The 60948-nt window shown below is 39.0% G+C and overlaps 2 protein-coding genes and 1 pseudogene across 3 annotated transcripts; 1 reads left to right on the plus strand and 2 right to left on the minus strand.

Annotated features, from left to right (window-relative positions):
• Nucleotides 1-11754: 11754 nt before the first annotated feature.
• LOC309605409 (putative olfactory receptor 5AK3) lies at nt 11755-25460 on the minus strand. Its single transcript, XM_082341259.1, is given in 4 exon segments — nt 11755-13071; nt 13074-13798; nt 20142-20206; nt 25381-25460. Coding segments are annotated over 3 exon segments (933 nt in total). The 5' UTR covers nt 20147-20206; nt 25381-25460; the 3' UTR covers nt 11755-12868.
• Nucleotides 22265-25103, plus strand: LOC309605447 (mediator of RNA polymerase II transcription subunit 28 pseudogene; annotated as a pseudogene). The gene has a single exon. The product of its transcript is annotated as a mediator of RNA polymerase II transcription subunit 28 pseudogene (transcript).
• A 5009-nt stretch (nt 25461-30469) lies between the features above and the next one.
• On the minus strand, nt 30470-59818 carry LOC309605458 (fatty acid desaturase 2-like protein FADS2B). The gene is made up of 7 exons (XM_082341332.1): nt 45149-59818; nt 42304-42364; nt 39613-39689; nt 39354-39451; nt 36988-37084; nt 35103-35182; nt 30470-33862 (listed from the first exon to the last, which is right to left on the minus strand). Exons 1-7 carry the CDS (start codon nt 45290-45292, stop codon nt 33733-33735), a joined length of 687 nt encoding a protein of 228 aa, XP_082197458.1. The 5' UTR covers nt 45293-59818; the 3' UTR covers nt 30470-33732.
• Nucleotides 59819-60948: the final 1130 nt, after the last annotated feature.

Genomic DNA, 60948 nt, shown 5'->3' on the forward strand with positions numbered 1-60948 from the left:
GGTAATAATGCTCATTGTGACACTGTACAATAGCAAAAGTTTGGAAATAGAGTTAAATAAATCAGAATAGATTCATATTATGAATCAATACATAGTCCAAAAAGCATGTGATAAATATATACTCTTATGAAAAGGTGATCATATAATATTGTCAAATGAACAAAGAAAGTTGCAGAATAATATGTAGAGCTGGACCCTCTTAAAATAAAACTTGTTTTTTGTTTTTTTTTTTTTACTCCCTCTCTCTCTTTTTCTCATTTTTAGAATTTATCCATGAAAAAGCTCTGGAACGATTCACACCAAACTTTTAATGACTATCCCTGGGCATGTGAGTAGGGAGAGGAAGTCTTTAAACTTTTAAACTTCATCACCTTTTCATTTTAAAATAGCTTTAATTGTTTTAAGAAGGAAGGGGAAGGGAAAGAAGTCAAGTCTGCTTTGTAATGCTGTGACTTAAAGTGATGTGATTTATATAAACTACCCAGCACAGGGCCAGACATTGAACGGGCACTCAAAACTGATCATAACACATGCAGATAACACACTAAAGCCATAAACTACTCACTACTCATTCATTCATTCATTCGTTTAATCTTTCAATCATTTGTTCATTCATATCCTTCTCAGGCAACATTCAGCCCAGTTCACTTCCCTCACTCCATTTCCACTGTGTCACCAGGGATGAAGCCTTCGTTCCTGGGTCTTGGGGTGAAACTTCTAGAACTTTGGCTCTGACTCCTTTGCTCCACCATTTCCAGCACACACTGGGATGACACATGGCTGATTTTGAAAAATGGGCTGTGCTTTGTTTTACTTACATGAGAGTTGCATCCAGATTCTCTTTCTGCAACTGGTACAGGCAACTTGTCTACCAAGGTCTCTGTGTGCTTCCTTCTAACTGGGGAGTTTAAAGCTGGAGCCTAAGGGATCAATACTTTCTCCCTTGAGAACCTGAGCTTCCAGGGGCTGTAATGGAATCGGAATAAACAATGTTGAGTAGTTATTTTCAGCTGGAGAACACTTAAGCTTTCTCTAGAGAAGATATATTTAATCATGTTATGTCATTAGGGACTTCTTTGTCTGTGTGTTGTCTTGTCATAGAACAGCTCCATTAAAATTTTTTCTTGTGAATCAGGTTGAGCAAGTTTTACTACGTCTAAGAATTTGTGTTCAGTTCTAGAAAATTGACCTGGTCACCATAATCAGCTAAAAATAGGGCTATCTGGAAAAAAGAAATCCAAAGCTAATCTCAGTTTAAGTCCCTATGTCCCTAATCAGACAAATAGAGTTACTATTATGTGAATAATTTTTTTACATTACCACTTTGACCATTTTTTAATTTGAAGAAAAAAATTGACTCGATCCCTTCTTTCTTTTTTTCTAATAATGTTTATATTTTAAAAGTCAGTCCTGGATAAAGACACCCTTTCTTCCAGTTACAGTTTACACCATCAGAATACTTCAGATAACAGTTTGGAATAAGAGATTTTGAGTAGCGTTTGGCTATGATGCTGCTAGGGCTAAACCTTTAATCTATGAAAGGAGAAAGCGAGATTCAATGAGTCTGTAGCTTCTTGTCTGAAGGAAAGTTATTGCCAAAGGGTGGTGAGCTGACGTTCAACATTCCTTATTGGAATGACCAGTGTCTCAGTTAGCAGTGTGTTCCACTGCAAGTAGAAGAAAATCCAACTTACTTTTGGCTGTTACTTTGGCAAAGACAGAGACTTATATTTCCTTCCTAGCATTAGTTTGGAAGTCAAAACTCACATTTTGTGATTTGCGTAATCTTTCCCATATGCTGGTTGCTTCACAGTCTAACATGTCTATTATAGTGCTAGACGTCACATTCCCTTTCAAAGCAGGAAAAGGATCCTGGAGGGTAGAGTGATAACCACATACACACCCTTGATCAGGAAAACAAAAGCTTTCCCCAAATCCAGCAGACGTCTACTTAGATCTCACTGGCTAGAACTGTGTTACCTGGAGTAGCAGAAACCTCTGTGCCCTACACCACATCTCAGCTACTCGATTTCAGTGCATCTGCAGTGGAATGCAGGTTTCCTACAGTATCTCTCTGCATCTCTGTCTCAGGAATATCCCAGAAGCCATGCAAGATATTGTGTGGCCGTCAAGCAATGGGGGAGGGGAAGTGAATAATTGTCTTAAGCTCTTGTTCTTTACAAGGACAGCTGTGTAGGACATTCTACATAGTTTATCAAAGTTCCCTGTGGGATTGAGTTTCCGTTTCCTGGGTGTCAGTCAGTTATTCATCCTTTCCTTGCTTTTGTCCTTCTATCTCATTATTCCTGCTCCCTCCCTGTGCTGCTTAGGATAATTCTCTTCCAAAAGCTTAGTCAACTGCATAGTGTGAGGGAACAGTTCCCATAGGACTGATGTCAGTTAGACACTAGTCAAAAACTCAAGGGTCCTCGGAGCCACTCTCAATTGCACCTCTCATTAGGGGTCTCCACAATCATCCTCAGGTTTGATAATTCACTAAAATCACTCTATGTTATGGCTTGAATGTTTCTGTCCCTCTACAATTCATCTGTTGAAATCCTAACCCATTGTGTGACAGTATTAGGAGGTGGGGCCTTTGGGAAATAATTAAATCATGAGGGAGCAGACCAAATGAATGGGACTATTGCCCTTAAAAGAGACCCCAGACTGTTCGCCAGTTGTTTATCCATCCTGTGAAGACACAATGACAGGGCAGCAGTCTGCAGTGGAGAAGAACACTCTTACCAGACCCCAACTTTGCTGGCACCCTGATTTCAGACTTCTAACTTCCAGAACTGTGAGAATTAAATTTCTGTTGTTTAGAAGCCACTCAGTCTATGAAATTTTCTTAGAGCCTTTCCTGACTTACACATCAGGAAGGCACTATATGTACAGTTACAGTATTAGTATAGCAAAAGGATACAAATTATAACCAGTCAAAGGAAGATGCATAGAGGGCAATGTCTATGAGGAATCCAAACCTGAAGCTTCCATCATCCTCAGGTATGCATTACCCCCCCACATGTCAACATGTGGCAATATGCGTGGAGCCTGGCCAACCCGGAACCTCACCTGAGCCTTGGGTGTGAACAGTTCTTTTTTGGGCTCTATGTCATTGCTCATGTGGCTGGTCTTTAGTTCTCAATCCCTCCTAGAGGTTCAGTGTTATACCTTTGGCTCCCAGTTCCTCTGGAGGTTAGAACTGATAGGGCATATCCCAAAGCCCCCATCACATATCACATTGTTAGACTGTCTAGTGGCCAAAGCCTCCAGGCAAACAAAGATCCTCCTTTTAGGGTAGGTATTTCAGGGGCTTAGAGATCAACTCCAAGTAGGTGAAGGCAAAGGCCAGACCTTTCTTTAGGTAAGGTTACTTCTTCACTGCACACCGCCCCCCCCCCCCCATATATTACCTTTACCCAAGGCCATATCTCAGGAACCCAAACTAAGACACATAACACTGTAGCTACAGTGGAAGCTGAAAAGTAATATAGCTATTTATCAGGCTGCATCACCTTCCATATAATATTGGGTTCTTTTTAGGAAGGAATAAGAGGAGAATGGACAGTGGATAAAAAAACAAGTATATTTTGCCATATATAAATAGGGGGTGGTGAATAGATTCTTTGTCTTAAGCTTCTGTAGAGATTCTCTTCTCCATGTCATTCTTGTTCAAAACTTTTGTGTGATACCATATTTTCTTCCATCTTGGTCTAGACAAATATTTTCTATTAAGTTAGTCATTTTTGCTAATCTTTGACTTCCAATTTTGGTTGAAGAATTGAGCCTCCATCATAATGTCTTAGAGACAGTCATTGGATCCCCAAAGCCCTTATAATATGGGATACTACAAGAACAGTTAGCTGTACTGTGCTGTAGCTAGCATTCTTTCTCACTGCACTGACCACAGTTAGGTTTTTTGGTGCAATCTCTACTCATTCTTTTAGTAAGAATTTCATGAGCACCTAATAAATTCCTGAATTATTAGATACTGGGGTTACAATAATGAGCAAACTACACATTATCATTGTGTTTACAGAGATTAAATTTGCATGTTTCTCATATATACACCTATGGCAGTATGAATCATATCCTGACCAGGGTGTCAGCTAAAAAAATATATATTTTAAAAATTTTATTGAAGTATAGTTGATTTACAACGTTGTGTTAATTTCTGATGTAGAGCAAAGTGATTCAGTTATACATATATATTTTTTTCATATTCTTTTCCATTATGATTTATCACAGGATATTGAATATAGTTCCCTGTGCTGTACAGTAGGACCTTGTTGTTTATCCATCCTACATATAACAGTTTGCATCTTCTAACCCCAAATTTCCAATCTATCCCTCCCCCACCACACCTCCCACTTGGCAACCACAAGTCTGTTCTCTATGTGTATGAGTCTGTTTCTGTTTCATGGATAAGTTCATTTGTGTCATATTTTAGATTCCACATACAAGCAATAACATATGGTATAAAAAAATATTTACTACAGGCAAAAGCATGCTGGGTATGTTATAAAATGGTCACAAATTCTTTCCTTCAATGCAGCCTCAGCATTTCAAGGTGATATTGCAGAGCCTTCCATTAAGTGGTAGAGTCAATTACCCCAAATCTTTCAATCTGGGTTAGCCATGTGATTTGCTATGGCCAATGTGATATCAGCAAATGTAGTAGAACACTAACCACTTGGATATGTCTCGCATTCAGTGTTAGTAATTTATGTCCGAGCAAGAAGGACTTATTCCTTATTGATTGTACAGCTTCTTTTACTTCCTCATTTCATAGGCAGTAGATAAGGAGGTTTAACATGGAATCATAATGCCACAAGATGATGATGCTTTTCCCTACTCTTGGGAGTTGGTAGATTTAGGCTGTTAGTACCTGTAAGAGACAGCCCCAAAGAAAATGATGAGAGATGTCAGGAGCAAGACATCTGTGGTGCAGGACTTTTTCTTCCCCTGTAGCAGAGGGCAAGTTCAGGATGGTGGAATATATGTGTGTATGAGAAAATAACAATCAACACAATTCAAAATGAAGTTAATTACAGGATAGATTAAAAAACATTTTCACCAAATGTGTTTTTAATTGAATTTTTGTTGAGATGATTATAGATTTACGTGCAGTTGTAAGAAATAATACAGTGAGATCCTTTGTACAGTTTGCCCAGATTCCTCCTGTGATAGGCAGTTCCCAAAGATCTTTGTATCCTCCACCTGGAATCTCTAAATGTGTTAGGTTACATGGAAAAGAGGAAATAAGGTTGCAGATGGAATTAAGGTTGCTAATCAGCTGACCTAGAGATGGAAAGATTATTCTGGATTTTCCTTAAAATTGGAAGAGGGGGCATAAGATTGAGAGTCAGAGATTTGAAGATGTTGTGATGCTGGCTTTGAAGATGGAGAAAATAGGCTATAAGTCAAGGAATACTGGTGGCTTCTAGAAGCCGAAATAATTAAGAAAGTAGATTTTTCTAGAATCTCCCCAAAGGAACGCAGCCCTGGTGACACTTTTATTTAGAGACCCATTTTTACCTGCTAACTTCCAGAACTCTAAGATAATATATTTGTGTTGTTTTAGGTCACTAAATTTGTGGTAATCTGTTAGAGCAGGAACAGAAAATTAATACACCCCTAATGGCAGCATTCTGCAAAATTATAGTATAATATCACAACCAGGATATTGACATTGATGCAGTCCACTGATTTTACTCAGATTTCCCCAGTTTGTGTCTGTGTGTTTGTATTAAGTTCTGTAACATTTTATCACCTGTTGTAGTTTCCTTTGTACATCACCACAGTCAAGATACTGAACAGTTTCCAAATCACAAGGTTCCCTTGTATTCTTCTTTTCTAACCACCACTTCCTCGTTCCCTAGCCCTACCTCATTCTATCTCTAACCCTCGTAACCATTAATCTGTTTGTCCTTCATTTCTAAGATTTGGTCATTTCAAATATAATGAGCACCATACAGTGTATAACTTTTTGCTTTGGTTTTTCTCACTCAGCATAATTCCCTGGACATTCATCCAAGTTGTTGTGTGTATCAATAGTTCACTGATTTTATTCTTGAGTGATTTCATTTTTTAGGAGGGTATCCTCTTGATGGTTGAGCTTTGCACTTCTGCTTCATGGATATTTGTTTAGTCTTCATCCTGTCTTGGTCTCTAGCTACCCTTCCACTTGGCTCTCTCAGGCTCTGGGGCTGCTGTTCTAGGCTGGGAATGAGACCTACATCTCTATCCATCCCTTTCTTTGCAAAACAGCGTCTTTTTATTCCCTTTTGAATCATGTAGTTACTTCCTAAATCTCTTCCTAGAGACGGTATCTGGTTCAATTACAGGTGTCCAGTGATTCTACACTAGGCCATCAGTAAATGTTTGACATTGCAAATAAATACACTAATGGATGCACAAAATACTGATTCAGTCAAGACTGGGATCTTTATTTTCTGCCCCTCTCAGTCTAGTCTGGACCCAAACAGCCTAAAGTGTAGCTGATGATTTATGAAACATATGTGATCATGCAAATCAGACCATTACTACTCTATACAATGTTTGAAAGGAAGGATTTTCTCTTGGACAACTGCTAACAATTGCTAATCATTCCCTGGTCAGAACCCAGATCAACTATTTCCTCCTATTTGGGATGTCCAAATATTTCCTTTTGGGATTTCTTTCACCTCAGTACTGAAAGCAGAGTACTACGTGATTCTCTATTTTGTGCCCTATTTCCAATTTGGACACCTGGACTTCCTAACCTGTATTAAGTTTTATTTTGTTTTATCATTTCCTCCCTAGCTTTACTGAGGTATAATTGATAAAATTTGTGTATATTTAAGGCATATAACTTTGTATTTTGATACAGGTACACACTGTGAAATTATCACCACTATAACCTCATTCACATATCCATCATCTCACAATCTTCTTTTTCTTTTTTTGCCCAATGCTCCTTGTGTTGTTATTTAATAGTGCATTTTCTGACCAGTCCATTAGATTGGCTAGTACTATTTTAATGTGAAACTTGCTCTTTTATCTAGCTAGCATGGCATCTTTAGATTCATGTGGGGCTTTCCATCACCTATCCTGAATCTATCAACTAAAACGTTTTTGTAAACAGTTTATCTTCCTGATTCAAAAGGCTCTTGGACTCTCTTCAATTTCTCTGTGAATTTCTGTAGTTTAAAGTTATCTGTCTGCACAAAAATAACTGGTATATCTTTCCTAAGTGAATGACCACTTTTTGGGCTTTTAGATCCACCTACAGATTTTCTATCTCTAATGGAGAAGTATGTAGAAAATATTTCCAAGAATCTCCTTACCTTATTCAAGAAAGAGATGGATTCAGAATCAACAGGGTAACTAATGCCAAAATGAAGTCATACTATCATATAAGAAATAGGTGTTTTCAAGTGTTAGAGAAGGTAACTAGTAAAAGACTATTAGGTAGAAAGTGTAACAGCTTGAGTTGAGTCATAAGGCGCTTTTCAAAGCAGTACATTTATTTACATTTCAGGTTTATGCAATAATTGGAAGAGAGCATATGAGGAGACTCCTTTTTTTAAAAACATCTTTATTGGAATATAATTGCTTTACAATGCTGTTAGTTTCTGCTTTATAACAAAGTGAATCAGTTATACATATACATATATCCCCATACCTCTTCCCTCTTGCGTCTCCCTCCCTCTCACCCTCCCTATTCGGGGTCTTTTGTATTTCCATACGAATTGTGAGACTTTTGTTCTAGTTCTGTGAAAAATGCCAGTGGTAGTTTGATAGGGATTGCATTGAATCTGTAGATTGCTTTGGGTAGTAGAGTCATTTTCACAACGTTGATTCTTCTAATCCAAGAACATGGTATATCTCTCCATCTATTTGTATCATCTTTAATTTCTTTCATCAGTGTCTTATAATTTTCTGCATACAGGTCTTTTGTCTCTTTAGGTAGGTTTATTCCTAGATATTTTATTCTTTTTATTGCAATGGTAAATGGGAGTCTTTTCTTAATTTCACTTTCAGATTTTTCATCATTAGTATATAGGAATGCAAGAGATTTCTGAACATTTAATTTTGTATCCTGCTACTTTACCAAATTCATTCATTAGCTCTAGTAGTTTTCTGGTAGCATCTTTAGGATTCTCTATGTATAGTATCATGTCATCTGCAAACAGTGACAGCTTTACTTCTTTTCCAATTTGGATTCCTTTTATTTCTTTTTCTTCTCTGATTGCTGTGGCTAAAACTTCCAAAACTATGTTGAATAATAGTGGTGAGAGTGGGCAACCTTGTCTTCTTCCTGATCTTAGAGGAAATGGTTTCAGTTTTTCACCATTGAGAATGATGTTGGCTGTGGGTTTGTCATATATGGCCTTTATTATGTTGAGGTAAGTTCCCTCTATGCCTACTTTCTGGAGGGTTTATATCATAAATGGGTGTTGAATTTTGTGGAAAGCTTTCTCTGCATCTATTGAGATGATCATATGGGTTTTCTCCTCCAATTTGTTAATATGGTGTATCGCATTGATTGATTTGTGTATATTGAATAATCCTTGCATTCCTAGGATAAACCCCACTTGATCATGGTGTATGATCTTTTTAATGTGCTGTTGGATTCTGTTTGTTAGTATTTTGTTGAGGATTTTTGCATCTATGTTCATCAGTGATATTGGCCTGTAGTTTTCTTTCTTTGTGACATCTTTGTCTGGTTTTGGTATCAGGGTGATGGTGGCCTCATAGAATGAGTTTGGGCGTGTTCCTCCCTCTGCTATATTGTGGAAGAGTTTGAGAAGGATAGGTGTTAGCTCTTCTCTAAATGTTTGATAGAATTCACCTGTGAAGCCATCTGGTCCTGGGCTTTTGATTGTCGGAAGATTTTTAATCACCGTTTCAATTTCAGTGCTTGTGATTGCTCTCTTCATATTTTCTATTTCTTCCTGGTTCAGTCTCAGAAAGTTGTGCATTTCTAAGAATTTGTCCATTTCTTCCAGGTTGTCCATTTTATTGGCATATAGTTGCTTGTAGTAATCTCTCATGATCCTTTGTATTTCTGCAGTGTCTGTTGTTACTTCTTTTTCATTTCTAATTCTATTGATTTGAGTCTTCTCCCTCTTTTTCTTGATGAGTCTGGCTAATGGTTTATCAATTTTGTTTATCTTCTCAAAGACCAGCTTTTAGTTTTATTGATCTTTGGTATAGTTTCCTTCATTTTTTTTTTCATTTATTTCTGATCTGATCTTTATGATTTCTTTCCTACTTCTAACTTTGGGGTTTCTTTGTTCTTCTTTCTCTAATTGCTTTAGGTGTAAGGTTAGGTTGTTTATTTGAGATGTTTCTTGTTTCTTAAGGTAGGATTGTATTGCTATAAACTTCCCTCTTAGAACTGCTTTGGCTGCCTCTCATAGGCTTTGGGTTGTCGTGTTTTCATTGTCATTTGTTTCTAGTTATTTTTTGATTTCCTCTTTGATTTCTTCAGTGATCTCTGGGTTATTAAGTAGCATATTGTTTAGCCTCCATGTGTTTGTATTTTTTACTGATTTTTTCCTATAATTGATATCTAGTCTCATAGCATTGTGGTAGGAAAAGATACTTGATACGATTTCAATTTTCTTAAATTTACCAAGGCTTGATTTGAGACCCAAGATATGACCTATCCTGGAGAATGTTCCATGAGCACTTGAGAAGAAAGTGTATTCTGTTGTTTTTGGATGGAATGTCCTATAAATATCAATTAAGTCCATCTTGTTTAATGTATCATTTAAAGCTTATGTTTCCTTATTTATTTTCATTTTGGATGACCTGTCCATTGGTGAAAGTGGGGTGTTAAATTCCCCTAGTATGATTGTGTTACCCTTTTATGGCTGTTAGCATTTGCCTTATGTATTGAGGTGCTCCTATGTTGGGTGCATAAATATTTACAATTGTTATATCTTCTTCTTGGATTGATCCCTTGATCATTATGTAGTGTCCTTGTCTCTTTTAATAGTCTCTGCTTTAAAGTCTATTTTGTCTGATATGAGTATTGCTACTCCAGCTTTCTTTTGATTTCCATTTGCATGGAATATCTTTTTCCATCCCCTTACTTTCAGTCTGTATGTGTCCCTAGGTCTGAAGTGGATCTCTTGTAGACAGCATATATATGGGTCTTGTTTTTGTATCCATTCAGCCAGTCTATGTCTTTTGGTGAGAGCATTTAATCCATTTACATTTAAGGTAATTATCAATATATATGTTCCTATTACCATTTTCTTAATTGTTTTGGGTTTGTTATTGTAGGTCTTTTCCTTCTCTTGTGTTTCCTGCCTAGAGAAGTTCATTTAGCATTTGTTGTAAAGCTGGTTTGGTGGTGCTGAATTCTCTTAGCTTTTGCTTGCCTGTAAAGGTTTTTATTTCTCCGTCAAATGTGAATGAGATCCTTGCTGGGTAGAGTAATCTTGGTTGTAGGTTCTTCCCCTTTATCACTTCAAATATGTCCTGCCACTCCCTTCTGGCTTGGAGAGTTTCTGCTGAAAGGTCAACTGTTAACCTTATGGGGATTCCCTAGTATGTTATTTGTTGTTTTTCCCTTGCTGCTTTTAATATTTTTTCTTTGTATTTAATTTTTGATAGTTTGATTAATATGTGTCTTGGCGTGTTTCTCCTTGGATTTATCCTGTATGGGACTCTCTGTGCTTCCTGGACTTGATTAACTCTTTCCTTTCCTATATTAGGGAAGTTTTCAACTATAATCTCTTCAAATATTTTCTCAGTCCCTTTCTTTTTCTCTTCTTCTTCTGGGACCCCTATTATTCGAAAGTTGGTGTGTTTAATGTTGTCCCAGAGGTCTCTGAGACTGTCCTCAATTCCTTTCATTTATTTTTCTTTATTCTGCTCTGCAGTAGTTATTTCCACTATTTTATCTTCCAGGTCACTTATCCGTTCTTCTGCCTCAGTTATTCTGCTATTGATCTCTTCTAGAGCATTTTAAATTTCATTTATTGTGTTGTTTATCACTGTTTGTTTGCTCTTTAGTTCTTCTAGGTCCTTGTTAAATGTTCCTTGTATTTTCTCCATTCTATTTCCAAGATTTTGGATCATCTTTACTATCATTATTCTGAATTCTTTTTCAGGTAGACTGCCTATTTCCTCTTCATTTGTTGGGTCTGGTGGGTTTTTACCCTGCTCCTTCGTCTGCTGTATGTTTCTCTGTCTTCTCATTTTGCTTAACTTACTGTGTTTGGGGTCTCCTTTTCTCACGCTGCAGGTTCATAGTTCCTGTTGTTTTTGGTGTCTACCCCCACTGGCTAACGTTGGTTCAGTTGGTTGTGTAGGCTTCCTGGTGGAGGGGACTAGTGCCTGTGTTTTGGTGGATGAGGCTGGATCTTGTCATTCTGGTGGGCAGGTCTACGTCTGGTGGTGTGTTTTGGGGTGTCTGTGGCCTTATTATGTTTTTAGGCAGTCTCTCTAATGGGTGGGGTTGTGTTCCTGTCTTGCTAGTTTTTTGGCATAGGGTGTCCAGCACTGGAGCTTGCTGGTCATTGAGTGGAGCTGGGTCTTGGTGTTGAGATGGAGATCGCTGGGAGATTTTCACCGTTTGATATTGCATAGAGCTGGGAGGTCTCTTGTGGACCAGTGTCCCAAACTTGGCTCTCCCCCTCAGAGGCACAGCCCTGATGCCTGGCTGGAGCACCAACACCTTGTCATCCACACAGCTCAGTATAAAAGGGAGGAAAAAAAGAAAGAAAGAAAGAAAGAAGATATAATTAAATTAAATTGAATTAAATTAAATTAAAAAGTTATTAAAATAAAAAAATATTAAAAAAATTTTTTTAAAAAGTAATAAAAAAAAAGAAGACAGCAACCAAACCAAAAAACAAATCCACCAATGATAACAAGCGCTAAAAACTATACTAAAAAAACCAAACAAAAAACAAAACAAAAAAAAAACGGACAGAGAGAACCTTAGGACAAATGGTAAAAGCAAAGCTATACAGACAAAATCACACACAGAAGCATATACATACACACTCACAAAAAAAGAAAAAGGGAAAAAATATATATATTGTTGCTCCCAAAGTCCAACTCCTCAATTTGGGATGATTCGTTGTCTATTCAGGTATTCCACAGATGCAGGGTACATCAAGTTGATTGAAGAGATTTAATCCGCCACTCCTGAGGCTGCTGGGAGAGATTTCCCTTTCTCTTCCTTTGTTCGCACAGCTCCTGGGGTTCAGCTTTGGATTTGGCCCCGCCTCTGCATGTAGGTCGCCTGAGGGCATCTGTTCTTCACCCAGGCAGGACGGGGTTAAAGGAGCAGCTGATTCGGGGGCTCTGGCTCACTCAGGCCAGGGGGAGGGAGGGGTACGGATGCGGGGCGAGCCTGCGGCAGCAGAGGCCAGCGTGACATTGCACCAGCCTGAGGCGCGCCGTGTGTTCTCCCAGGGAAGTCGTCCCTGGATCACAGGACCCTGGAGGAGCCTCCTTCTTGACAATTTAGGGAACTTCTTTAAATGAACAGGAAATCATAAACTTCAATTTTCAAATTGATTACATACAAAATTGGGTTTTCTAGTCTTTAAAAATATATCTGAAATATATTTGAAATAACTATATACTTTGTCAAGTCTACACATACTTAATATTTTAAATAATCTCAATAAAGCCCCTTTTGATGGGTAGTATGGGATATGTTTCTCAAACTAAATCCATGAGAAAATTAGTCCTATGAGACATTACTATATTTCTTGCATTCGAAGAAATTATCTGTTGAAGGAGGTAACACTGGTTTAAGATGTGAATGTATTGCCTATTTCAGAAATATTAAATAGTGGTCAAACATCTCTACTGGATGCTTTGATGTGCTGAATTTTAACAATTTGGGTCTAATCTAGAAGAATTTTTTCCTTATCACCTTTAGAGCTTCTTTTACCTCCTTATTTCTCAAACTGTAGATCAGGGGGTTCAACATGGGAATCACAATGCCATAAAATACAGAGGCCACTTTCATATTCTCCTGGGAATTATTAGAATGAGACTGTAAGTACATGTAAGAGAGGGCTCCATAGAAAATGGTGACAGCTGTCAGGTGGAGAAGGCTTTTTTCCTTCCTGCAGTAGAAGACATCTTTAGGATGGCAGCTATGATGTTCTCCCAGGAAAAGATGATGACCAACACAGCAAAAATTAAGTTAAATCCGACAAAGACAACAAGTAGCATGATGTTGTTGTCAATTTTGGAGCATGAAAGGGCAAGAACTGGAGGAACATCGCAGAAAAAGTGATTGATGGTACTACCCTTGCAGAAGACCAGTGAAAATGTAAAACCTGTGTGCACAGAAGCATTTATTGAGCCCATTACATATGAACCAGCTACCAACTGGATGCATACTCTTTGCGCCATGACGATGGGATAGCGAAATAGGTTACAGATGGCCACATAACAGTCCACTGCCATAGCAGCCAGGAGGTAAGAGTCACTGGTTGCAAATGTTGCATAAACCAATAATTGCATGACACAACCCTTGAATGATATTGATTTGTTTTCTACTATGAAGTTTTGCAGCATCTTGGGAGTGACAGCAGAGGTATAACAGATGCCAACAAAAGCCAACTGTTGTAGGAAACTGTACATGGGGGTTTGGAGTCTGGAATCTGTCTTGATGAGTAGGATCATTCCAACAGTACCCACCACAGAGGTCCCATAGATGACTAGAAATACAGTGAACAGGACATACCGAGACTTGTGTCGGTCTCCGAATCCCAGGAGAAAGAATTCAGTCACTTCAGTGCTATTTCTTTGTGTCATGAGTACTGAAAGTCTAGAAAGGACCAAGAGGGGGACCAAGAAAAGGAAATCTTTATGACTTCTTGAATAGAAAAGTTTACGTTCCAGTCACCTTTTTTGAATTAGATTTTCATGGCAAGCACTCATGACAGGGTTTATTGCTTTCAAAGTATTTCTTCTATATTCTTGATAAGAAACCACCACATAAACAGTGACACGTTAGCCATTGACTCATTTCCAAAATAAGTAAGATTTCATAGAAGAAGACTGATTTCTAATATGTGTGATTCTAAGAAACATAGACTAACATACGTTTCCAATATATTATACAAGCATCTATATTTGCTTAAACCAATATTCAAATGTGATTTTGTACCTTTTCAACAACCTATAGTTTTTCTCAGTCATTTATCATTTTAATCTCGGTCAAGTTCCTGAAGTTAGTAGCATTAATTAGAGGAAGTTTCTGAGGTTTGTTTATGATCCATATGTGTATAAAGGTTTCAGAGTATCTCTAAACTATTATCCTTAGTATGCAACTCCCTTCCTCACAAGCCATATATATAATATATATATAAATGTGTGTATATTTATGCATTTATATATTTCTGAGAGATAGTCTTGCATTTCCCATTCCTTTGTTTTTCTTTTTAGTTATAGCCTAGCTGCAGGACAAATCATCTTGCAATAATTTTATTAACATATAATGAGAGCTTATTTTAAATTATAGATCTCTTTATTTTCCACTTTGAGTTATACTACCCCTGTACCTGGTACAGCTGAGTTGTTTTTGTCCATAATTTTTCATATTCTGCAAACCCTCAAACTCCCCTATTCTAGTGCCTTTACTCTTAAACACCATTCTATATTGCTGAGCACTGCTCATTGTGGAGTAATGTATCATGGACCTTTGCTATGGCAGAAATTGACTTGCTGCTCATCAATAGATCTTTCTTCTGGACACAGAGTTAGAGCACACTGCCAACCAAACTGTCTTAAGTGTGGCCATGGTACCATGTTCTGCCAATGGAACACGGGCAAATGGAATGAATGCTACTTCTAGGCCTGGACCAGCTCCTCCCCGCTCCCCTCAGACTGGAAGCATATGACTTTCTGCTCCCTTTCTACCTCATCTGTTGGCTGGACACTGACATTCATGGAAACTTCGGAAGCCATGTGTTAGGGCTGCCGGATAAAATAAAGGACATCCAGTTAAATTTGAATTGTGGGTAAACAACGGGGTAATTTTTTAGTATAAGTATAATCTAAACATTGCATGGGAAATACTTATATATTAAAAAATTACTGTCTATTTGAAACTCGCGTTTAACTGAGACTCCTGTATTTTTATTTGCTAAATCACGCAACCCTACCTGCGTTGCTTATTGCATTCTCCTTCACGCTGTGTTCCTGAATGACTGTGCAGAGCAGTCACTCTGCCAGCAGCCCCTCTTCTCCACTAGATTTTATGTGATTGAAAACTTCTGTTGTGATAAGTCACTGAGATTTGGGGATTTTTTTATCATGACAGCTAATGTTATTTTGATCAACTCTCATTGCAGTCATGCTTTTGATTATTCATGAGTGATTTTTAATCTTCTAATACATAGTAATTTGGAATACTGCTTAGGTAAGACTGAGTCTTGTGAGTTGTGAGTCTCTTTATGGTTTAGAAAGCGTTATTTTGCTAAAAAGAAAGCATAACTGATACATTTCAATGTCTTTTTTTTATTCTCTATGTTTTGTCTTCTGGGGCATTAAAAGAAATTAAGCATTTAAAGTAAAGTTCTCTAAACCTAACCATCATGAATGCAAATGACAACTAATTCTATGTGAGGATGTGGCTGCAAAATAACAGGATCAATTTTATAGGCAGTATCGCCCCCAAAATATTGATTAATATTTCACCAGAAATTTCACATTTTAATGAATATTGTCAAATTCAATATGCTTTGGATGCTGAATATTTAATACCAGTGACAACACCTTTAACAAAATAGTTTTTGAGAATTCTCCTTTGGTAATTGCTTTTAGAATCTGAAATCCATCTTCTTGAACATAAACCCACAGTGGAAATTTTTGTTCCTTGAGGGGTAATTCAAAACAAGTGAGAAGGTGGGAAGAATTACTTTTGAAAATTGCCTTCATCCTTCTGCTCCAGGCTGTATAATATAAAAGATAATGAGAAAACCAGACTGCACAAGACACCTGAAAATGCTTGGTAAAATATAACAAACACTATTGTAAAGTCATACTGAGCTCAGAAGCAAATAAGAAAAATGCCGGGCACTGAAGACTGAAAAGGAACCTGCAAACCAGAGCTGTGGTCGTGAGATGGTGCTGAGGCTGTCACAAGGACTTCTGTCATTACATTAAACATAGATCTTTGGTTTAAAGACCTCAGTGGGGGATGGGAAACTATGCCTTGGATATGCAGAGTGTAGAGTATAGATGGACCCAAATATAGAATTTTAGTAATGATGGCTTACAAAAAAATCACCTTGATGGAAAAAGAGCTTCTGTTTTGGCCAAAAAAGAGTCCTACATGAGTATTTGTAACTACCACACTGAATTCACATGGGTTTGGAGTTTATAAATTTATATTACTATGTAAGAAATTAACAGAACATTGTGCTGGGTTGTGAATATCTTTGCTATCTAGCAGAAACAAAGTAAGATCATGAGTAGGAATATAACAAGAATCCAAATTACCTTAAGATTCCTGCAGGTAAAATCAGTAAAAATAATATTATAATTCAAAAAATAAAAAAATACAAAGAAAAAAGTTATCCTGAACAAAACTTAGCAGAAACAACAAATAGCAGAACTGAATAACATAGGGTTTGGGATACTGGAATTATCAGGTACAGAATATAGAATAGATTTTTTATTATTTAAAGAAATTTAAAAATGAAAATAAGAGCAAGGGAAAAAGACTATCAAAGATTATCAAAAGAATTATAGAAGAGTATTATAGATTTCCTAAAAAAATAGTCATTGAAAGGAAAGACTCAGTAGGTGTGTTAAACAACAAATTAGAAATAGCAGAGAGAATTGGTGAGCTGGAAGACATATATGAAGAAAATCCCTAGAATATGGGACAAACTGACAAGGAGATGGAAACTATGTGAGAAAAGTTAAGAAGTGTGGAAGTTAGGGCTTCCCTGTTGGCACAGTGGTTAAGAATCCACCTGCCAATGCAGGGGACATGGGTTCGAGCCCTAGTCCGGGAAGATCCCACATGCCGCAGAGCAACTAAGCCCGTGCGCCACAACTACTGAGCCTGTGCTCTAGAGCCCACGAGCGACAACTACTGAGCCCGCATGCCTAGAGCCTGTGCTCCGCAACAAGAGAAGCCACTGCAATGAGAAGCACGCACACCGCAACGAAGAGTAGCCCCCGCTCGCCGCAACTATAGAAAGCCTGCACACAGCAACGAAGACCCAATGCAGCCAGAAATAAATAAATAAAATAAATAAATTTATATTAAAAAGAAGAAATGTGGAAGTTAGAATAGAATGCATAAAATTAGCATGTCAGAAAGAAAGAGAATGTTTTAGGAAATGATGGCTGAGAAGTTTTGAGAACTGACAAAAGATAAAAAAATTTGGAAAGTATGAAGACTCTCAAGCAGAATAAATAAAAATTGTCCACATCTAGAAATACCATTGTGAAAAAAAGTCATACAATAGAAGAAAACAGAAGATCATAAAAGCAGTCAGAGAGAAGGGAATAACAGTCTGAAAAAACAGACTTCCCAACAGTTACAATAAAGCCCAGAAGAGAGCAGGATAAGGTTCTTAAAGTGCTGACAGAAAACAACCACAGTCTAGAATTGTACACCTACATATCAATTATACAAAGTTGGGGGGGGCAAAAGCATCACTATGTTGTTTTAATGCCAGAAATATTTATCCTGAGTCTAATCATGATGAAGCAACCTGAAAAAATCCAGATGATGGGAAATTCTACAAATCAACTGGCTTGGACACCTAAAAAATTGTCAATTTCATAAAAGACAAACCAAAAACAAAACTGGGAACTGTTTTAGATTTTAAAGGACTAGAAAGATATTATAACTAAATTTAATACACAATCCTTGATTGATTCTTAATCTGATAAGAAAATATCTACAAAAGATATTGTTGGGACAAGTAGGGGAATTTAAATAATGAGTACATAATAGACAATGTTATTTTATCAATATTAAATTCCTTTGGTGTGAAAAAGATAAAGCTAAATGAAAAGAAAAAGAAAAAAAAAGAATTGGTTAATCTAGGTGAAGTGCTTACCAATGTTTCTTATACTATCATTTTAACTGTTATGAAGGTTTTATGTTAAAAAATACGAAGTTAGTGAAAAACATGAATAAAATAAAACATTTTCATGCAAGAACAAATGGAGTTTGCCATCTATAGTTGTGCACTTAAGGTGCTTCTAAAGACTGTTGTTCAGAAGAGAGGAATGTGATCTCTGAACGAAGTCTCAGAAGCAAGAAGAAATGGTGAGCTTAGAAGCTGGTAAACACATGGGAAATAACATATTGGGATAAACAGAGGCTGTATTAAATATTGATAATATTGTCTATGGGGAAGTGATAATTAAAAATATCAGCTAACACTAACACATTATACTGGAGTCTTCATTAAATTGACTGCTCTAAAATTCTTGTACTTTTACTTAGATGTATGTATTTTCAAAAATTAAAAAGATAACAATGAAATATTTTTAAGTTTAGGGGAATAAATGGACTTTTAAAATCAATCAATCTAAACATAATAAGGAAGATAAAGAGAATAGTAGGAAAAACCAAGACAAATAGAAATCACCTGAGAAGGCATAAATAAATCCAAATGAATTAATACGGTGAATAAATATAAATGAACTAAACTCATCATTAACATGCAAAGATTGTGAAATTGGATTTTATAAATATAAATCAAACCATGTGATATAATAGACAAAGACTAAAAAGACACTAAACAACTAATGATTAAATAAATAATGGCATAGAGAAGAATATCATGCGTTAGTGAAAATGAATTCACAAGAGCTACACTTCTCAACCCAAATCTTAAAAACATAATGTTGAGGGAAAGAGCTTATTGATTAATTATAGCACAGTATAATATCGGACCTTCACCGGTATTGGTGATATTTTATATTTGGTGGTTACATGTGTTCGTTGTATATTCTGTATGCCTTTTTATAATTATTAAATATTTTTGTACATACTTACACCCCCAAATTGCCTTTAAAGCACAGGTTACAGACATACCATCTCTCAGCAAGTCAAAATGCTGCCAGTTTTACTAAATCAAAGCCACACCTCCTTTACTAGACATTAGAGAAACAAGGGTATTACCATTTTAAGGGTTAAAAGAGGTCAATTCAATCCAAAGGAAAAATAGAGCATCCCAGTTATTAAAAACAATGTTCAGAGACTAAGAGACTTCTAAAATGGTGAATAAGTTGCATCCACGGTCCTCAAGTTCAATTGTTAATGGTGATTCTCTGTGATAAAAGTCAGAGTTAATCATATCCAAGAGGAGATACAAACCAAATGCTGTTTGACTTTAGTTCAGGGAATGATCTCATCTTGTTAGAGGATCTAGAAATCTTCCCTGAAATAAGTAGTTTTAAAACTGGTACTAGAAACAGGTTTGAGATTATATAAGCTAGAGATGTGAACAACCAGTGAAGGTAACTCCAAACAAAGGAAGTACTTTGGATAGAAGCACGTGAACGTTGCCCCATAAACTAAGGGCAAGAGGCAACAGGGACTCGTGTTATATACAATTAAGGAGTGTAGCAGCAGTTTGTATATAAAATCACAACAGACTTTTCTTGTACCTCTTTCAGTGATATTCTTTCCCCCCCCAGCTTTACTGGGATATAATTGACATGTAACATGTAAGTTTAAGGTGTGTAATGTGATGATTTGATACACACATATACTGCTAAATATTTACAATAAGGTTAGTTAACACATCCTTCACCTCACATTACTCCCATGTTGTTGTTATGGTGAGAAAGTTTAAAATCCACTCTAACAGCAACTTTCAAGTTCATGATACAGAATTGCTAACTATAGTCACTATGTTGTACCTTAGATCCCCAGAACTCATTCTTCTTATAATTGGAAGTTTGTGCCCTTTGACCAGCATTTCCTCCACCTCTAGCCCCTGGCAACCACTGTTCTACTGAAAGATATTCTTAAGTAAGGTAAATTTTGAGTCTAGACCTTACCTCTCCTTTTCCCAGAAGTGTTAACTGGTAACTAAGATGAAGTATTTCCGTTGCAAAACTTTCACCGAGCATTGACAATATTCGAGGCATTGTTTTAAGAACTGATGTCCAAAGTGTTCCCAACTCACCCCATCAGCAGATCCTGCTACTCTGTTTCCACTCCTGATTTTCTGGAGGAGGATTCTTCTGCAGCCTGCAAAGAATCACAGATAAAATTCCTGTTGTATTTCTCTAACAAATAGACTTGGATTTTCCTTTCAGACACTACAGCAAGCGTCCGCTTAGAAAAATACGAGTTACTTTTTAACTAAGTCCTATTTATGTTAGAATATCCCTTTCTACACTTGTAGCAAGGTGATATTTTGCTTTTGCTACAAATACGGGGTTTATTTTTGAGGGCTGTGGGACTAAGACCCATTCTCATGAGAGTCTCAGACACTGGGGACTGAGTTGAGTGTACCGTATTGAGCTTCCCAGTTGAGAACATTAAAAACATTTTTTCTTTCAAGTTTCTGTCCTCTTGGGACTTTGCATTTGTTTACTTCCATGAGTTTGGGGACCATCTGTTCCAAACTGGAGCTGATCTTAGATTGTGAAAACCTGGTTTTGCATCCTGGATCTTCAACTTACTATAAATCTCAGTTTCTCCATTTGTACAATTGGGCTAATGATACTAGACTTGGCTGCCTCAGTGGTGCTGGAAGATCACGTGAGGAATGCATATGTCTTTTGAACTGTGAAGGGCATTGCCATGAAAGGGATTATCAGGATTATTCCTGTTAGAAGACTTCTTCAAATCTGGGTCCCCCTCTTTCTTCTTTCCCTGGTGCAGCTGTCCTCATTGTCAGATACCTAAAGGACTCTTGGAGCTTTACCTAGCCAGGACCCTCAACTTAAGCTCTGTCCCCAACATCATCAAAGACATTCACATGCCTCAGTTTATCAACATGATTAACTACCTGCCTCACTTTATTAACCCCGTGGTGGCTATTAGAAGAAAGCTCACAGGCATTACCCTATGGTTCTAGACCATCATTTTAGAGAGCTCTTTATATGTTCTCCTTGAGCTCAATCACAGAGTGATTCTACAGAATTCAAATCCCTTCTCCACCAGGCAGTAGATGCCCTGGCAGGGACTCTGGCTGAACAACAAAAGGTTGTTATAACTTCATATTTTATTGCCTCCTCTTCTTATATTTGGTGATCTGCCAGTATTAAATGGCTGTCTTCCTTCATCTTTTTCCTAGGAGGATTGGCAAGGTGATAGGCTGTATGGCACAGGAGTTTTTAAAGCATGAACTCTCAGAGTCATTCTGTCTGTGTCCAAAGCCTGGCTCTATCACCCGTTAACCTAGTGAATATGGGCAAGTTACTGAACCTCTTGGAGACTTTGGACTTTTGGTTTTGTGGGTTTAAGGATTAACATTAAATTAAATTAAATTACATTAAATTATTTAATCCATGTTTATTGACGTGCTCAAGAGACTTGGATCTGTTGCCTGAATATCTACCAAGTAGCAGGCATTATACTAGTTGCAATTTGATTGGCCAAATCCTGACTGTACTAAAAGAATAATTTACACTGAACCTTCTAGTGGTGACCAGCGTCACTTACCATGCTTCACTCCCATCAACTGTCGCACCATATCTTGATCATTTGGCTGCTCTTGCACCAAGGGTTAGAGCATGCCAAGACGGAATTAATGCTCTCAATCCAAATATGAATGAAGTCTATAATTTCCTTCCATTGGCCATATTTGGGCTTCTCAAAGTGGTCTTTGTTTGAATGCCTCTCTAAAGCCCAGTTAATTCTACTTCTCTTTCATACGCTCCCTACTTTCCATCTCCATAGCCATTGCCTTAGTTCATACCTTTGCTACTTCGGCTCAGTATCACAAGAGTAACTCCCTAATTGACCTCCCATTCGCTACTCTCATCTTCCACAAATCCAATCTTTCTTTTTTTTTTTTTTAACATCTTTATTGGAGTATAATTGCTTTACAATGGTGTGTTAGTTTCTGCTTTATAACAAAGTGAATCAGTTATACATATACATATAACCCCATGTCTCTTCCCTCTTGCGTCTCCCTCCCTCCCACCCTCCCTATCCCACCCTCCTATCCCACCCCTCTAGGTGGTCACAAAGCACCGAGCTGATCTCCCTGTGCTATGCAGCTGCTTCCCACTAGCTATCTATTTTACATTTGGTAGTGTATATATGTCCATGCCACTCTCTCACTTTGTCCCAGCTTCCCCTTCCCCTTCCCCATATCCTAAGTCCATTCTCTAGTAGGTCTGCGTCTTTATTCCCGTCTTGCCCTTAGGTGCTTAATGACCATTTTTCTTTTTTTTTAGATTCCATATATATATGTTAGCATACTGTATTTGTTTTTCTTTCTGACTTACTTCACTCTGTATGACAGTCTCTAGGTCCATCCACCTCACTACAAATAACTCAATTTCATTTCTCTTTATGGCTAATATTCCATTGTATATATGTGCCACATCTTCTTTATCCATTCGTCTGTTGATGGACACTTAGGTTGCTTCCATGTCCTGGCTATTGTAAATAGAGCTGCAATGAACACTGTGGTACATGACTCTTTTTGAATTATGGTTTTCTCAGGGTATATGCCCAGTAGTGGGATTGCTGGGTCGTATGGTAGTTCTATTTTTAGTTTTTTAAGGAACCTCCATACTGTTCTCCATAGTGGCTGTATCAATTTACATTCCCACCAACAGTGCAAGAGGGTTCCCTTTTCTCCACACCCTCTCCAGCATTTGTTTGTAGCACAAATCCAATCTTTCTTAAGAGCACATCTGGTGATGCATCTTCTCTCACTAAATTCCTTCCATGACTCCTCATTCTTTTAGGATAAAGTTCAGACTCGTTGGCTCAGCACAGAAGGCCCCTCACAATTTGCCCACTAGGCTCTGAGGATCTGGCAGTGAATAAGAGATAAATTCTTGACCCTCAAGAAGTGTACATTCTGGTAGGGGAGATAAATGAAATACTACTGAAATTATTAATAAAAACTTTGAGGGCGTGTTTAAGGGTACCCAGACCCATAGGTACAAGATAATCCATTTAGCTTTGAAAACTATTAGAATATCTGAGCTAGATGAAAACTTAACCATCATCTTAACTCTCTCATTTAATTTACCCATGAGAAGTCCAAGGCACAGAGACCAAAGCCCAGTAGGTATTATTGCCAGTGTTTTCTTATTCTAGAAGAGCACATGATTCCTTCTTAGAGTCTTGATTATTGTTACCTCTTTTTTTTTAACATTTGAATGTTGATGTCAATTTCAGATATAAAATTGGTATTTTTTGTTATGTTTTTAAAAAGAGTCCTTATATTTTATATACATATTGAAATATTTATGGATGAAACGATATAATATCTAGGAAGTGACTGAAAAGAATCAGGTGAGGGGAATGGAAGGTGTCATAGAAAACAAGATTGGTTATGAGTTAAGAGTTATGGATTTTTAGAAATGGGGGCTCTGCTGGGAGGTATGTTCTCTGCGCAGCCACCTGGACCCCCGCCACCGCCGCGGGGGCTTCTTCAGGCCACACCAGGCATTCCAAGAACTTCTCACAGTACCTTGGTGGATGAGTTGGCGTCATCTTTCGAGCCTTGTTTTGCTTCTCTGGTGAGTCAGGATTATGTCAATAGTACAGATCAGGAAGAAATTCCAACCGGTGTTGATCAGTGTATCCAGAAATTTCTAGATATTGTGAGACAGACAGTATGTTTTTTCCTACCAAAAAGATTGCAGTTACCTGTTCAGAAACCAGAGCAAGTTATCAAAGAGGATGTCTCGGAACTGAGGAATGAATTACAGCGCAAGGATGCTCTGGTTCAGAAGCACTTCACAAAACGGAGACACTGGCAACAGGTGCTGGAGGACATCAACATGCAGCCCAAAAAGCCAGCCGACATCCCTCAGGGTTCCCTGGCCTACCTCGAGCAGGCGTCTGCAAATATCCCTGCACCGATGAAGCAAACCTGAGGAAAAGCCACCTGAAAATGAGCTGGTGGCTGACTCAGTCCAGACACAGTCTTGCCAAACATCACTTCTTATAGACATGACATTCTGGGAGAACTCTTTGCCAGAGAATGAGATGATTTTAGTTTTGTGCTCTCACCTAAAAATGTCCACCTATTTTCATAAGCGTTATTTCTGGAGTACTTTATAAAATGCTTATTGCTTTAGTAAACCAAGCGTATTGTCTGTCTTTAGCAAAGTTTAAGACTGTTAGTGTGATGCTTTTTACAGATTCCTTTTTATGTTTTTGGTTTTTGTGTTTTTTTCTGCTTGTTTTTATCTTTATTTTTTTATGACTGTTAATCTCTGTGTTTCCAGTTTTAGATTAGTTTGTATGATCTGAGGGGAAAAGCTTGTATGATCTGATCTGCATATCAAAGGATGAGGATTTTGGTTGTAGGCCTTTTATGATAATTTACCCCTCAGTGGCAGTATATAAAAATATGTAAATTTGCTTGTTTTTCGCAACTTTGAACTACCTCAAGAAGAGGAATCTAATGCAACAATTAACACTTCCAGAACCTCAGAATGTGGATATTTTGTAAACAGGTTGGAAGAGGATTATAATATCGTAGGTTAGTGTAGTAACTGTTACTGTACTGTAGTAATCTAGTGCTATAGCAATCCAGTAGTATCCTTAAGTTAATGTTGACTTTTATTGGGGATAAGTTTATATTTTTTGTAGTGTTTACTTACTTTTTCTGGGGGGGGGTGGTAGGAGCAGTGATATGCTAAGTGATATTCATTTATGCAATAATCAGTTTAACTAACGGAGAGGACCCTACTCTCAATAGGGGCATAGGTGAAATATGAGGGTTAAAGCTTGCTGTGATAATCTCTGAGCTTTGTTTATTTGTTCTGCTATTTGGAGCAGATTTTTCCATTAATGAAGGTTCTTGCTAATGGATGGTGTTGATTCCAAGGGACTGAGGCCTTGAGGTGGGAGGCTGGCTGCGGGGTGCATGGGAGACGTGGTGTTTGGGAAGCTTTTTTACCCTCTGTCGGTCGCACAGGACACCTCAGATTGTCTGTTGAACCGCTGTTGAGAAATACAAACCGGCATTGTACCTGGTCTGCTGTTGAGAAATACAAACCAGCACTGTGCCTGGTCTCCTTGCATGAGGCTTTCCTTTCTCTGTTGTTTACATTCCCTCATTAGATTACACCCCTTCACCCTCAACGAGTGCAGCACTGTTTCCTGAACAGGCAGTAATTCTGTGACTCAGTGTCTTGGCTCGCTTTTCTTCCAGCCTTGAAGGTCCCGCCCCACCCACCTTGACATCCACTTGGGTTCCTGTCTGGCCTGGACGCTACCTGGTCTCTGCAGCCTCCAAACGCCCTCTCCATCGTATTCACAGGACACAGGACTTCTTGTCTCTTCTGCCAGCCTTGCTTGGTTCTCTCTCTGGGGTTAGTGATCTGTCTCTTTGTTCCTCATGAGAAGTAGGCATTATTCCCCTCTGAATATACAGGGACCACTTATTAATTTTTATACATAATAACTTAGTACTTATTTTTGTTTGTGTGCGTGTGTGTATGGGACACAGCTGGAGGCCAACGAATTCCCTCAAGCAGAGTATATAGTTAAACAAAGCTTTTAAAAGTTGTTTTTAATCACATTATCTGATTTCAAGGTTGTTAACCTGGTCATCTCGTGCCAATCAGAAGCTCTGATTGGCAGCTTTAGATTTCTTGATTAAAAACCTAACTAAATGGATTACATTTTAGGCATTCTTTCAGTAATGAAGAGGTTCTTAGTGAAAAGTTCAGGAACTATTATATTTGGTGCTTAGTAAAAATACTTTGAATTAATGTGTGCACCAGTTATTGTCATTTCTTTACTAAATTCAAAAGTTTTCTGCCAAATAAACATTTCACTTAAAAAAAAAAAAGAATTATGGAAACTAAGTGATGGTTACATGGAGGTTCATTATAGAAACCTTTTACTTTTGCCTTTGGAAAATTTTCCATAATAAAAATTTAAAAAAAGAGCATGAGAATCCTTTGGTACAGGTTCTCTGGGTTCCATCCCAGCTCCTGGGGTCCTTCTCAGGAGACATCAGCCTATATGTCTCCAACTGAGTCTGCAGAAAGTTTTGCAGACCCTCCTGAAAAGGGGGGCCATGCCTCCTCTGGTGGGTTCACGTCCAAGAGGCATGAAAACAAACAAACAAACCAATCCCAGGAGGTAAAACCAAAAAAAGGACCAGAAGATGAAGGAGGAACCCCAAAGATGATGTTTGTCCCGGCTGGGCAGTGGCAGTGCCTTCTTTGTGCCAGCGCCTAAGCAGTACTTGGCTATGCAGACAGCCATCCTGGTTCTAGTACTGCCTCCATTACCTACCAGCTGTGTGACTTTGGGCAAATTACTTAACTTCTCTGTGCCTCTGTTTCCTCACCTATAAAACGGGGATAAGAGTACCAATTTTTTGTGAGGATTATGTGTTAATGCCTGGCATGGAGTAAGTGCTAAATAAATGTTAGCTGTTGTTGCTATTATTATTATTATTGCCTGAGCTTCCGAACAATCAGTGGCAAAGTGCATGTGGGGTAAAGAGCAGCACGAGAAAATGCATCTCACTCCAAGGTCCTCACCATCCGCAGCACAGCGACCAACACAAAGGCTCCGACTGCTGCTGATGTGACATATGCTGAAGTCCCCAGGTTGGAGAGGGGTGCTGTGCTAAAGGGTGGGAAGCAGAGGGTTTCTCCCCACTGCGGGCCCACCAGGACCTCCCCGGGGAGACGGGGCTCACTGGGTGTGTGGCTACCAGCAGCCCCCAGGGGGAGACGGACTTCCTAGGATGGGCCAGGGGGTCCTGCCCAAAGGCCCGGCACCAACCTGGGCTGGACAGGTTTCCGAGGGCTGAAGACGGCGGTGGAGGAGCAGCGGGGACGCCGTGGAAGAGGCTCCTTCCCTTCCAGCTCGGCCACTGGCAGCCGCAGGTTCTGGGCCCGGTGGGTGGGGCCAGCGGGGAGGCGGTTCTCAGGCAGGAACCGGTCCAGGTCCACGTACTGCAGGTGGAAAGTCTCGCCGTCTCCGCGGAAGGCCTGGTGCCGGACGCGCAGCACGAGGGAGGCCGAGCTGGCCACGGTGCTGGCTGCCGCAGCCGGCTCTTCCCCCGGCTTTTCCTTCCCCTTCTCCTTATCAGGGAGCGCCTCGCGCGGCGGTAGGGGTGGTTCTCCATCAGCTTCTCCAGGACCAGTGAGAAGGAACCAGCCAGGCCTCTTCCCCCAGCGGCGCATCCCAGCCTCAGGCCTGACCCAGCCTGCGGCGCCCCAGGCAGCTTCTTTCAGCCATGCGCATCTTGCGACCGGAAATGGGCAGCTACTGCGCAGGCGCCTCGCGGCCCCCTTCCCCGCCTCCTCCCCTCCCCCACCTCTCCCGTGCCCCTTGTGTAGGACGCAGCCCTGGTCATCTTAATTTTATCTTTCTATTAAATTTATATGAGTCTTGTCTTAATAAAATCGCCAGCCCTTTGAGGGGGAAACACTGGCGTCTCCATAGTGCATGTGCCTGCAGTGCCCTTTAGCCACAATATAAGGTTCTCCGTCGTTACTTGTTGGATTCTCTGAAGCTGGACGTTCCGAAGTCCTCCAAACTTTCCTCCATCGGATAGTGCTGGTGGCTTTGCCCTCGGAAATTCCAGCTAGGCCTGGACCTGGTACCCTCTGCAGGACGACTTTGAGACGTGTTTGGTGGCTTGAAGAGGAAAAAAAAGCAGTCCTTGAAGAACAGGTATTTACTGAACAGGCACTCAGGGCAGCTTTGGTGCTGGAGATATAACACAAATCAGTCCAAAACCACTGCTCTCAAGGAGCTGATGTTATTTTCCCATCCTCCTTACACTTTATGAACAAGGATATACTTAAATTCATTCATTCATTTGCCAAGCACTCTTCCGGGTTTCTGTGTTAAAACATATTCCAATGAGTTGAGATAACAAATAAATGATTTTGGATGGTGCTGAATACTGTGAAGTAAATAAAACAGGTTAATGCTTAGGGAATGATAGGCAATCGTGGTGAGGGAGGGAACAGGGATTCTGTGCATAAATTGCATTGAATGGAAGGTGACCAAAATAATAAATAGGTACCCCTCATGCAGATATCTGGGAGATTCCAGGCAGCTAGGGCATCGAGTTCAAAGGTGCTTATGAGGAAAGAAGACAGGAAGCAATGAGAACAGTTAGGCAGCTAATGCAGTAGCCCATGAAAGCTGACCTGTGCCAGGCAAGGTACTGACACTTTAACACATATTGTGTTTTTATTAACCCAAATAATTCCTTGTATTTCATTTATTATCTATGAATAAAGGAGGTAATCTCTAGAAAGGAAGGACCAAGCTCATGATCAGAGAGTATGATAGGAGTAGATGTGTAACTATTAAGAGAACCTAAGTCCAGGGCTCTTGCCACTGTACTCTCATGGCTAGAAACTCCCCGTTGTGGTTTAGGGCAGCCTCACTCTCTTATCTCTTCAGCTCTGCCTAGTCCTTTCCCAATAAATCATGTGTCAGAATGAAAATTCTTTTGGTGTGAGTCAGTGTTTGGGTTTGTCCCAATGAGATGGAGAACCAAGGCACTCTTCTTTTTCTTTCATAAATTTATTTATTTTATTTATTTACTTTTGGCTGCGTTGGGCCTTCACTGCTGCGCGCAGGCTCTGCTCGTCGTTGCGGTATGTGGGCTTCTCATCGTGGTGTCTTCTCTTGTTGTGGAGCAGGGGCTCTAGGCGCGTGGGCTTCAGCAGTTCTGGCTCGCGGGCTCTAGAGCGCGGGCCCAGTAGTTGTGGCGCATGGGCTTAGTTGCTCCGTGGCATGTGGGATCCTCCGGGACCATGGATGGAACCCGTGTCCCCTGCATTGGCAGGCGGATTCTTAACCACTGCACCACCAGGGAAGTCCCCCAAGTCACTCTTGTGCAGCCTTTCTCAACTGACTGAGCAAAGGGTTCCTAATTACAGGCTTTAACAATTCCGTCCACTTAGGCACTTAGGTGTTTTTTGTTTTTGTTTTTTGTCTCCATATGGAACAGAGAGCATCAGAATGACAGCTGGATTCTAGGCAGCAATTACCAGGACTTTTTGGAAAGCTTGTCATGAGAAGATAGGTTAACTAATTATTCATTAAAACATTTATTGAATACCAAGTCAATGCCAAACATTGGACTGGGGCTGGTGATAAAATGGTGAATAACAGCATACAGGTTCACTGCCCTCATGGAGTTTTAGTCTAGTGGGTGTACAGGCAGAAATAAGTTGTATTAGTGAGGTGCACAGGGCATAAGAGCTTGTAAAGGGAGAATTAACCTGGTCAGTTAAATCTGAGAAGATTTCCCAGAGAAAACTATGCTTGTACAAATAATAGAAAATTATTCTTATTATTTTTTATTGAAGTATAGTTGATTCAGAATATTATATTAGTTTCAGGTGTACATCATAGTGCTTAAATATTTTTACAGTTCATACTCCATTAAAAGTTATTGCAAGATAATGGCTATAATTCCCTGTGGTATACAATTTATCCTTGTTGCTTATCTAGAAAATTATGGTTGAATGCCTCTGAAAAGCCAAGGCAAAACACACTGAAGCTGAAGCGATGGTGAGGAAAAAACCTGGCACACTATTCCGTAGTCGTACAGGCTTCCTGCTTTGTTCTTTGAACAGAAGGTTGTTCCTGCCTCTGGGCCTTTGCACTTGCTTCTGATGATTCTGGTCATCAGGATCTCATGGCAGAGGCTCCTTCATATTCTTCTCCTGGTCACTTTTCTATGAGCCCCTTATTTAAACTAGTCCCTGCTTATCACTCTCTCACAACACAACACCCTTTGTTTTCTTCATATGTAGTGATCTTGTTTTTTCTTCCATTTATTTCTTTATCGACTGTTTTTTTTCTCACTGGATTGTAAGCTCCAAGAGCCTGGGCTCCTGCAACTCTTGTTCACATCACCTGGCCCAAGTTTGAGACACGGTAGGTGCTCAGTAAATGTTGCCAAATGAAAGAGAATGATGAAGATAAATATATATCAATAATTGAAAAATAATGAAGGATAAGTGTATGCACAAGAAGGTTTGTTCTGTTTTGAGTTAATAATTTATTTTGCAGAAAGTTAACAATGTTATATGCCCTTCACATAGCAAAATTCCCTTCAAGATTCCCTTAAAGATGAATCTGCTACACAATTCTTTATTGAAGAGGAGAAATGCACTTGTAGTTTGCATAATCTGAGATTTATTTTTTAAAATAAGCCCCAGGAAATTTACTTTGAAGCACATAAAAAAAGATAGATTAATGGAGAGAGAGATACCCCTTCATTTCTCCCTGCCTCCTTCCTCCTTCCCTCCCTCCTGTCTTCCCTCCCTCCCTGCCTCCCTCCCTCCCTTCCTCCCTCCCTCCTTTCTTCCCTCCTTCCCTCCCTTCTTTCCTCCCTCCCTCCTTCCCTCTCTCTCTCGCTTCTTCCCTCCTTTCCTCCCTCCCTCCCTCCATTCCTTCCTTCCTAGCTTTGTTCCTTCCGCACATCTTTGTTGAGTGTCTCTATCATGTCAGGCAGTCTCTACTCTCATGGATATTGCAGGTTATAGTGGAAAACAAATTAATTAAGGAATCACACAAATGGATATAAAATTATCCCTGTAGTGATTACTACAAAGTGTATCACAGGAGGCCTTGACTTAATAGGGAAGCTTCCCTAGGAGTGTTATCAAGCAAAGGGCTCGCTGCTCGATGCACATAGAAGCCAATGCTATGGCACTGGCTTTTGAGAAAAGAGCTTTATTTTGAGGCCAGCCGACAAGGAGACAGGAGGCAGGGCTCAAATCTATCTCTGCCATCTGAGGGTTCGGTCAAATTTTATGAGTTAGTGGAGGATGGGTTGGTATGCAGAAATGCCGGTGGGGCAGGTTTTGATTAGTGAGCTTTGGAACTTGGCCATTTATGGTAAGATATGGTAGGAGGCTTCAACATGGGATCTTCTAGGACAATGGACCCTTCTCTTCTGAAAGGATTCTGATGTTCAAGTTCCAGTCATGTCCTGATCCTTTGGGTCCCTGGGGATGGTGGTGGGGACTTTGGTTCTGGGTGTTATTTGAGGTCAAAAATATTCTCCTTTGTGTGCTTTGGCTGCCTGACTTGCAGTTTTGTTCTGTTGTCTCTGAAAAAACTCAGTATCTTGTTAGAAAGAAGATAGGTCTAGTTTGGGCTTGTTCTGCGGTTACAGGATTGCAGGTGATTGGCAACTAACCAGGTGAGAAGGAGAGAGGGCAGGGAGGGTGACAGAGCAGTTCAGACACTGGATTCAGGAGCAAAGACCCTGAAGCAGAAGAGTGTGTGAGACTTGAAAGAAGCCATTGGGGCTAAAGCAGAGGGAGCAAGTGGTACAAGGTGGGGCAGGGTGCATGGGGGAGGGCCAATGCTGGTAGTCTGTTGGCAACCACCAAGTTTCATCTTTATTCCAAGAACCATGGGAATCCATTGAAGAATTTCAGGTAGAGCTGTAATATAACTCTCACGAGTCACTTTGTTTAAAGAGACAGAAGTCTGGCCAATTAAGCCATCTTTATTCATGTGGCCAGAGAGCAGAGGGCAGAAATGATCTGCAGGATTGACCGTCTAAATTCTAACTCAGCGCTCAGTGATCTGGGAAGTTGTGAAAGTAACAGGCCTTGGTTCTTCTCCTCTGAGAATCTTATTGAATAAGCTGTTAAAGAACAAAAATTCAACCAGGGAAACTGGAAGATTTAATTAGCTTTATTCAATGATTCATGAATTGGACAGTATCCCAGTGAGTAAAGGAAGGAGGCTCTGAGGGGTTATACGAATGGAAAGTTTTTATAGGAAGAAGGGAGGGGCAAGGAAGCCATTAGCAAAGTATTTTTAGGCCAAACACCCTCATTTTTTGGGGGAGAGAGAGGGAATGGCAAGAGTTTTATCATGCAGATTGCCTCTTGTTCATCTGGGCAGGGGAGGGCAGGGATGGAGAGAGACCACGTGACAGATTACCTCCTCTGTGCTGACCAGAAAATTCCACACTAGTTAATTAAGATTACATTTCTGGGGAAGGTTGAAACTGCAGTTAAGTCAGATATTGTAGAGGTTTGGTTTCATGGGCTTTAGCACAAGTGACACTTCTTGGGCTTATGGTTTTCTCTTTAACACATGCCCATATGTGTCATGTTTCTGGATAGGTGTAATAAGCATCCATCCAGAGGGCTGCGGATTTCTTCAAGGCTCTGTGGGAGGAGCAAACAAAATCATCAGTAGGTGAGACTGTCATGTCAAAGGAGCTACTTCATGGAACATTTGCTCTTTTGCTTAATTCAGGGCAACATTGTCATCTTCAGCTGTATCTGAAAGATGTCTTTCTTTCTTGCCCAGTGGAGGGAGTCCGATACACTGAATTATTTTTTAGAAGGTGAGTTCACCTTTTCTATATGAAGGAGATTGAGTTTTTCTTTCATTTTATTCTCTTCTGTACTCCAAAGCATCACTTATCCTTTTCTCTAGTGTTAAAAGAAAAAGCTCCTCTGAATCTCTGTAAGATAAAGCATATACCTGTAAGCCAACCCATCCTGTATCCACTTACCCTTCCTATTTTATAACGTGAAAGATATTTTTCTAGGCTCTGGTGATACCGCAATGAATAGGAGAGATGTGAGTCTTGTCCACATGGAGTTCCTGGTCTAGCTTGGGAGACACATATTACATAGTTTATTACCCAATATAGTATTTAATCATGATTGTGATAAAGGTCAGAAATGAAGAGAACCAGGCGCTGTAAGAACAAGTGACAGGTTTAGTCTTGGGGGCAAGGGAAGACTAAGATGAGGAAAAGACCTTTGAGGTGAGCTTTGGAGAGTGAATGGAAATTGACAAGGTGACAGGAGGGGAGGTGGCAGGTTGGAAGAATATTCTAGGTGGAAGAAAAGATGACCAAGGCTATGATATGGCAAGGGGCAGGGAGTTATGTAGCAACTGAAGGGAGGCTAGATATCTGGAGGGCAGAAAAGAAGGAGGGCAGTGGTAGAAAGCCTGAAAATGGAACACTATTCAGGGATCAGATCAGACCAGGCCTGGCCTTGCTGGCGTATTTAAGATACTGCTTTTTTTTCTTTTTCCTAATCCCCAAAGAAAAAATTATTCAACCAAGGTCACTGGCTGTTCATTTGACCAGCACAATGTTCTCTAAGGAACTATGAATGCTTCAGGATGAGTATGGATTTGCAGTTCCTTCAGGTCTCTCCAGTGTTGGACAGTCACCCCTGCCCGATCCACACACTTACGTCCCACTGGACCCTGCAGACATCTTAGTTTGCAACCCTGGACCAGATGATTTGAGAGTCCCTCCGACCACTTAAGTTCTAAAGCATGTCAAGGCTCTTTGGGGGATACAAGACAAATAATACACAACCCTGGTTTATAAGAAGCTTGAAATTTAGTAGGACAACAAGGCATTTTCACTAAGAAGTACCTGGAAGGCAGTAGGTAAATGGTAGGAATTACTATTATCATTTCTGTTGTTGCTGTTGTTCCCTGTAGAGTCTCACGTCCATGCTGGGCATACGGATGTTGCTTAATAAATAATTGTTGGGTGAATGATGCATAAGCCAGTGAACAGTCTGGGGACCAGCAGTGAAGGGAAATGAGAACTGTGAGTTGAGAGACTGTCATTACCTGCCAGTGTCTCCAAATGCCTTCAACAAGGGCTTATTCACATACTGCAGCCCGTGCTTCGCACACAGTGACCTCACCAGAGGTGCCACCTTGTGATAATTATGGCACGGCATTGTGGGGAACAGACTAGGGAAACAGAGAGAAGAGATATAAAGCTTAGACCTAAAGAGAAACCCAGAGTTTTCTTTCCCCATTATAAAATAAAATTATATCAGCCATGCAGACCCAACCTTGAACTTGCACGATACTTTTGTTCTGGGAAGTTAAGGAACCTGATGGAGCACTCATCTCTTAGCCCTCTGCAAGCCCTGTGGGTGGCAAATGTTTAGGCAGAACTAAGAGAATACATATTAGCTCCATCAGTAGGTTTCGTTTTGACCAGATCAAATTTAAGTATAGGGTTTTCTACCATTTTGAACGACCCAGAGAGCTGGAGATATCAACCCCCCTACCCCACCCCTGCTAATCTCCATCTTTATCTTTGTCTCTGTCTCTCTAACTTCTGCACCATGAATAGATGAATATTCAATAAGTTCTAATCATGGTATATAGCTAAAAGTCCCAGGAAAGGAATAAGAAGTGAGGAGAGATGGGTTTTTATCCAAGGTTTTCACTAATCAGCCAGATGACTGTCTTGGGTTTTAACCTCTTCTTTGATAAACTATAAATAATAATCCTTCTTTTGTTTGGCTGAAATTTTCAAGGACTAACATGAGAAAAAGAATGAGAAAACCCCTTGAACAAATATAAGGTCTCTTTCCTTCTTTGACTATCATAGACATGGCTTAGACAAAGAGAATGTGGAAAGTCTCTCCCCTGAATATTCTGGAGAAATTGACTCTCAAAATATTATCATTTTCTCTTTCTTTCAGGCATATCTCCCTAACTGACCCATTGGTAAAGTATTTCCAGATCCCATCTAGAAACTGCAGCAGGGACTCCACTTCATTATTCATTATTTTGTAACATTGGCTCTAAAGATACAGGTAAGTAAATATTTAAATTAAATTGTAGTTAAGTTTCAACAGAAGTTGGTTACCCAATTGCCATGATTTTTCTTGGCTTTTGCCAACAAACCAAATGCAAAGAAAACAATCACCAATTCCTAAGCCCATAGGAATCTGGAAACTGAGTCCCTGGTACTTTTCCAAGATTTCACTCCACTTACTCACAATTGTTTCACCTCCTTCATTTCTTTCTTCCCTTCCTTACCATTGACGTTAATAGAAAAATAGCAGCCTTTAGAGAATTCTGGTTCATGTTTTCTCTTTTAGATCCCAAGCCTAGGGCTCTGCTCTGGACTATATGGGGGGCAGTTATAAGTGACAGCCCTTGCCCTTTATCATGAACTGTTTCTCTCACTCACTGGTGCTCGATTTGAAAGTTCAAGTGCCCAGTGAGCCAGTCATTGAAAAAGGACTGTTCAACATTACAGGTGGCCAAGACCTGCAAAGAAAAAGCTTACATTAGATATAAATGAGCCCAAATGTCAAACAAAGAAAATGTTTAGTTGTTCTTTTATTCAGCCAATCATTCCACAAGTGCTTATTGAGTACCTATTTTGTGTAAGAAACCATGAGGGATAAAAAAGATACACAGTCCCAGGTCTCAAGGAGCTTACAATTTAAAAAGGCAATAGGACATTTCGCTAAGTATATATGAGGCAATAGATATGAAGAAGTATGTAGGATTTGAGGGAGCTAAGTCACTCTCAGCCCTCAAATACAGAAGACTAAGGTGTCATGAATGAGGACTTTGGCAGATGGAAGTAGGACTGTAGGACTTTGGTAGAAATTGCAGGGGTTTGAATACCATTTCCATAGGGTAGACTGAAAGAACTTCTAAATGAGGAGTACGGCATGCAAGGGCTTTAGTCAAGGGTTCTGTGCATAGAAATGCATTTCTATACAAATATTTCCTTTGTAATCTAAGGTATTTTATTTTATACATTTAAAAACATTATCCTGAGGAGAAGTTCACAGGCTTCTCCAGACTACCTAGATTAAGAACCTTTACGAATGTCATTTTATTCAGTGCCTTTCTAAGGTTTAGTTCTTGTTGGCGTTGTTGCCATTTTGAATGTTATTTTTGTGGCTGCTCTATGTGGTTGCTCAAAGTGTAATTTAGAGCACCTTGGGTTTCCCGAGGACACTTTCAGGGAATCTGCAAGGTCAAAACGATTCCCATAATCCTTCTAATCCTTCTAAGTATTTGCCTTTTTCATTCTCATTCTCTCATGCTTATAGAATGCATTTTTCCAGAGGCTACTAAACATGGGATGACATCGTCACTCTGATGTTAATATGCATTGGCTTTATTCTTATTATTTTAAAACTCTCAGTATTAATTTCAAATATAGTAAATATCAGTGGATATAACCTCTGTAAACAAAAGCTCTTTGAGGTTCTCAATAACTTTTAAGAGTGTGAAGTGGTTCTGTGACCAAGCAGTTTGAGAACCACTACTCTCTGGAAGGTCCACTGAATCTGGGAATGAGCTTGGAGAAGGAAGCAGTGTAATGACTGGATTCTCCAGTTAATCATGGCACAGCCAGTGGAAGGCTTAGGAGGCAGGTGTATTCTGCATGGGTCACAATTCTGTTAATCGTTAACAGCATGCTTGCAGAGCATGCCATGTTTCCTCTCTGGGCCTCTTCATCTATACAATGAAATGAGGTGGATTCCAGGGTCCTTCTAGGTCATAAAATTCATTCTCTAATTCTAGGAGTCTCAGATTCATTGAAAGCCTGTTTCATGTTGGGCAGGGGTCAGCAAACCTTTTCTATAAAGTGCCAGACAGTAAATATTTTAATTCTCCATCACAGCTACTCAGTTCTGCTGTTGTAGCATGAAAGCTGTCATAGATAATATGTAAATGTGTGAGCATGGCTGTGTTCCAATAAAACTTTATTTATAAAAACAGAGAGTGGGCTGGATTTCGCCCTTGGACTATACTTTACTAACCCTTGGTTTGGAGCAAATGCTCTGAAATCGAACTGCCTAAGTTTAAAACCTGCTTCTACCACTTATTAGCTGTGTGGTCTTATGCAACTTACTCAACGTCTTCATGCCTCAATTTTATCATCTATAAAGTGGGAATATAGCATGTATCTCATGTAGTTACATGCAAAGCAGTTGACAGTGCTTGGCCCCTGGCAAGCATTCAATAAGTATGAATTATTATTATTTGACATAAGCAGACTGTAAATCAGGGTGCTTTGATGGATGCTTTCCCAGGAACTCCAAGATTACCTGAGTGCTAAGCCAGTCCTTGTTCTCCTCTCTGCTCATTTTCATTGGTATGTGGCTCATCTGGGTAACATATGCAATCCAGGGACTTTCAAGAAACCTTTCAGAGAATAGAAGGAGGAAGTGTCACTCCTTGGGGAGTTTCAGTTCCAACCACTGGCAGATCTGGCTGAGCATTAAAGGAAATGGCAGGGACTCAAAGGTTCCAATAATATGGTGGTTATTTGTTTTCTTCTTTTATTTTAAAGTTAATTTTTATTGGAGTAGAGTTGCTTTACAATGTTGTGTTAATTTCTACTGTACAGCAAAGTGAATCAGCTGTATGTATACATATATCCCCTCTTTTTTGGATTTCCTTCCCATTTAGGTCACCACAGAGCATCGTGTAGAGTTCCCTGTGCTATACAGTAGGTTCTCATTAGTTATCTATTTTATACACAGTATCAATAGTGTATATATGTCAATCCCAATCTCCCAACTCCTCCCGCCCCCCCCCCCCCGCTTTCCCCCTTGGTATCCATACATTTGTTCTCTACGTCTGTGTCTCTACGTCTGCTTTGCAAATAAGATCATCTATGTCATTTTTCTGGATTCCACATATATGTGTTAATATACGATATTTGTTTTTCTCTTTCTGACTTCACTCTGTATGACAGTCTTTGGAGGCCTTTTACATCTAGAGATGACACACTAAGCATTCAGTCACATGACCTGCCTGCCTTGCAGCCTAATGTGCCCCCAAAGCTTGCTCTGGCATTGGTGCAAGGCTCAAAAGATACCTAGGTAACTTTAAGGGTGTATGCAAAGTGATTAACAGCTTGGACTTTGTCATCAGATAGAGCTGGGTTCAAGTTCTGATCTGGCACTGCCACTGGACCTTATTTGCTCTATAACCTTCAGCAAGTGATTTAATTTCTCTGAGCTTCAGCTCTCTTATCAGAAAAATGAAGCTGTAAAGTCAAAAACAGACATATTGAAATGCATAAACTTTAACATCATATTCACCAATGTCAAAGCAACTGATAGGTGAAGCACAAAGAAGAAAGACAATTAAAGACAAAATAAGGAGCAGTAGAATTTCTACCACACTATACCTGAAGAAACAGAAGAGCATGGCTAACTTCTCCAAGAACCAGATCAACAGATAAACCACGACAGATAACAATGAACTTATTAGTTAATTATAAGCATGCTCTATTGTTCCAATACAAAAGAAACATAGAAACATTATACTTAGTGACTAATAGTAATAATAATACTATAATGATAATGATAATAATGTAACAGTTAACATTTATTGAGGCTTCCTTTATGATCTTTTTTACTGTCCCATTAATGCTCATGACAATCGTATGTTGTAGGTACTGTCACTAGCCCCACTTTACAAATGTAAAAGCCAAAGTGTAGAGAAATTAACTAAGGTCATACAGCTAACATGTGGTAGAGCCTGGAACACAGACAAGTCTGACTCCGGAGTCCCCACTTAGCCCTTGGAAACAAAGAAACACCCAACATTTCTTGTTACACACAACCTTGGTTTTCTGAAATATGTATAATTATGAATACATCATTGGTCATCATTAAAGTAAAAGATTTGAAAATACATAAAAGAGAAAAATGAAGCTGATACTATCTACATTACAGGGTTTTGTAAGTATAATCACATCAAATAAGATAATGCATGTAAATCCTTTAGCAAATTGCCTGATGCATAGTAGCTACCATTATTTTTATTGTTATGTAGGATTTAGAATAATAATGTGAAAGAATGAGGGAGGAATAAATTGGGGATTTGAAGAGGGTTTTTCAGTCTGAAGTCATTTGGGCTTTGGGAATTGTTGGATTACAATTTTTAAGGACTTGGGGATCGCTGGAACCCAGTTGACCTTTGAGCAACATGCATGCCCACTTAAATGTGGATTTTTTCAGTAATTTTTTTTTCAGTAATTTTTCAGTAATTTTTTCAGTAAATACATACAATACTGCATGATCTGCAGTTGGTTGAATCCACAGATGCGGAACCACAGATACAGATAGCTGACTCTGGGACTTGAATATCTCTGGATTTTGGTAACTGTGGTGGATCCAGAAACAAATCCCCCACAGATACTGAGGGATGACTGTACTGCAATGGGGAATTAAGCAAGTGGGAAAAAAGGCAAGTTTGGGCAAATTCATTTTCCAAGGAACTCTTCTTATTCACCTATTTCAGCTATTTTTTCCCACATTTTCTTGGAAACGTCTCAGTTACGAGAGAACAGGGCATGGTGTCATAATCTGCTAATCATTGCTAATCATAAATAGCTCAGATAAGGAAGGTAAAGGACCATCTAGGTAATGAGAATAAGAGAATATTCTTGCTTTCTTACTTGACTAAATATATGAGCACCATGGTTCCGAAGATTCCATAGAAAGGGCCAAATGTGATGAAATAGCGGATGTAAAACCTGCTGACCCAGGCAATGTCCTGCAGAAAGAAGTGCTTGAAAGTTAGGCTCTTGGAAATAAAACTGGCTAAATCTTATATCCTATTACTCAAGGAAGCTACATCTGGAAGGGACCAAGCATTTTCATTTCCCCTTTTCTACCAGCCTGATCTAGTTTTAGAGAAGGAGGCAAGTTACTCACCTCCCAATACCTTTGGAGGTACATCACTTGCATGGATTGCCCATTGAAATACACAGGCATGAGGAGGGGGAGCCCAACTGAAGAACAATTTTTAAAAAGATGGTGAACAAATGAACAGAATGTGATTCCCTTGGAAACCAGCAGGGGTCGATCTCCTTAACATGCCACCCCTGGAATGTTAACCCCTGAGAAGGGATGCAAGGTGGAGATCCACGACCACATCCTGGACTCCACTGGGCTTTAGAGTCTCTGAGGCTGAACCAGGACTTTGGTTCCAGCTCCCTTCAGGAGACTAGGGAAGCTTTGAAGATTTGAGTCATTCTTGATGAAGGCATCCTGGAAGGGCTTCTGCTGTGAGCTTTCAAGTTTTCTCAAGGTCCATGGAATCCTTCAGTCCTTCACGATCCTTAGCACTGGGCCCTATCACAGTATGTCGAGGTGGCAGAAATAGAGCAGGTGTACTCAGTTCCTGGCCACATAGTTATTTACCTGCTTTTCCCCCAGGACCAGTGAGGCTGCCTGGAGCATGTAAGAGTCTTATGGAGACCCTTTGGATTTTGACAACTCTCTCCTTGACCAAACTTTAGTCAGATCCTCTGAGCCCCTTTCTTGACTAGGCTTCAAAGTGGGCCCGTAAACATTCAAACTCTGCAAACTGTCAGCACAAATGATTTTGTCCACCCTACATACTAAGGGACTTTCACAAATGCTAGCATAGTTTCTAAGAATAGCTCAAGGCCATGCCCCTGGGATGACCCCAGCCCCCTTAAAGTTCCTGCCTGAGAAAGTTCAAGTCTATCCAAAGAACTTACTGTTTGTTCAAGCCAAAACCTGACTATAGGCCTCTGATCTCTGTTTTCTTAGATCATTTATTAGAAAACTTACAATTATGAAGTCCTTTCTCTGTCCCTTTGAGATGGTTCTTCCCTAACCCAGAGATGTCTTTCTCAAGGACCTGGGAGTCGTCCCTTTGAAGTGTAATCATTGAGAATTGGGCCCTGTACCCCAGTCTCTGGGAGGGTAGGAGCCTGACTTTGATAAGCACCAGTTAGCAGACACACATGGCCCATGACCAGCTTCCTCTCACTTTAACCTCTTTCAGTAATTTCCTTTAGCATGTCCCAGTGTTTAAGAAGTCTCCCACTTTTGTTTCAGCAGAGTTAAGGTCAGTTTATACTGAAGTCCCTTTCCCCTACTACAGAAACCTGAATCAAATCTGTCTTGCCACTTTTACCAAACGTCCAACCCAGTTTCTCTTTGACAGTTTGAGCATGACTCACTTGTACCTGAGATACTAAGTTGAAGGCATATGAAGGGAAAGGACACAATGAAACAGCTCCTGAGGATAGTGTGGTTTGTAATCTGGATTCTGCAGTGAATCTACACCATTTATTCATTCCTCGGAAGCTAAGGGTGTATTGTAGCACTACAGACAGGGGAGGAGAGTTCAGAAAAGAAACTCCAACAGCTTTTTCTTATGTGAATATACATTTATCTGGGCTGGGGATCGGTTACCTTTCAGAATGGGACACCAATGTCCTCATTCCTCATTTTGGTCATGCAAGAGAAGGACTGCCTTAGGATCGGTTTGCAGAATTCTAGCAGTGGAAGGGCAGCAGTGGTAATTGATCCCCATATCTCAGAAAATGGGCCCACAGGCCATCCTGGTCAGGCGTGTTACAGATGACCACTGGTGGCCAACATTTGGGCAAATCCGATCATCTGCAACAGGGTTTCTCAGTCTTAACACTGTTGGCATTTTAGGGCCAGATAAATGTCCTGAGAATTGTAAGATATTTCATAGCATCCCTGGCTTCTGCCCCCTGGATGCCAGTACCATCCCTGCCCCTTTGCTGTGATAACCAAAAATGTATCTAGACTTTGTCAAATGTCCCATTGGGAGCAACATTGCTCCTAGGTGAGAACCACTGATCTATAGAAAATGTTTGGAACCTTTCCAAAGGTTTTATTTTCCAAATGTATAAGCATATTTTAGATAAGCATATTTTGGGATCCCACTAAACCTTTCTTTGTGAGCTATCATGAGTTTGACTTGGTCAAGAGCAAAGCATTTTTCCTTCTGATGCTTTTTTATTGGTATTAGCATTATTCAGCTACCCTATTTTCTCTTAAGCCTAGACCCCCATTCAGACCTGTTTTACTTGTTTCATATATATATATCCACTAAAATATCTTCTACAACTGTATGTAAGCCATGGGAACAGCTAGCTTTCTTCCACACAGAAACTCTATAGGTGACTTTTATTCATGAGACTCTACTTTTTCTGGCATCCTATTGTCAGTGCTTGAGCATTGTTTTCCTGTCTCTCCTCCCTACCCAAATACCACCATCCTTTTCTTCTTGAGAGGTATTTAGTCTTTCCAGGATGAGAGTCCCAGATGCCAGACCCCTTGATGGGCATCCTGCCTTCCATCCTTCTTGCAGCATCTCCTTCCCTGCCCAGTACCCAGAGTGATGAGATGCCCATTAAGAATGCCTGTTTGCTTTCCTGTTTTCCTTTTCAGATTTTCACCCTAGTAAGTATGAAATAAAACATGCTGCTTTTTCTCGGTCACAATAAGACATGAGCTGGTCTCTCTGTCGGAGGATTTCAGTCATGGCTTTTGGCTTGACATCTGTTTGCTTCAGGGAAATGGGATGATAAGGAATGTGGCTCCCAGGTGACTCACACATGTAGAAGTACAGATGCTGCTTCTTGTAGTCGATGTATTTTATTTTCTTCTTGCCATACTGAATGAAGAGAGAATAAAACTCAAATAAGAGACAATATAAACTTCTTGTCATTATACTCAAGGTCGTGTGTGTGTGTGTGAGGTGTGTGTGTGTGTTTGTAAAATCTCTATAGAAAGAGCCATCTGGTCAGAATTCATTGACTGTCAAACTTGAGGCACTAGAAGAACCAGAACTGGAGTGGGAGGAGATACTGTGGTGTCTTTTGGCTTTATTTAAATATGGGCAGTTCTTGCTTGCGTGGTTTGTTCCATTTGACTACGGGGATTGTGATCTTTTATTACTTTTATTATGCCCATGGAAGCCATTTTGAAATTTTTGTCCTTATGTGGATTGGAATGATGATTAAAAAGAAATATTTCTGATAAGTTTTCTGAGCTCTTTTTCAACCTACGTGCTTAGTATTCTGCTTGAAGCTCAGTCTCCATCTCCATTCATCCATTCAACAGATATTTACTGAATGGTCAAGTGATAAAAGATACAGGCATGACCCCTAATATCTGCTTCATCTTTCCTCCTTTGTGTTTCCATCATGGATCTCATGCTGTGATTTACTATTTTTAAGGCATAATGATATTATATATAATCTTACTACTGGGAATTTGAGACATTTTCTAGGGGTCTTTTTAGTTAATTTAGTCTGTGCCGAATGCACAAAGACAACAAATATCCTGAGAGGAGGCATAGAAGTAATAGTATATCTCCATTACCTAGCAGACAATTAATAAATGTTTAACTGAAGGAATGAATGAATGAATGATATTTCACATCTCCTCTATAGTTTTACTATGTATTCACTGAGTTACAACACTATGGGCAGTGTTTGATTTTTGTTTTTCCCATTCTTTTGACACCTTCCCTACTACAAATAGATTTCTTCTCTTATTTGGATAGTAGATTTGATCCTTCCTTCTCTTACTGTCATAAATAAAAAGAAATGTCCTAGTGATAAAGTAATAATAGATATTTACAGTTACTCCCAAGTTTCTAGATATTTAAGTAGTAGGAAACATGGAAGAGGGGGTGGGTGGGAAAATTTTGAGAGCTGGCAAACATAGGTGAAGGATTGGTTTTGAGTATCACTCCAAAGGAGAATTCTAACTTTACCAAAATATGAACACAGGACCTGGCACGTAGATTTAATTAATGCTTGTCGAAGGAATGAATGTTTGAAGAAAGTGGTAGAAGGATTGACAGTAAAATGGGAAGAACAGAAACGTTTAGGGCTTATCAGAACAATTTTTGATGCAAAACAACTGAATTTTAGAGTGTAAATAATTTTAAGTAATGTACAGTCGCTTTGAAACTATAGTATACAGAAGCCTAAGGTTCTAGGGATATGTCTCAAGAGTAGCTGTAAAACTTGAAGAGGTGACCTCCATCATCTGTGAAGAAGCGGCATGTGTACTGGATATAGTTCTAAAGAAGACACTTCTGGAGGGGGTCACGCTGCCTCTTGAACTCCACTGAGACAAATCGCCATTACTGTGGGGTGGGAAGATTAGAGAAATCAAGATGTCATAAGTTTAGTGATGAGCCTAGGAGTCCACAAACATCAGAGAGGTCTAACTTGTTTGTGGAGCCATTGTCAACAGCAACTGATTCAAGACTACAGTCAAGGATTTCTTGTTCTTTAAATATAGGCAAGAGGGGCTTCCCTGGTGGCGCAGTGGTTGAGAATCTGCCTGCCAATGCAGGGGACATGGGTTCGAACCCTGGTTTGGGAAGATCCCACATGCCGCAGAGCAACTAGGCCCGTGAGCCACAACTACTGAGCCTGCACGTCTGGAGCTTGTGCTCCGCAACAAGAGAGGCCGCGACAGTGAGAGGCCCGCGCACCGCGATGAAGAGTGGCCCCCGCTCGCCACAACTAGAGAAAGCCCTCGCACAGGAACGAAGACCCAACACAGCCAAAATAAATAAATAAATAAATAGTGAAAAAAAATATATATATATAGGCAAGAGAATTTGTTTCCTAACTGGAGAAAGTTGAGTCTTCCAAAACTGGGAAAATCTATTTTCAGAAAGTTGTGTAATTTTGGTTTATGTACCACAAAGTGCAGGCAGCAACTGACAAAGCTACACTCTTTTTTTTTTAAACTCCTAAAGTTCTTCCAGAAGGAGGTAGCAGCCTCTTCCTAAGCACCTGACTCTCAGGATCCATCATTTCCCCTTGAGGAGATATACCTTTCTGTGGTTATCCTTATACCACCTATGTTGAAAGAAGACTCCCTTCTAAAAAACTTGGTAATAATCCTTTAAGTGATGATTTTAAGTTGAGGTTAAAAAAAGTCAATAGCTGAGACATTCTGGAGTTTTCCCTTCCTTTGTCTATGGCTTAAGAAGTCTGAATTAGAGGTAAGACATCACTAAGTGTCTTACGAGGCATTTGAGCTGTGGTTCGTGTATAAATGAACCAAAATGAACCTGAATTAAAAATAACAGCTTAGTTTCTTCTAACAGAGCTAGAGTTAGTTGACATAACTAGATATTTAGACGTTTGTGATTTAGCGCTCGTTGAATGTACCGGCGTGTCTTCTATGAGTGAGTGAGTTGGACTGAGTGACCTTTAAGGTCATGGAGTCATGCACTCCACATCTTCTTCTATTCTTACAACCCCAGATGCAGTTATTTCAAATCTGTATCCTGGACTTAAAAGAAGAGATGCTCTGAAAACAAGCTTGAATGGGAACCTCCAGCCTGACCTCCCCAAGACAAGGTTGTAGACCTTTCCAAGAACCGCTTCCAGGAAAATTCTCCAGTGCCCAGGATTTTTAAACGTACCTTGACAGGTTGCGAATCTCCAATAACAAAAAGTGGACCTATATCAATGTCTGGGTCTTTGGGGTAGATGTTTGGTTTTACATGATGTTGGAAGTGCCAGTAATTCCACCAGTTTGTTGATAGGCCCTGAGGAGAAGAGAGCATTTGTTAGTTGCAAGATTTCTCTCCTGAAATATCCTTCACTATCAGAGTTTTCTGCCTGCATCCTCAAAGTTAAAATAAGATATTAACTTCTCGAACTTGACCCCCACTGCTGAGTCACAGAATGATTCATTGGACAGAGGCTCTCAAAGCCTATGAACAAATAATTAATCTGATCCAGGAACACAAATTCAGGCTAAAACAACTCCTGATAATGAAAAAGAATAAAAACCTGTTGAAATGAAATGTTTTTCCATCCTCCTTTTTTTTGATCCTCATTTTTAAAAAATTATGAAGGTAGGTAAGGCAGAAAGTATTATTCTTCTTTTACAAATAAAGAAACCTCAGCTCTAAGACTTTAATTAGTTCTGGCAAAAAAAATGGCCCGAGGAATCCTATTTTCAATGAATGTTTTAAAGAGTTGTGGATCTGAAGTCATCTCTTACGGGGGCTTGCTTCAGATCGTTGCATGTTCAAGCTTCAGTGCTCTCATTAAATATAAATGAGAATAAACATATTTTAGTTGATGCCAAGCTCATATCATCTCTGATTAGGTTGTTTGCTCAACTGGAAAGAGAGTAGATAAGAAAATTTGGTGATTCCAAGTATCTTCCAACTTAATGATGCTATGATGTATGGTCTACGTCCCTAGCTTCTTAATAATATCACAGGTAAACATTTTTCATAATGATTCTGGATCTTCATCTTGATTACGGAAAGACTGTTCCTAATGTTAATAACAGCTGACAATTATTGAGCATTTTCCATATGGCAGGCTGTGTGTTAAGCGTGGCGCAAATATTACATATAATACCAATAACGGGTTGAAGCCCTCACCTATCTCCATTTTACAGTTGGAGAAACTGAGATTCATAGACATTAAGTTCTTCAAAGTGACTCAGCTAACGAGTGGCTGAGTTTCCACTGAAGGCAGGGCTGTTCTCAATCCTGGATGTAGGTCAGAATCACCTGGGGGCTTTCAAAACCATGCTGACATCCAGACCCCACCACAAAGGACTTAAATCAGAAAATCTAGAGATGGTGCCTGGGCAACAGTGTTTTCTAAAAGCTCTTCGGATGACAACCAGGATTGAGAAGCTCTGAATCCTGTACCATTGAATACTGTGCAATGATTTCTCTCACTTAACCAGCTTATGGACATTGGCTTAAATAGCTAATAACCCCTTTGAACATCAGTCTTGGCTGTAAAATAGGGGTTCTCTCATCCCCACGTCGTGAGAATTACATGAGACAGTTGCCTAAAGGGGTTAGTTCTGAACCTGGCACTTGCAGGTTCTCATCTCCTGGGAGTTCCCACCTGCCTCCCTAATCATCTGCTGTCAGTGGTTTCTGCTTACTGCTCTCTGTAGGCCTGGCCCCAGCAATCCCTTCACTCTCTTATTAGTTGGCCACTTCCAAGTCACTGTAGGCTGGAGAACCAGATAACCAGGAATATATATATATTTTCTGATTAAATGGAACATGTCACATAAAATGACAATATATTATTCATTCTAGTCATTTTGGGGACAGACCTATTTCTCATATAAATCCAGATCCAACTCTGTATTATCTAATCTATTTAAGCCTCAGTTTGCTCAACTGGAAACAGCATAGATAAGCTGGTAGTTCTAAGTATCTTCCAATTCAATATAAAACCTCTGTGTTAAAGGAAAACAGGCTCTGAGTCAGGGCTTATGAGTTTTTTCTAAAATAACCTGGCTTGTGTACAAGGATTTGGCTTATTGGAAGGCTCAGAGGCATTTCTCCCCTTCTGGGCCAGAGTACATAGTCACCAAATCCTAGAATGTCATAGAAAAGCAGAGATCTGGTGTAACTCCTACTATTAGAGATGAGAACACTGAGAGCCAGAGATAAAGTGTGACTGACTCAAGGTTGCACAGTGAGCATTATCAGAATCAGGGCTAAAAGCTACTCTTAGAAGTCTTCGTACTGTTACCGAGGTTTGTTTGTTCATCTGTCCATCCATCCAGCCGCCAGCCAGCCAGCCAGCCCTTCATTCATTCAACAAATGCTTATTGAAGGCCAACTATGTGCTGGGCACTCTGCTAGGCACTGCATTGCAGGGGTGCATAGGATAGTGTGCCTGCCCTCCTGGAGCATATGTTAAGGGGGATAAGACCAACTGCCATCATTGCCATCTGTTTTTTCCAGCAGTCTGCGTTTTACAGCCCTCGACTCTTGAACAGAACCATCTGACCTTCCTTGCTTACTCTTTCTCTTTACTTCTATCTATTCTTCTGCTTCTTTTCCTTTATTTCTTCATAGCCCTTCCAGGACTAATCAGGCTTGCTGGATTCCTGTAGCTTCCCAGCAGTAAGTGTCCAGACCCCTTCTAAGAATATTCCTACTCATGACTTTACAGGGCACATATTCTCCTGAAAGGTGGTTCCTTAATTGGGTCCCAGGGATTGGGCCAAATAGTTTACTGGGTAAGAAAAACATTAGAACTTTTGAAATAAAAATAAACCTTCTCCTCCTAAAAATTTAAAATTCTAATTTTAGCATGTATGTTATGTTACATTACTGAGATCACTGTAGAAATCAAAGAGGAAATCAAAAAATACCTAGAAACAAATGACAATGAAAACATGACGATCCAAAACCTGTGGGACGCAGCAAAAGCAGTTCTAAGAGGGAAGTTCATAACAATTCAAGGTCACCTCAATAAACAAGAAAAAGATCAAATAAACAATCTAACCTTACACCTAAAGCAACTAGAAAAAGAAGAGCAAAGAAAACCCACAATTAGTAGAAGGAAAGAAATCATAAAGATCAGGGCAGAAATAAATGAAATAGAAACAAAGAAAACAATAGCAAATATCGATAAAACTAAAAGCTGGTTCTTTGAGAAGATAAACAAAATTGATAAACCTTTAGCCAGACTCATCAAGAAAAAAAGGAGAGGTTGCAAATCAATAAAATTAGAAATGAAAAAGGAGAGATTACAATTGACACCGCAGAAATACAAAACATCATAAGAGACTACTACAAGCAACTCTATGCCAATAAAACCTGGAACCTGGAAGAAATGGACAAATTCTTAGAAAGGTATAACCTTCCAAGACTGAACCAGGAAGAAATAGAAAATATGAACCAAATGTAAAATAGATAGCTAGTGGGAAGCAGCTGCATAGCACAGGGAGATTAGCTCAGTGCTTTGTGACAACCTAAAGGGGTGGGATTGGGAGGGTGGGATAGGGAGGGTAGGAGGGAGACGCAAGAAGGAAGGGATATAGGGATATATGTATACGTATAGCTGATTCACTTTGTTATACAGCAGAAACCAAGACACCATTGTAAAGCAATTATACTCCAATAAAGATGTTAAGAAATAAAAAATAAAAACAAAAGTAACCAAAAAAATAGAAACTAACACAACATTGTAAAGCATTTATACTCCAATAAAGATGTGAAAAAAAATGAAAAGTGACGTAAAAAATGTACAGATAAACTGCAAAAAAATTTTTTTATGACATTCACTTTACCTCTTCCACATTGCATGTGCAAGGACATTATCTATCTGTCTATCTATCTATCATCTATCATCTATCTTTCTATTTTTATATAAGGACTAATGGACTCTTTTTAAATCCATGAACTTTAATACATTCCAATCATTATTCCTTTTGTAAATTTTAACAATTATGGCCAAAGAAAGCCCTTTTGAGCTGACTTCTTGTTCTTTTGATATATCCACATCAAACTTTGAGCACATCCTTAATTCCTGGCACAAAAAGATGTCCCAGATTCACTTTTTCTGCCTCTACCCTGAAATCAGGTACTTGGTTAATGTTAATAAAAAATTGTATTAAGAAACTAAGATCTTGGAGTGATCAGAAAGTCCCCAAGGACTTGAATGTATCTATGTATCCAGAAAATTCCTTATGGTCCCAATCTGTCCTGGGAAGATCACAATATGTTGAACAAATGACAAAGTTATTTTAGGCCAGTAAATGTTCATAGAGGGTAAGTCCAGAAAAATAGGACTAACTTATAGGATGGGATCCTCTTGACTCCTTTATCCTTTTGTTTGGTACTTTTTGTTTTAGTTAATTTTTGTTTTTATTTTTCAATATTATATTTCATTTGGTTTTCTTTTTACTTTTTAAATTTCTTATTTATTGCACAATTTTACTTTCCATTTACAGTTATTACAAAATATTGGCTTTATTCCTCATGTTGTACAATACATCCTTGCCTATCTTACACCCAACAGTTTGTACTTGCCACTTCCTCCCTATATTGCCCCTCCCACCTCCCACTGGTAACCACTAATTTGTGCTCTATATCTGTGAATCTGCTGCTTTTCTGTTATATTCACTAGTTTGTTGTATTTTTTAGATTCCAAATATAAGTGATATACAGTATTTGTCTTTGTCTGACTTATTTCACTTAGCATAATGCCCTCTAAGTCCATCTATGTTATTGCAAATAACCTACATGATGGATACTTAGGTTGCTTTCATTTCTTGGCAATTGTAAATAGTGCTGCTATGATCATTGAGGTGCATGTATGTTTTTGAATTAGTGTTTTTGTTTTTTTCAGGTATATACCCAGGAGTGGAATTGCTTGGTCATATGGTAGTTCTATTTTTTTCAGAAACCTCCATACTGTTTTCCTCAGTGGCTGCACCAATTTACATTCCCACCAACAGTGTACAAGGGTTCCCTTTTCTCCACATCTTCGCCAATATTTGTTATTTGTGTTCTTTTTGATGATAGCCATTCTGGCAGGTGTGAGGTAGTATCTCATTTTGGTTTTGATTTGCATTTCCCTGATGATTAGCAATGTTGAGCATCTTTTCATATGTCTGTTGGCCATCTGCATTTCCTCTTTGGAAAAATGTCTATTCAGTTCTTCTGCCCATATTTTAATTGGGCTGGTTTTTTTTTTTGGATGTTGAGTTGTTTGAGCTGTTTACATATGTTGGATATTAATCCCTTATCAGTCATATCATTTGCAAATATTTTCTTCCATTCAGTAAGTTGTCTTTTCATTTTGTTGATTGTTTCCTTTGCTGTTCAAAAGCTTTTAAGTTTAATTAGGTCCCATTTGTTTATTTTTGCTTTTATTTCCTTTAGGAGATGGATTCAAAAAAATATTGTTGCAATTTATGTCAAAGAGTGTTCTGCCTGTGTTTTCCTCTAGGAGTTTTATAGTATCCAGTCTTACAATTAGGTTTTTAATCCATTTAAAGTTTATTTTTATATATGGTGTTAGAGAATGTTCTAATATCATTGTTTTACAAGTAGCCATCCAGTTTTCCCAGCACCACTTTTTGAAGAGATTGTCTTTTCTCCATTGTATATTCTTGCCTCCTTTGTTGTAGATTAATTGACCATAAGAGTCTGGGTTTATTTCTGGGTTCTCTATCCTGTTCCATTGATCTGTGTCTGTTTTTGTGCCAGTACCATACTGTTTTGATGACTCTAGCTTTGTAGTATAGTCTGAAGTCAGGGAGCATGATTTCTCCAGTTCTCTTCTTTCTGAAGATTGTTTTGGCTATTCAGTGTCTGTTGTGTTTCCATACAAATTTTTATATTATTTGTTCTAGTTCTGTGAAAAATGCCATTTTTGTTGTTGTTGTTTTTTAATAAATTTACTTATTTATTTATTTATTTATGGCTGTGTTGGGTCTTTGTTGCTGTGCACGGTCTTTCTGTAGTTGCAGCAAGCAGGGGCTATTCTTCGTTGTGATGCGCGTGCTTCTTATTGCAGTGGCTTCTCTTGTTATAGAGCACAGGCTCTAGGCATGCAGGCTTCAGTAGTTGTGGCATGCGAGCTCAGTAGTTGTGGTGCGCTGACTTAGTTGCTCTGTGGCATGTGGGATCTTCCCGGACAAGGGCTCGAACCCATGTCCCCTGCATTGGCAGGCGGATTCTTAACCACTGCGCCACCAGGGAAGTCCCCTGCCATTGGTATTTTGATAGGGATTGTATTGAGTCTGTAAATTGCCTTGTGTAGTATGGTCATTTTAACAATATTGATTCCTCCAATCCAAGAATATGGCATATCTTTCCATGTGTTTGTGCCATCTACAATTTCTCTTATCAGTGTCTTACATTTTTCAGAGTACAGGTCTTTTGTCTCCTTAGGTAAGTTTGTTCCTAAGTATTTTATTCTTTTTGATGCATCTTGTTTGGTATTTTTACATGTAATAAAGAGAAAGTCAAATGTCAGAGTTGGAAAAGCCACTTAAACTTTACAAGAGAAAACTGATAATCAAAGAAGATAAGAGACTAGCCCTAAGTTACATAGCAAGTGAGTGGGAAATCAGGGTACTGTGCACCTTTCTCATGGGTTTGTTATGAAGAGTAAGAAAGTGCATTTAGCTCAATGCATGACAAAGTGGAAGAATCAATAAATGTTGGCTGCTAAAAAATACTTTTGTGTAGCAGGACCATAAACAGTAATGAGGGTAATTACCACAAAATGAAGATAAGGCATCCTTTATTGTTTAATTTCTCTCAGTGTTAAGTAAAATCTGAGATTCTTATACTATATAAGGCAAGAGGTAGCACTAACAATGCCTGATTTGGGACATTCTGGCCAACATTTGGGGTCTGGAACTAGATTTAATACGAGCTAGAAAAAAAAGAATATATTCATTTAGACTGTGGCAGAAGGTGAAGTTTTCAGGGAATTTAGAACAAAGAGAGGTGGGAGCAGATGAGAGACCTAGATGCAGCATCAAGGGAGAATAGAGGCGTTTTAGAGAGTTACTGCATAGAGTTTAAGACACACAAGCAAAAAAAACTTGAATGAAATCACAGTGCTATTTTGTGTCCTTTTTTATACAGTTAACATATTTTTTAAAACATTTCCTCTCTGTAAAACATTATTTGAAAAGCACAACTTTAAACAGGTGCAAATTTTCCATGCCAAGGAGGTGTCATCCTTTATTTAGCAATACCCCTGTCATTGGTTAGGTGATTCCCAAATTGTTTCTATTATTAATACAAAAGTAATGAAATCCTTTTAAATAAGTATTAATCTACTTTATTTCTGTGGGAAAATGCCTTGAATGGGAAATACAGGTCAAATAATTGGACTGTTTTTAGTTATGACACCTTTTATCAAATTGCCTTTGAGAATTTATGCTCATTAATTTTATTAAAAATTTAATGATTACAAAGTCAAAAGAGCGAATGAGAACTTTTCTAATATTCTTGATTCATATTTCCATACATCTGCTACTAGATTGCTTTGCAGAATTCACTAGATCTTACTAGCAGATTCAATGGCTGACAACAGCCTTTCCCAGAGTTTGTAATGGGGCTGAGTGTCTAGTAGGTGCTAATGGGGTGATTCTGGATTCATTTCTGTTGACAGCATCGATTCCTGAATCTGAGCAGATCTTAGAGAAATAAACAAAGAGGGCTTATCTGTTTATGTAGGTAGATACCTCCTGATCAACATTTCCTGTAGTATTGATACATTAATCAAATACTCAAAAAATACAGAACAATTTTAGATGAATATAGAAGAAACTGTGAGTGGGTCTTAAGGGTCTATGGGGAACCCCTTTTACTCTCTACTTTCTACCTTATTTTACTGTTTGAAAATTTATCAGTAGGAAGTGTTACTTTTATCACAATAATTTTAAAGAACAATTACAAAAAATACCCCCCAAAAACTAGGAGAACATGACGTTCTCACCTATCTGAAATCCTTATGGCCTTCAAAAGGATAAAGAATCCAAAGGCATTGAGCAAATAATCAGACAGGTTTAAAACTGGCCTTTTGCTCCTCCCCCATTTCCCTCCATATATATGCCCAGGAGTGGGATTGCTGGATAATATAATAGTTCTCTATCTAGTTTTTTAAGGACCTACTGTATAGCACAGGGAACTCTACTCAATACTCTGTAATGACCTACATGGGAAAAGAATCTAAAGAAGAGTGGATATATGTATATGTATAACTGATTCACTTTGCTGTACACCTAAAACTAACATAAAATTGTAAATCAACTATACTCCAATAAAAATTGTAAAAAAAAACTGGCTTTTGAAACCACTCCCTTTTAATTCTATATTGTGGGTATCTCCTGGACAAGATGACAAATACATTCAGCTAACATGTATGGAGTTCCTGCTATTGGCTATCTGTTTTCCATGTGTTATTTTATTTCTTATTCACAACAGACAGGTAGATATTTTCATTCCCATCTTACAGATGAGGAAATTGAAGACCTGAGTGAGAGGTTAAGAAACTTATTCTGGATTATATAGTTAGCAAGAGACTGAGGTGGGATTTGATCCCTGGTCTGTATAAATCCACAGTGCTCTGCTAGCTTTACCATAAGTAATTTGGTATGGGTAGTGTTAAATAATCATAGCTTGTGTGCTTAGGTGAGGTAGGGTCTGTCAATTATTTTAGTTGGTTGTAAGATACTTATTTTGCTCCTTCTTGGCCTTAGTATTTCCAACCTGGTAAAGGGAATTCCGCTCAGAAATTATGGAATAGTTTTTAAAAAATTTATTTTATATTGAAGTATAGTTGATTAACAATGTTGTGTTAGTTTCAGGTGTACAGAAAAGTGGTTCAGTTACACATATACATGTATCTATTCTTTTTCAAATTCTTTTCCCATTTAGGTTATTACAGAGTATTGAGCAGAGTTCCCTGTGCTATACTGTAGGTCGTTATTGGTTATCTATTTTAAATATAGCAGTGTGTACATGTCAATCCCAAACTCACAATCTATCCGTCCCTGCCTTTTTTAGAAAGACATTTTAAAATCCTGAAGGGAGAAATGTATAGACATAATGTTTATTTACTCAGTGAATATTTATCAAGCTTTTACAAGCTAGATGTTGGGGGTACCAATAAGAACAAAACACTAACTCTCAAATGTCTTGGTTCAGTGTGAGAAACATTGTAGGGTATTATGGGTGCACAGAAAAGATAGCATTCAAAAATGTCCTTGAGAATTCAAGGAAGCCTTGGTGGAGGTGACACAAAGCTGAGTTTTGAAGAATGTAAAGGCCCCAGAACAGACTTTTTGGAAATGGAGATTCTTAAATGAAAGATTTTCCCTGAAAAGCTAACACTGAGACACAGTTGCTGCCTTCTAGTTTGTATTCTAGGCTAATCTGTCTTCTTAGAGAAAGCCCCAAGGTCAGGGGCTTCCCCCACATAGAGATGAAGGACAAGGAAATGCCTTTATCTTTTCACCATTCAGTATGTTAACATATGGTCTTTATTATGTTAAGGTATGTTCCCTCTATACCCACTTTGTTGAGATTTTTTACCATAAATAAATGTTGAATTTTGTCAAAAGCCTTTTCTGCATCTCTCGAGATGATCATATGATTTTTATCCTTCATTTTGTTAATGCAGTATATCACCTTGATTATTTTGCTGATTTGAACAACCCTTGCATCTATGGAATAAATTCTACTTGATCATGGTGTATTACCCTTGTAATGTATTATTGAATTGGGTTTGCTAATATTTTGTTGAGGATTTTTGCATCTATGTTCATCAGGGATATTGGCCTGGAATTTTCAATTTTTGTATTGTCTTTATCTGGTTTTGGTAACAGTGTAATGTTAGTAATAGAATGAGTTTGGAAGCATTCTTTCTTCAATTTTGGGGAATAGGTTAAAGATAGGCATTAACTCTTTTTTAAATGTTTGGTAGAATTTACCTGTGAAGCTGTCTGGTCCTGGACTTTTGATTTTTGGGAGTCTTTTGATTACTGATTCAATTTCATTACTGTTAATTGGTCTGTTCAGATTTTCTATTTCTTCCTGATTCAGTATTGGGAGATTGTATGTTTCTAGGAATTCATCAGTTTCGTCTATGTTGCCCATTTTATTGGCATATGATTGTTTTTGGTAATCTCTTATGATCCTTTATATTTCTGTGGTGTCAGTTTTAATTTCTCCTCTTTCTCTTCTGATTTTACTTATTTGAGTTTTCTGTCTTTTTTTCCTTGGTGAGTCTTGCTAAAGGTTTATCAATTTTGTTTATATTTGCAAAGATCCAGCTCTTAGTTTCCTAGACCTTTTCTAATTTTTTATTGTTTATTTCATTTAGTTCATTCTGATCTTTATTATTTGCTTCTTTATACTAACTTCAGGTTTTGTTTGTTCTTCTTTTTCTAGTTTCTTTAGGTGTAAGGTTAGATTGCTCATTTAACATTTTCTTGTTTCCTCAGGTAGGCTTGTATTGCTGTAAACGTCCCTTTTGGAACTGCCTTTGCTGCATCCCATAGGTTTTGAAACCTCGTGTTTCCATTTTCATTTGTCTTAAATTATTTTCGATTTCTTCAGTAATCAGTGGGTTGTTTAACAGCATGTTGTTAACCTCCACGTGTTTATGTTTTTTTTCAGTTTTTTATTTTAGTTGATTTCTAGTCTCATAGCATTGTGGTCTGAAAAGATGCTTGATATGGTTTCAGTTTTCTTAAATTCACCAAGTCTTGTTTTGTGGCCTAACACATTATCTATCCTGGAGAATGTTCCCTGTGCACTTGAAAAGAATATGTATTCTGCCACTTTTGGATGGAATGTTCTATGTATATCTATTGATTCCATCTGATGAAATGTGTCATCTAAGGCCAATCCTTCCTTATTGATTTTCTGTCTGAACTATCTGTCCATTGATGTAAGTGGGGTGTTAAAGTCCCTACTATTATTGTATTACTGTCAATTTCTCCCTTTATGTCTGTTAATATTTGCTTTATGTATTTAGGTGCTCCAATGTTGGGTGCATATATATTTCCAAGTGTTATATCTTTTTCTTGGATTTTCCCTTTATCATTATGTAGTGCTCTTCTTTGTCTCTTGTTATAGTCTTTATTTTTTATTTTATTTTTAAAAATATACTTTTAATGAAGTGAATTTTCTCACCTCTATCCCTCTAAGTCTTCCACCCAAGCAACCACTGGTAATAATTTGATATACATCTTTCTGAATTTTTCCATGGCTGCACAGATAGCTATACTTAATATCTATAAATATAAAATAGTTTTTGATTCACACATACAAGAAAGGGCTTATGTCCATATTTTTGGCTAGACACATTGTATTAGTTTCCAAGGCTGTCGTAACGAAGTACCAAAGGCCAGGTGGGCTAAAACAATAGAAATTAATTTTCTCACAGTTTTGGAGGCTAGAAGTCCAAAATCAAGGTGTTTTAGGGCTCTTCTCCTTCTCAAAGGCTCTAGGGAAGAATCCTTCTTTGCCTCTTCCAGGTTCTGGTGGCTGCCATCAATCCTTGGCATTCCTTAGCTGTGGTAGCATAACTCCAGTCCCCATCTCTGCAGGGCCATCTTCCCACTGTGTGTATAGTCTTTATTTTAAGGCTATTTGTCTGATATAAGTATTACTACCCCAGCTTTCTTTTCATTTCCACATGCATGTAATATCTTTTTCTGTTCCCTCACTTTCCGTCTGTGTGTGTCTTTAGATCTGAATTGAGTCTCTTGTAGGCAGCATATACATGAGGCTTGTTTTTTTATTCATTAAGCCCCTCTATGTCTTTTGATTGGAGCTGCAGGCATGCTAATATGTGTGGCTGGCTCCCTGTGCAGCTGGCTGTAAGGCCCTACAGCAACGGTTGCAAGTGTTTTGCTGTATGGGGCCAGAAAATATGGCTAACACTGCTTTGGGGGTACAGTGGTGCCAGCCAAGGGTGCCTCCTGACACTGGGGGGGCTCAGGAGGCTGCTTTGAATGGGCTTCAGTGCTGGCCAAGGGTGCCCACCAGGTCTTGTGGGGTGGGGAGGGTGCTGCTTTATATGAGCACCATCTGAGTTGGGTCCTCAGGTGAACCCAGGGTGGGACAAGCAGTGCTAGTAAGTTAGATGAGGAGAGTGAAAAATGGTGCCTGCTAGCACCAGGTCAGTTAGGTAGACGGTGAGCCAAAAAAAAAGCTGGCATCCATCAGCTCCTCTGTACCCAGCGAAATTTCCAATAGGTCCCTGCCCTTTGGGCACACACCCTAAAATTACTTGATGAATCTTTTTTTCACATGTGACCAATTACTTTTCAAACTGCTGCCTCTGCACTGGGACTTGAAGTAAGTGCGTTTTTGCATGCACACTTTAAGAATGGATTCTTGGTTTCCTACAGCCCTCCATTTTTCTCAGATGTAATCCCCACTCATTTTCAAAGCCAGACATTATGAAGGCTCACCTTCCTGATGCAGGTTCCTCGGGCTGGAGAGTCTGATGTGGGGTTTGGAGCCCTTGACCCTCAGGGAAGCCCTCTGAGGTTGTGATATCCCTCCTACCTATGAGTCACAGCATCCAGGGGTGTAGATCCCAGCCAGACCGAGTCTCTGCCCATTCTACCCGTCTCAGTGTGGCTTTTTCTTTTTATCTTTAGTTGTGGAAAATCTTTTCTGCTAGCCTTTGGGTCATTGTCAGAGATAGTTTCTCTAGGTGTAGTTGTAATTTTGGTGTGTCTGTGGGAGGAACTGAGGTCAGGATCTTCCTACTCTGTCATCTTGTTCTGCCCTCTTATATAACTTGTTTGTTATTCTTTAAATGAGAAATCTTCTGAGACCTGAGCCACAGATATAATAAAACGCTCTTTGGAGGAACTGAAAATGAAGGCTTAAGGAGTCTTTGAGTCTTTGAGTGAGAGTCAGACAATGGCATGGAAAGAGTAAAAGAGGTAACAGAAGATCATGCTGGTACCTTGATAAAGTCTGGATTTTATTTAAGGTACAACTGGTTACCCACCAGTGAAAAGTTTTAAGTAACTGAGCAGCATGATCTGATCTGAGAGTTTCAAAGATCATTCATCTGGATATTGTTTAGAAAGAAATTAGAGAAGAATGAAATCAGAGAGACCAGTAAGGAAGCTTTTGCAGTAGTCCATGTGAACGGTGATGATGGATTGCATAAGAGGAGTAACAGTGGAAACGGAGAGATTGTGCAACTGAATTTATTTTTCAAGATTCTTCTCTGATATACTGATTTTCTAACCAGGCAAAAAAAGTTGAATTTTAAAAAGCCAGGTCTTTGGTCCACGTAATCATTTCCCCGTACTCCTACAATACCCAAAGCTTAATCCCATCAGAATCCTCATTAGGTTGTATCATATATAATTGCCATTTTTTTGGACGTCAAGCCAGTCAAATATAATTAGTTTTTTATGGCTCAGTGCAATAAATAAACTTAAGTGCAGTTGAACATGCACTTGTTGAGTGCCTATTCTGTGCAGCCTTATGCTGATTCCTACTATGTTGTATGTCTACTTTAATCATCTGACTTTCACACAGGGACACTTACTAAGGGGCAGAGACCACAACTTTTATATCTGCATTTCTAACCACCTGTACAGTGACTGGCAGATTTTTTCAGGAAGAGCATTCTTTGTAGGAAAGAAGCAAGCCTGAAAAGGTTGGAGTCCTTGGCCAAGCCAGAAGAAAATGTGAAAGAATCAGCAAAGATAGTAGCTTTGGGATGGATTTTCTGGTTCAAAATGTTACTGTCCTCATGGTTGGTAATTGACTGAAGAGACAGAGAAAGGACTGGAAAGTTTAGAAATAATTCTCTAACTCCTACCAAAACCTAAGGGGGCTTTGGTCTCATGCCTTGAGCCAAAGTCCTAAGAATATGCAGGAAATAGTTCTAAAGTTGGAATTTAGCTGTCCCAGTGGTGTGATGTTGTGTTTTTTAAGATTGGCTCATGCTTTGGAACATTATTCAGTAAGAATGAGGTTGGATTCTGGTTTACAGACTCCATGGTGGGGACTGGGCTGAATGACAGGTATAGCCAGTAAAAGTCTTTTATGGAACCAAATAGAATTGGTACCTCATAATGGGAGAATACAACTATGTATAAGCAGCGTGCGGTTTTGTGGGGAATGGAATTCCCTCTGCTAATCCTATGATATCTACCATGACCTTGTCAGCAACCTAATGCATGGGATCTTTGAACTTACTCCTTTGCACCCTGGGCCAAGTCCAAATCACGATCTTTGTGGTATGATGATAAACAAAATGGGCTCTCCTCTCACAGGTAAAATAAACACATCCAGGAGTAACACATTTGTTTGAAATAATGGTGATAGTGATTTGATAATGGTAACAATAGTAAAACATTTATTAAGCACCCAAGGTGTGTCAGCACTATTCTAAACACTTCACATGCATTAGAAAAGTTAATCCTCACAACAATCCTATGAGACAAGTACAGAAAGCTTTAGTAACTTGCCCATATTTACATAGCTCATAGTGGTAGGGCTGGGAAATCACTTACTCAGTGACTAATCTTTTAGCCATAGTTACACTTCTCAACCGTGAAACTTCCTTCTGCACAGATCTTAACTTTGTTTTTATAGTATGCTTTGTTTGGGAGTCTTTTCAGTTTACTTACCCTGGAAACTTCTATGTATCCAGTAAGACCCATTGAAGGAAATATGTGACGATTTCTCTAACTCTCTTGTGTTTTCTTGGTACTTAGTATATTTTGTTATCACACTAATTTATCATTATGTGTCTATGTGTTTGCCTCCATCACTAAGCTCTGAGCTCCAAGAGGAACTACAGGATTCTGTCTTCTTCTTATCCTCAGGACCAGGACCAGGTCAATGCCTAATAAATATTTTATGAGTGAATAATGAAAGAATGACTATAATAGTTTCATTATCTGAGCAGAGCCAAAATTCAGACAGTAAGCAGCCCAGATGAATGGCACAGCATTCATGTGCTGAAGTGCATGAATTGTCCTCAGAGAAGTGTTGTCGAAATGTATCAGATTGTCTATCCATCATCTCTTTCTAATGGAATTGCCCCAACCTCTGATGATGTAGTTCTGTTGGAGCAACTATGTCTCTTTAATGTGACCTTTATCCTCTGAGCCATAGTGGCTGATTCAGGAGAGCCACCCAGCCCCAGCTGAGCCAGTGAACTTCTTTTGGCATTGGCTATTATCTTGAATGGAGGACATGTAAGTTTAAGAGCTGATGACAACTGTTACTTTACACCATTTGGACCAGGAAACCCAAAGGCTTGTCTGTAGCAAGTGTGAAAAGTGAGGAAATACGAGGAAAAAAAGGTCAAGTTTATAAATTCAGGAAATTTTCCTGGATAGAACTCTTGTCATACTCCAGTGACTGAGAGCAATAGACTTCATGAGAAAATGGCTATTTATATTATGTTCACTATTATATTCTCAGGTCTAGCAGAGTAGGCATTTAAAAATTATTTGTTTAATGGACAAATAAGCTGGGTCCTGAGAAAATGAAATACCTGGAGGAAGGAAAGGAATAGCAGGTCCCAATTACCTTGATCCTGGAAGTTCTTATATCTCATGTAGGATTATAATTGATTGCCATAGCTGATTCCATCATCTTAACTTAGAATCTTCTGCTCTGAAAAATATTGCCAGAGTTTATTTGAGTGGATTAGATAATCATGAGTTACCTGGAGAGCTTTTGTAAATTCTGGGTATCAGCCTGTGGAATTTCTGATTCAGTTAGTCTGGGATGGGGTTCCAGATAGTGCATTTTCTGAAAGTTCCCCAGGTGATTCTACTGAACAACTTTAGAGTTTTTAGAGTTTCATGAATTCCCACACCATGTGGTTTTAGAGTTTCATGAATTCCCACACCATGTGGTTCACTCATCTCCCAGTTCTAGCTAGACTTCTTATTGCATTAAATGTATTT

This window comes from Balaenoptera borealis, assembly GCF_965194805.1.
Source record: "Balaenoptera borealis genome assembly, chromosome: 11".
NCBI classification, from domain to species: domain Eukaryota; kingdom Metazoa; phylum Chordata; class Mammalia; order Artiodactyla; family Balaenopteridae; genus Balaenoptera; species Balaenoptera borealis.

Coding starts and splice junctions, on each gene's coding strand:
- LOC309605458 (XM_082341332.1), bottom strand. CDS start 45,292: ATGCTCTCTTCTCCTCAGGGCCTATCAACAAACTGGTGGAATTACTGG. Junction 42,365..45,148: donor GAGATTCGCAACCTGTCAAG/GTACGTTTAAAA, acceptor CTCTTCATTCAG/TATGGCAAGAAGAAAATAAA. Junction 33,863..35,102: donor AACTTTCAAATCGAGCACCA/GTGAGTGAGAGA, acceptor CTGTTTCCCTAG/TCTGTTCCCCACAATGCCGT.